Consider the following 67,500-nt stretch of genomic DNA (forward strand, 5'->3'; position numbering starts at 1 on the left):
GTTGCACAATGTTTGAGAATGAATGTCACTGTTGTCAAGCATGATGTTTATTCCATGATAGCTGTGAAGTTCTACGGTGGCATACCTACACAATTTCACTAGAGTGTCATATTTCTTTTTTGATCTTTCTCCACATACACGACAAAGAGAATGTAGTCTCTCCAAGTGTGCTTCTTTTGTATGAAGAGTTTCCATCACGAAGTGTGCTGAACTTAAACAACTAAAAAATCCACACCCATCTTTCAAGTCCCTTTGCCAGTCAGAAAATGAACACACACATGCACAAATCACAGTTTGTCCTTAAAGAAACTATTTTTTTTCCAAAGTTAAGTCCTACACATCACTGCTCATGACAGTTCAAAATACAGACCTACAATCAGGTACCACAAAACACAGTAGGAATAGTATGTTAGAACCCATGTAACAGCATCAAAACTGTCAACAACACATCTACAAATGTGAATAAAACTCAGAACCCTGCTCTCTTTCAACAATAAAAACTCCATTTAGAATACTGGTAACTAAAAACATTGTTGCTCTGGTGCATACTCTAAAGTTTCAATTCACTAACACAGTTAATCCTGGGAAACCAAAAAGGTCCAAGCACTTGCAATAGATCACTGAAAATTGTAAACATCCAGGGTTTTTAATAGGGGCCAAAGAAGGGCCAGCCTGCTGGTGCCAACAGCTGCCACTGACTGACGCCTTCCCTGTGGGAGTGGAATGTCTGGCAGCAGGGGGTATCTGGTAGCAGCTGGCGAGCAGCTAAAGGGGAGGATTTTGCCTGTGCTGCACAGCAGTGTCCGCCATCCAGACCATTCAGACATGCATCACTGATGTTAAATTTTAGATGGTCAATAACAAACTTAAGCTGAATGATGATAAGACTGAAGTCTTACTGTGCAAAAAGAAGAACACTACATTTCCCTCTCCCCAACCTGTTTCTGTTCAAATAGGCAACACCGACATTCTTTTCTCACCATCAGCTAGAAACCTTGGATTCACCCTTTCATCTGACATGACCCTTAACAAACATATATCTTTAGTCTGTAGAGCAGCTTATTTTGAGCTTCGTAAGATCAGCACCATTCGCCACACACTCTCCTCTCAAACAACTAACACTCTTGTCTGTGCCTTTGTTCTTTCTAAACTTGACTACTGCAACTCTCTTCTCTCTGGCTGTCCTCTGTACCTCGTGCATAAACTACAAAAAGTCCAAAACTCGACAGCACGCCTCATTCTGAAAGCACGAAAACGAGATCACGCAACACCACTTCACACACTGCACTGGTTACCTATTCAATCCCGCATTGACTACAAACTGTCCACCCTCTGCTTTAACTTCTTGTCTGGCTCGTCTCCTGCTTCCTTCTCGGAACTCCTCACCGTCTATTCTCCAGCAAGACAACCCCGTGCCTCTTCTGACTGTCGCATCCTCACCATTCCACACACCAAAACCAAAACATACTTTCTGCGCACCCACACAATGGAATTTTTTCCCCTTTCACATCCGCCACTCTCAGTCACCCCAAACATTCAAACGAGCACTTAAAACGCACCTCTTCAAGAAATACAACCCCTGATTTTGTTTTCTCAGTCCATCAGTAGGCTACATGTAGTGTATTTGTTGTTTTAGTGATAATGTGATAATGTATATAAACATCTAGGGCTGTTTTCAGTATTGTTGATAACATGTTCTGTTTGATTAAGGGTATTCAGCTGGTATTTCCTTGTTTTCACTACCTATTTTATTCATGTTTTTATTACTTAGTTAGTGGAAGAATCTTTTGTAATGTATGTTTGATGGTGTATGCTTTTAATTAAGCGTTGCTGACTATGAATGTAGATGTAAATGCTTGTATAACTGTGTTTTAATTTTAAATGTGTCAAGCGCAAAGAGCATAATTGTAAAGTTATGATGCTGCGCTATATAAATGCTCATTTATTATTATTATTATTATTATTATTATTATTATTATTATTATTGAAAGAAAATCGGGTACTTTTTTTTTAGACACCCTGTATATGGTAATGGCAGGTGAACGTTGTACTTACAGCTGGTATATGCTTCAACTATTCAGAACAAAATCGGTCATTGTTTTCCATCAGTTTAATTTTGTTTTGCAGTAAGTGTGGGGAGGAAGACAACAACACAGAGGTGGTGGTTAAACGATCGACGCTCAACACCACCATCACAGACCTGCAGCCAAGCACGTGCTACTTTGCTAAAGTGTGGGCTACAAATGCCATTGGTCAAAGTCTACCCGGGCCACACGGTGAGGAATTGTGGACACAACCTGGTGGTAAGACTGCATTTTTACATTTAGTCAAGTTTTGACTAAATGTTTTAACGTAGAGGGGGGAATCCAGACGAGGGTCGTGGTGTATGTGCGTGTGTGTGTGTGTCTGTGTGTGTGTGTGTGTGTGTCAGTGTGTGGTGTGTGCGAGTGTGTGTGTGTGTGTGTGTGTGTGTGTGTGTGTGTGTGTGTGTGTGTGTGTGTAGAGCGATTTAGACTAAACTACTAGACCGATCTTTATGAAATTTGACATGAGAGTTCCTGGGTATGATATCCCCATACGTTTTTTTCATTTTTTTGATTAATGTCTTTGATGACGTTGCATTGCGTTCAGTTTCATTCTGTGAGTTCGACAGCTACTTGACTAAATGTTGTATTTTCGCCTTACGCGACTTGTTGTATTGTACGGAAAGTTAACTTCTGGGAGGCAGAGTGCCGTCATTACGTAAACCAAAATGAGGAACAATACAACGTTTATTAACACTCAACTTTTCATAATAACCTAAATTTCGTCTTTGCCAACTACTCAAAATCTGTAAAATCTTATTTATCCCGGATGTTCAGTTCTCTTCAAGTGTGGAATCTGCAGCCACATTTCAAAACACAATTCCGAGGATTTGCAACTTATCTTTAAACCGTTACAATGATCACCACGGCCTCTGATGGAACCAACCCACATTGCCACCGTTAGACTAAAAGGTGTAAATGTCATTGGAAAGAAGGGGGCAATAAAGAAGGATGCTCCCCGCCCCCAAAAACAAAACCACAAAAGAAAATAAGGATTGCAACTGAGGTCCCCAAAAAATAAAAAAATAGTTAACTACTATTTCTGGCTTCTAAAGCAAACATTGTATTCGGCTAGCTTTGGAGAATGGATGGTTCGATATATGACTAATATGTGTGATACATGTGTTTCATTCTGTTCAACAGCTCATTAATCAAAAAACACACACACACACACACACACACACACACACACACACACACACACACACACACACACACACACACACACACACACGCACACATACACACACACACACACACACACACACACACACACACACACACACACACACACACACACACACACACGCACAGTGGGTTACATTATTGGATACAACTCGGAACAAATTGTTGTAAGTTTCAGAGCCTGACGTTATCATTTTATGGCTACTTGCCTCTCACTGGTTATTCGCAGGTGGAGTGACAACGAACTGTCCTCAGTACATAATGGAAAACAGAGACAAAACCTGTCGATGCTGTGTAGGGAACATACAAGAACATTGTAATTTTACGTGGGTTGGCCACTCCCAGAACAAAGCCCTCCGTCTGCGCCATGTCCAACGTAAAGACAACGGTACACAGTACACCTGTCGAGTGACGGTTGATGAATCGTCAGTCGGAGAAGTCAACTATACTGTCCGTGTGGCGTGTAAGTCTACTGATAACAATTAGTAGTTTTAGCTAGCTCGCACGCTTGCTTGTGCTTTGATTACACTTCTGCATATTTTACTTGGACTGTGTCACAAACGATTAATTTGGGGTGCATTTTGTGTTTGTTCGTGTGTTTCTTTCTTTCGTTTTGTTCGGTGTTTGTTCTACTGCTTTTGTTGTAGGCATTGAACAAAACTCAAGCATCATGAGACGCAATTCAGAGTAGTTCATTTAACGAGTGTATGCTTGGCTACTACATGTGTAAGATTAAGATGACGTTGTGTCTATGTTCTACTTTTTCTCGTTAGTTTTGTTATTGCATCCTATCTGATCTTGTGTTGTCTCCCTTTTTCTGTGTTTGTGTGTGTGTTGTGTTGGGGGAGGGTTAAGGTCATAATGAACTCTTTTACATGTTATTGCACTGATGCTGATGTTGCTTTGCTTAGATAAATTAGATGATATGTGGATTGGTTAGTCTAAACTATACTTATAGAAACACAAAACAGTATTGGAAGAACTTTCGTACCTCTACTAAAGTATTAATTCCCGTGTCATGCCTTCAAACCACCTATGCCATTTAAGGCACTCAACTTGGCTATCTAACACACAAGATGTATTTCAGCAAGGACCCTGTAGATTGCTTTAAAACTTTGAATGAAATGACACGGACACGAATGCTTTAGTTGCAATATTTTTGTATGCACAGCTTAGACGTGTAAGCAATGTTGTGTGTCCCTGTTCTCTGCTACAGTTGGTCCTTTCAACAAGTATGTACATGTCGCTCCATCACACCTCGTCACTAACGGATCACAGACATTCAATCTGACTTGCAACGCAACCGATGTCTACCCATCTCCGAGATACCGCTGGGCAGGAATCACCTGTGAGAACCCACAACATCAGAGGTTCTGTACCTTTGCACCAAAGCCAGCAACAGACGACCAGAGAAATGTGACATGCAAGGTGACAAGCTCAATTGACAAAGCTCAACGAAGACACGCCTCCAAACAGATACAACTGAACCTGTCGTGTACGTGAGCTTTACTAACTGTATGAGCATTGGGACAATAGAACGAATAACGTTATTAAAGATAGTAGCTGGTTTGCCTCTTTCGTTGTACTGAATTCAAACAAACTGGTTCACATAATTAAAATTGTTTGACATGCACGTGCCTACACTACACTCTGCACACATGTAAACAAAGACCCAAAATGTGCACTCTTTTTATTTTATTTTTTGTAAATGTGTGTTTACTCTGGATTCTGTAATGTTGGCAATCTGTCTGTGTTTGGATGTTCAATTTCTGATTTTAATCGTGCTTTAATTATAGATCCACCCATCGGCAAGCCAGTCATACAGCATCAACCCACTGGTCGTGACCTTCTCCACTTGGGAGACAACCTGACCTGTACAGTGACAGGCGGGAAACCCTTGGTTGATTCTGTTCACTTCTACTGCTTTAACCCTTACCTTCCGGACCAAGATGACAAAGACACGGCGACATCAGTCTCCAGTATGGTCACAGTGAACTCACCTCAAGACAGCAACGAGGTGGGAATGACGTGCTTCTGCAAGGCCACCTGGGCAATCCGACCAGAATATTATCAACACATTTCGGCCTCCGTCTTCCACATTCAACGTGAGTTTCGCGCTGTGCAGAGCTGTTGATACAGTGTACTGATGACATATTTGAATTGTGAATTGCATTATCACATGCTAATGTTGCGCACAGCTCACTGTGTTCATGTTATTTGTATATATTATAAAATTGAATAGATGACAAATTGATGCTGTTGTTGTTGTTGTTGTTGTTGTTTTTGTTGTATTTGTTGTTGTTGTTGTTGTTGCATAGAACTTTGAGTAATACCAAACCAGCAAGTTAAATAGAGATTGTCGGCGCATCAGTTGCTTTACATGCTTATATATCAGTTTACATAAGTGTTGTGTTAATTGCGTTGGGGCAAGACTAAGAAAACCAGTTGCCAATATATTCAGTGCCAATATCTTTTTTAAATGAAATTCAATGAACAGAATATCTTAAACGAGGTCATGGTTATTTAAAAACAAAAAGATTGTACAAAATCAGAAACAAATAGGAACAAAAGCAAAAAGATGAGCAGCATTTCCGACATTATCAATGACTATACACGATTTTGTTCTCTCGCAAATTGATCACTTTCGCATATCTTTCGTTTGTTAGGCACAGGTGACGACGATTGGTTCACTAGTCAGTGGAAAATGATATGCGGCGCTGCCATCGCCGTAACCGTACTAATTGCCGTTGTCTTCGTTGGAAGGATATGTTGGAAGAGACGTAAGTATATACATATCACCGGCATTACAACACCATTGCATGTGTAAATACACACGCAAGTGCGCGCGCGTGTGTTTGTGTATGTGTGTGTGTGTATGTGTGTGTATGTGTGTGTGTGTGTGTGTGTGTGCCTGCGTACGTGCGTGCCTGCGTGTGTGTATTTGTTTGGTTGTGCGTGCGTGCGTGCGTGCGTACGTGCGTGCGTGCGTGCGTGTATGCGTGCATGCGTACGCGTATGTGTGTATGTGTGTGCGCGCGTGCGCGCGCGTGTGTGTGTGTGTGTGTGGGTGTGTGTGTGTGCATGTGGTGGGTGGTTGTGTGTGTGTGTGTGTGTGTGTGTGTGTGTGTGTGTATGTGTGTGTGTGTGTGTGTGTGTGTGTGTGTGTGTGTGTGTGTGTGTGTGTGTGTGTGTGTGTGTGTGTGTGCGAGCAAATGTATGCACATACACAAATACTTCTAGCTGTCGATTTCAGTTTGAAAGTTTGAATTTGTATATTCAAAATTCTGTGAGTTGGAATGTTGCAATAAAAACAATACTTTATGAAATCTAAAATATAATTTTTGTTCAGGACAAACTGTATCCCCTACACAATCACTTGAAGATGGAAGGGACCGTCGCTCTGGCCTGTACGCAGAAGTCAGAGATAGTCAGATCCCCCTGACAGAACACAGACAAGGCAGACCACTACCTCAGCTTCCTCAACCCGAAACACTCCCCACTGCTGAATCCACTGATCCACACCAGAGAACACTGTCGATCAAGAAGAGTGAGTTTTATGTTCAGACTTGTGTGTCGTGTAAGTGCAGGAAATGTTGCGGTCCCAAAACACTAGTGTACATTATAAAAATAGCTGTAACACTATTGGTTGATTGCTCCCCCCAACCCCCTCCCCCTTGAATTTGCAGAGGTGCATTCGTGTCAATGACATGTTGTCGACGTAAAGGCATATGTACGCGCTCCCGTGTTTACAAAGTGTAGTTTGCCCATAATCGATGTCAAACGCACCATAAGACCATATAATGACGATATGTCACCATGCGCGGACCATAATACATGCATTACAGCTTGTTCTAGCCTCTGAAAAAGTGAGGATGTCAACAAAGCCGCGGTGTTAGCTCCCTTGCATCAACGTTACATGTGTTGCCAAATCTATAAATAGGACGATCCAGATCAAAATGAAAATTAACATATCTCAACATTGAAGGGGTCCTAGACCACAATATTTTGCAGGGAACTTAATTTAGCATGTCTCCAGCTGTTGGTAAAGCAATTAGCGTGTATAGTCATCGAGTACATATGGCTTTAATTGATCATTTTGCTCGCGCCTGAAATGACATTTTGAGAGTATTACCCTAACAATGTGTATGGTATTGTTCAATAGCTGACGACGTTTCGCTCTCCGTGTCAGCAAGACCAATGGGAAGTAAAACGGTGAGTCAAACCAAGTTTTTCTTATTGTTTTTCTCTTTTTTTTCTTCTTTTTTTTTTAAAAAAATGTGTCGCATTGATCATATTCCGCCATGAAATTTCAGGAATGTTTATGTGAGCACTTATCATGAGTTTTAAACTTGTGCTCCTATTTAATGATGTTGTTGTATTATCATGTGTCTGTTTACGAACACAATAATGTTCAAACAAAACAATACGGTGAGTGTGTGTGTGTGTGTGTGTGTGTGTGTGTGTGTATGTGTGTGTGTGTGTGTGTGTGTGTGTGTGTGTGTGTGTGTGTGTGTGTGTGTGTGCGTGTGTGTGTGTGTGTGTGTGTTTGTCTGCTCTCAATGTCTTCAATTCATTGTATGTATTTGTTTTATGTGTCCTAATTTACGGACAAGCACAGTGTTGGCTTTAATGATCAATAATAATTCATGCCTACAGGATGACTGCAATTCTTCGGATGAAGAAGAGGACTTCGATGAACTGTTTCAAAGGAAGCAACTCACGTCAGATCAAGATCCGACGTACAGTCACACCAGCATTACTGCTCTCTGAAGCAATGTTTCCCGGCGCTGCACAACGCACAACTAGAAATAGTTTATAAAAGTGTGAGTGTTAATATTACAATTATTTGGTTTTGATGTAATGTTGTGTTTCCCGTTCCCACTGTTTCTGACCATGTAACAGTAAATCATGTTTGAGATGTCAGTCCAGTGGATCTCGTTTTTCAATCGGTATCAACCCACATTGTACACACCAGTTCAGCCTGTCATCCTTGTATCCACAATAATTCCAATGCACTTGTGGAAGCATTGATAAATTAATTAGCTCATTCATGTATTCATCCAAACATTATATTCATGTATTCATCCCTTCCGTCTTATATTTGTTAATGTAGTAATACATTTATATTCCATCTATCTACATATCTAGCTAGCTATTTGATTACACCAAGTCATAATGTACAAATGCTATGTCATGCGTATGGGAGTTTACCATTTGGGGTGTGCGTCTTTACGACTTGTACGAGATATAACTGATCTCGCAAAATACCCAGCACACCAAAGAAAATAGGGAAGGTGCATGGTGATTGTGGAAGAAAACGTAAAGGAACTGTTCAAAACCAATGCCCACTTCATAATACCCTTGTTTGAGCCGGTTGCAGCATTGAATAGAATTGGGTATCCCACCTTCATCGGTCCTTTTTTTCAAAGACCTTGTGGCATGCAAGTGAGTGTTGTTGTTTTTTTAAAGAAATTAAAGGCAAAGTAAGCCTCCCGTAAACCATCACAGATACTGTCAGGCTTTTACACACAGTACAAACACCCTTCCATTTTAACGCTCATCAAATGGGAACATCCTAGGTGCCCTCCGTAAAGAGCGAGCAATTTTCAAAGAATGTATTTTGTCGTGGTTTCTCGTACCCCTGAGCTATCGTAAACCCGTGTGATCCAGTTTCCCTTTTTTCACAATGTAGTCGTCAGTTAGTAATTTGAATGCGACTCGATGTGAGCTTATCTGCAATGGCACGTTATTATGTACCTATCACTATGCACGAAACAAACGGATGTGGTTCACAAGAACTCTAGCGATGGCTTGTGACTGTTCAGAGGAACTGGCGATGCCTATAAACCGTTTTCTTCCCGCAGTGGGGCACTGCGGTTATGAAATTAAAGGCCCCTCCTGTTTTTGGAACCGCAGGAGCTTTCTAGCTTACATTTTTCATTTAAGCAATGTATTGTATGTAAATTGATGATATGTTCTTACTTTCATTTTATTATAATCATGTAGCAGTAGTTTTCTTTACTTGCTTATTCTTTAGCAATTTTAGACTAGTCCCTCTTTAGGGCGAGGGCCAGATGTAAAAAAGCAGATCACTGCTTACTCTATTACCCTCGTAAAATAAAGAATTGTTCTTGTTCTTGTTCTTGTTCTTAGGTAGATTTTTGGTTCCTCTTTCCTGTCATGCTCTCTTTTTCTTCATGAATTCTTTTCTTTTTTCTGCCTTCTTGCTCATTCACCTGTATTTTTTCCAAAAATCCCTTCTCTTGCCGCTTGTCTCGCGATTCATGTATAGTTTAATCTGTTAGTGTTCTGATGTAAGTCCAGCAGTAGATAGGTTAAGCCTATTTTAACATACTGGAAACTGGTAATCTTCCAGTAGGTATTAATTTAGTTTTACTAAAGCCTGCTGGGACACAAGTAATGGGTTAGTGCATTTGTAAACAGGAATCGCTTGACAAGTGGCCCCCTTCACCCCCCCCTTCCTCGTCCTGATATGGCTCTGCGTAGTCGGCTGGACGTTAAGCAACAAATAAACAAACAAACAAACCGTTTTCTGCTACGCGAACCACGACCTTGCGTGATCCTGCTTCCGAGCTTTTCTTTTTTCAAACTTTCAAAACTTCGAATTGTACTGATCTTGTCTTGATGAAAAAATAATTCGTTTATGATTTAAGAATGTTTGTGTAAAAAGCTGTCAATTTATTATTTATATTTTAAAAGTTAGGTCTAGCGCCAAAACGCACCACGGTCCGACTGTCTTGAGCAATCGGCGCAAAATTATTTCTTTAAAATTGCTCGCTCTTTGCGTAGGGCACCTAGGATGTTCCCGTTTGCTGAGCGTTCAAATGGAAGGGTGTTTGTACTGTGTGTAAAAGCCTGACAGTATCTGTGATGGTTTACGGGAGGCTTACTGTGTGTAAAAGCCTGACAGTACCTGTGATGGTTTACGGGAGGCTTACTGTGCCTTTAACTCATAAAACAATAAGCACTCAGAAAAAACAACAATGGTTTAATTGTTGGCATGTTTTCAAGTGGAGTGATGGTTTTATTCCATATGTATATATAACAATAAGCCTGGCTGGATCTGACATGGTGAGCCGAATCGTCTGCTCATGCTGGAAGGCGTGTTCCTTTTAATGATTGAATTACCTTGTTTGTGTATGTTATGTGCATGTACAAACTGACTGTTTGTGACAAGACTGATCTTTTGGGATTCATTTTTGTTGTCAAATAGTCTGTTTGTGTTGTAAATGATACATTTACTGAACATAATTATTAAGTATAATGGTGTTTGCATATTACTGGTAACCTGAGTTTTACATGTTCATGTATTTATTCCCCCCTCTGCTTCTTTACCTCTGTAAACATGTAGGGGTAGTTATGTAGAGGTTACATGCTGAGTCTCAGTGATTATTAAAAATAATGGTCGAAGTTAGCGGATCATGAAAAATGCGAGCTTTAGCAAGCTTTTTCATGACCGCGAACTGAGACCATTATTTTTTATAATCACTGAGACGAGGTGTGTAACCTCTTTATTCCTCCTTTCTTCAGTTATTCAAAGAAAAGAGGAGTTTTTTTGCGAAAGTTTGATCGAATCCTATTCACTCAACCAGTCAACCTGCGCAGGCGATTGATTAATGCGCGGTTGTATAGTTCCGTGCAAATCATTCCATTCTGTTAACACTTTTTGTCAGTTTTCCTATTTTGGACTAAAATCAAGTACACAGATATGCTGTTATTCTGCTGTGGCGGCAAAGGCAGATATTGTGTGTTCTGTATATCTTTTGGTATCGCTTAGGATAATGTTCTTTCGTCAAATGGGACTAGCAGACGAACTTTTGCACCCGTGTTCCAACGTTAAAAACTGTATGAAGTTCAGTTTTCTGGGGAAAATAATGTATGAAACCGCTTTATGTTGTTTAAATTAATGAGATGTGTGCATTTTGTTGCGTGTGATCTGTTTATTAAATGAAATATTGTTGAAAACTGACCGTCGGATTGCAGTCTGTTGTCGAAGAAACTGAGTGAAAAGAAGGGGAACTACTCTTGTCGCTAGTATGAGTTACTTGCCTTGCGGGAAATTGCTTGTGATGAACGTTTGAGCACGGCAGATCTAGATTCAGAAAACAACCGAACTCATGGATTTTATATGGAGATTCATGTGTTCAGGCCTGTAGTTGTTAATTTAAATGCGGTATGTTTGTATTGTTTGCTCCAGAGATGTATACTTTGTACATTAGAGCGTTCGGAACTTTTCAGTCGCAAAAAGTAGTACCGAAGCAGAACAACTTCTCAACCCATTGCACTATCGAGTATTCAGGCTGTTGTTGGGTCGTTATTTGTTTGGTTGCTGGGTCATTATCGAAAAATAACTACCCCAACAAGTTTACAGAGGTAAAGAAGCAGAGGGGGGAATAAATTTTTATAATGACCCAGCAACAAAACAAATAACGACCCAGCAACAGCCTGAATCCTCGATAGTGCAATGGGTTGAGAAGCTGTTCTGTTTCAGTACTACTTTTTGCGACTGAAAAGTTCCGAACGCTCTAATGTACGAAGTATACATCTCTGGAGCAAACAATACAAACATACCGCATTTAAATTAACAACTACAGGCCTGAACACATTAATCTCCATGTAAAATCCATGAGTTTGGTTGTTTTCTGAATCTAGATCTGCCGTGCTCAAACGTTCATCACAAGCAATTTCCCGCTAGTCAAGTAACTCATAGTAGTTCCCCTTCTTTTCACTCAGTTTCTTCGACAACAGACTGCAATCCGACGGTCAGTTTTCAACAATATTTCATTTAATAAACAGATCACACGCAACCAAATGCACACATCTTATCAATGTAAACAACATAAAGCGGTTTCATACACTATTTTCCCCAGAAAACTGAACTTCATACAGTTTTTAACGTTGGAACACGGGTGCAAAAGTTCGTCTGCTAGTCCCATTTGACGAAAGAACATTATCCTAAGCGATACCAAAACATACACAGAACACACAATATCTGCCTTTGCCGCCACAGCAGAATAACAGCATATATGTGTACTTGATTTTAGTCCAAAATAGGAAAACTGACTAGAAGTGTTAACAGAATGGAATGATTTGCACGGAACTATACAACCGCCTGCGCAGGTTGACTGGTTGAGTAAATAGGATTCGATCAAACTTTCGCAAAAAACCTCCTCTTTTCTTTGAATGACTGAAGAAAGGAGGAATAAAGAGGTTACACACCTCGTCTCAGTGATTATAAAAAAATAATGGTCTCAGTTCGCGGTCATGAAAAAGCTCGCTAAAGCTCGCATTTTTCATAACTCATAACTCATAACTCATAACATTTTATTGATCCAACAAAGGAAATTAAATTGGTCATCAGCACATATAGGTCATTAATTAATAATTATAAAAGAATAAGAGAAGAAAATTCATAAAACCCATGATAAAAAAATACCCTTTTTTCTTGCACACCTGACACACCGACACACCAACACACATGCATACATACCTACATACATACCTACATACATACATACATACATACATACATACATACATACATACATACATACATACATACATACATACATACATACATACATACATACATACATTCCATATTAAAGTGTAGTTAAGAACATCACAGTAATTATCTCATTGTTTGGATTAACAGATAAGTTTTATGTAAATGATGATAACAACAATCCATAATTAACGCTATTGCACTACCAAAGAAGAGACCAACCAAACACATAAAACCAATAATCATCAGTTATCACAGTAGATTAGCCATCAGATAGTTAGACTCAATTGGGCAAAATATAGTGTCAACACCATCACAACAGTGCTAGAGCTCATTATCACAGCACTAGTTATGATCAAAGGTCAAACAGTCATCAAATCATATTAAATCTATCACTAAGAGGTACATTTAAAAGGCATCACTGATAGTCTGTGGCCAGGACAATGGCTCGGTTGCTGTTAAAATATCTCACAGCTGCAGGAAGAAAAGAACGCCGAAAACGCTCCGCTAACTTCGACCATTATTTTTAATAATCACTGAGACTCGGCATGTAACATCTACATGTATGCCAGGCATCTGTGAGCATATGTGGAAGTGTTATGTATATATGTTTAGGAAAATATATAAAATAGAGGGAGAATATAACATAATTGGTGCTGCACATTTGTAGCGTGAGAAACTTGATTCAGAGCTTTTAACTGCTTTAATGTAGCATGTTACATTTTAAGAGCAATTGTTACGCCAATATAAATATTGCTTCGCTTAAACAGATAATGTTGTATGTTTCTTGACACACAGATGTGGTCACTGTCCCTGTAGGTTGTAACATGTATGCAAACTCCATTTTCCACCGTTAATTACATGCCCCTTACATATGTTTCTATTTTGCCAAAGACAGATTTGACTGCATGCAATGGTGCCTGGAATAACACCAGTCTTATTTGTTTGCAAAAGATGGTTCCTTTTCATGCTTCTCTCTTGCAATTAAATCATATTACATGTGCAGTTAACATGCTTGGTTATTTTGACCCCTGTATGTGCAATATCAACGTTTCCGGTAAGGTTAATTGCACGTCATTCAATGTTTAATTATTACCAGCTGTAAATATATCAGAATAGGTTGTTATGCTTTCTTGGTTAAAGCTTGTAGTCTAACCGCCGCTAATCAGTCAACATTGTTTTCAGTAAAGGGTTATTTATTTGCTCATTAGCAGTATATTCGAATGCATTTGTTGTGATACCTTTGTTGATATTTTGTTTTTAAATACATACTAGGGGAGTACTGTGGGTTGTTCCCGTTTACATGTAGTGCCGTTAAAAAAGAATTGTGAAAAACAGATAATCCTTGTTCTCATCAGTTTGGAAATCCATGCACAAGATTGGAACGCTCTTTGTGCGAACACATTCCTGCCTCATGAACAGTCTATCAATTGAAATGCGCCTTGGTTTGCTCGCATAAGCAAGTGTACCATTCGCACACAATGGTCACTGTATGTCTTCCTTATCATTCACCAGCTTTCACAGCTTAAGTGTCCTTCGACTGTTGAATCCATTGTGCTTGACATTGCAAAACTAGCAGATCACATACAGTAGGGTTCGAACTGCAATATGAAGTCCATGGCTGTTCACCTCCCACCAAGGTCGAGGTCTGGAAGCTGTAGGCGTTTGAGTTTCACTTTCACTGTCTTGCTGTGTCTGACGTGTTCTTTGACTTTTCAGTTCCAAGGCTCATTGTGTTATATTCAATTGTATGTTCCTAGTGTCAATTAATGTACTTTTTGTCATCAATATTAAGTGTGGGCTAGTATGTAATGCAAGCTATTTATGTTTCTTTGTTCGAATGTAAATGGTGTCAGTGTAACATTTGTAAGCACAGTTTTCCCACAATTGTTTTATTTGTGTGTCTTAAACGAGTTATGTTCAATGCCATATGTTGCTGGACATTGCAAATACTGTATTACGATGTTGTCTATTTTTGTAATATTTCTGTCCTTTTGGGTGTTCTGCTTTTTGCTGTTCTGCTTTTTGCTGTTCTGCTTTTTGCTGTTCTTTTTCAAATAAAGTTTACTTATTGCTTGACACTCATTTCCACCGGTGAAGATAGTTAAGGTTGCTGATGAGGTTAATGATGGTAGTACCGACGAAGACAACAATGATGATAGAGAGATGCAGACGCAGATAGAGAGAGAGAGAGAGAGAGAGAGAGAGAGAGAGAGAGAGAGAGAGAGAGAGAGAGAGAGAGAGAGAGAGAGAGAGAGAGAGAGAGAGAGAGAAAGAGAGAGAGAGAGAGAGAGAGAGAGAGAGAGAGAGAGAGAGAGAGAGAGAGAGAGAGAGAGAGATGTTTACACGTACAAGGAGTCATGCTAGAACTTGACGGGCACTTGTCACAACAATAACACACGAGGAAGGATTCTCAAGATGCCCTTCCAAAGATGTTCCTAAAACAATATTTATGATTGGTGGGACTTGACAAGGAAAGATGAAAGGTAGGGGAAATAACATTCGATTTGAGTTGAGTGTTGTCACGCGTGCTATTTAACGCAGACAAGCACATATTCAACGATTTGTAGTAGGATTATTAAAGCGCAAAGACCATGATGACTCATAAGCCGTTGAGCAAAACAGCTCATGTTCAAATAAGAGATACCAGTGCTATTATTCGCAAAAAAACAAAAACACAGAATACAACACCCCGCCCCTCTCCCTCCCCGGAAGAAAAACAAGACGAGTGAAGCGATATCAACACATTTAGTCAAGTGTCGGCCTGATAGAAAAGTGAACGGAAATGTCGTCATCGAAATTAGAGTCCTTGTTGACTACTTATAGATTCGCCCCAATCTGCTGGGAAACCACTTTCGTCATACAGAGTGTTAAACTACTCTGTTAAAAACGGCACCCGCTTGCTCTGCATAGTTTAACTTCGTTCACTCCCGGAGATTTACCACATTTCACATGTCTGACTGCATGCCTCACCCCCTGCTCCCTAATGGGGTCGTAAAGTTCCGACATATCTATACTGTCCTTCATCTTCCGCCTTTTTCTAGTTTACACATTTATGGGTTCCGGCACATCATGCCCTCATTCAACATGTTAGACAAATGCACTTGCCTATTGCTAATATCTAGTATAGGGAACACATGTCTTTTTTGCCGGGCGTTCTTGACGGTGTCCCAACAGGTCTGACTATTCCTGTTAAAATCAATGACTTGTGCACGGTCCTTTCATAATATTGTTTTATTTTTTTTCTATCAGAGATTTATATTCCGAGCGCCTGTGTCAGTTCACGTTGTTGTTATTTTTTGCTGTCTTGGCTTGCTCTATGAAAGCGATTCAGTTTGCGCCGTGCTTCTGGTTGTACATCCCGCATTTATTGTTGAACCATGTATGATTGCGTTTCTGTGAACGTCCGTCTTTTCCATACACTCCGCTGCTTGCAACAGTATGTCATTACACTTGTTTAGAGCCAGTTCAATATTTTTACATTTAGTCAAGTTTTGACTAAATGTTTTAACATAGAGGGGGGAATCGAGACGAGGGTCGTGGTGTATGTGCGTGTGTGTGTGTGTGTGTGTGTGTGTGTGTCTGTCTGTGTGTGTGTGTGTGTGTGTGTGTGTAGAGCGATTCAGACTAAACTACTGGGCCGATCTTTATGAAATTTGACATGAGAGTTCCTGGGTATGATATCCTCAGACGTTTTTTTCATTTTGTTGATAAATGTCTTTGATGACGTCATATCCGGCTTTTCGTGAAAGTTGAGGCGGCACTGTCACGCTCTCATTTTTCAACCAAATTGGTTGACATTTTGGTCAAGTAATGTTCGACGAAGCCCGGACTTCGGTATTGCATTTCAGCGTGATGGCTTAAAAATTAATTAATGACTTTGGTCATTAAAAATCTGAAAATTGTAAAACAAAAATATGTTTTTTATAAAACGATCCAAATTTACGTTTATCTTATTCTCCATCATTTGCTGATTCCAAAAACATATAAATATGTTATATTCGGATTAAAAACAAGCTCTGAAAATTAAATATATAAAAATTATTATCAAAATTAAATTGTTGAAATCAATTTAAAAACACTTTCATCTTATTCCTTGTCGGTTCCTGATTCCAAAAACATATAGATATGATATGTTTGGATTAAAAACACGCTCAGAAAGTTAAAACGAAGAGAGGTACAGAAAAGCGTGCTATCCTTCCCAGCGCAACTACTACCCCGCTCTTCTTGTCAATTTCACTGCCTATGCCGTGAGCGGTGGACTGACGATGCTACGAGTATACGGTCTTGCTGCGTTGCATTGCGTTCAGTTTCATTCTGTGAGTTCGACAGCTACTTGACTAAATGTTGTATTTTCGCCTTACGCGACTTGTTGCTCTTTCAATTGAACGCCTCTGGTAACATATGTAATGACTCAGACAAAAACAGTCAGGGATTCTAGAAGTAGGCGTCCCTGCATCATACACGCACTATAAGCCCAAAACACGTGCTATAAATATATCGAGGGGGTCCCGTGACGTCGTAGTTGTAGTCGTCGCTTTAACCACACACAAATAACATGAATAGTCGTTTAGAAATACAAGCAATGAAACAAACACTTTGAAATAAAAGAACAAGGAAGTATGGGCGGGGATATAGCTCAGTTGGTAGCGCGCTGGATTTGCATTCAGTTGGCCGCTGTCAGCGTGAGTTCGATCCCAGGTTCGGCGGATATTTATTTCACAGTCAACTTTGTGTGCAGACTCTCTTCGGTGTCCAAACCTCCCCCCGTGTACACTACATTGGGTGTGCACGTTAAAGATCCCACGATTGACAAAAGGGTCTTTCCTGGCAAAATTGCTTAGGCACAGTTAATAATTGTCTACCTATACCCGTGTGACTTGGAATAATAGGCCGTGAAAGGTAAATATGCGCCGAAATGGCTGCAATCTACTGGCCGTATAAAATTTCACACAGCATCACTGCAGAGCGCCTAGAACTGTACCCACGGAATATGCGCGATATAAGACTCATTGATTGATTGATTGATAGAGTCGCAAACTCTGGTGTTTAATGGAAGCATTTTCCTGCAAGGAATAAAGACAGTTTGTCATGGATAATATTCCCTTACTGTGTTAGCGCTGAGCTCTCAAGTGTGTAACCTTCGTTTCTTAAAAAAAAAAAAAAAACAGCACTGGGCTGCTAAGAGTCGTAATGTTCACAGGCTGCGAGATTTCCTAAACACTGAAGTACGGTAATGAGAAAAGTGGTATATTTGTTAAGGTCCATTACTTTGATTTTGACGGAAACGAGTCAACATGTGGTTGATCCTTTTCTTCTGGTTTCTTCAAGTGTGTTCGTTGGCTGGTAAGTATGTGTGCTTAGTTCAGCAGGAATGCGGGTGATAAACAGACACACACACACACACACACACACACACACACACACACACACACACAAACAAACACACACACACACACACACACACACACACACACACACACACACACACACACACACACACACACACACACGCACGCACGCGCGTGCATTCACGACATTGTCAATATCAGTCTTCCGTTGCACATTCAATTACTATTAACATTGACTGATTTTCAAAATCAGGTCTCACATAACACCACACACTCGTGCACCAACGTTATACAAAAAAATGTTTCATTCGTTTTAATGTAATTTACTTTATTATCCCTATGTTGGTATGTGTGTCTGGCGGTGTGTCTGTCTGGTTGTCTGTGTGGTATGTGTGTTCGCTTTATGCTTGTCTAGTTGTCTGTCTGTGTGTATGCACACCGTATAACCGGTTATACGGTGTGGTATGTGTGTGCAGCTGTCGGTAACGCATTATGCAAATATACGTGAACATGACATGACTGTGTTGATTTCTGCTTAGTTGCCGGTTTAATACGAAAATAAAATCTTTCCCGGGAGTAGATATCTGGTTAGAAAATGTTTAATACGTACGAGCAAATAACTCAGCAAGGAACGATACAATTACTCCTACCACGACGTTTTTACTCCAAACATTTTTTTGTAAGTAAATTAAGTACACAATTCGTAACAAAAACAAAAATTACTCCGGAATAAACGATTTGTGGAGTACTTTCCACTAGTTCGCTGGGAAAAAACCAAACACACTTCCTACACGAAAAACCGCCCTGATATGGCCCTTCGTGGTCGGCTGGGCGTCAAGCAAACAAGCAAACGAACAAACAAACTACACGAAAAATGTTACTCGACAAACATGTTACTGTCAGAATATGTGACTCCACATGTTGTTCTTGGAATAGGTAAACAATTGTTTGTTTGTTTGGGTGTATGGTTATTTGCTTGATCTATTATTTCCCAAGTAATTGTATAATATGTTATCTTGTGTTTCTTTCTTTATTTGGTGTTTAACGTCGTTTTCAACCACGAAGGTTATATCGCGACGAGCTGTTATCTTGTGCTTAAATATTTGTGTGCGTGTGTGTTTGTTTGCCTGCTTGCTTGTCTGTGTGTTTAACAACAGAAAAAGAATGAGGTCGTGACGTTGCCGCATAAACTATTTTAACAAACAGCAATGGATCATCACATAGCACAACACAGCGTATTACATGTAGCAGTTGTTTCAGAACTTCAAACAAAAATCACTCACCCAGTCATGAAGAGTCGATTGAACAATAGAAACAAGAAAGCAAACTCTTAAAAAAAAAGAACAAGGAATTAGATCCACGTGTTTAAGAGAGGACATTTTTTTAAAGGAATAAGGAAAATTGTGTACATGGATAGTATTCCCTTGCTGGTTTAGAGGTGAGTTCGATCGATCTCTAGCATGCATGAACTCAGCAAGGGATTAACAAGAGTCAATCGCCGTGTACGAAACAATGTTATGCTCAAAAACGACGAAGTACATTAATGAGGAGAGTGGTTTATTATTGTTTGTATTTGTATAAGTGCACTACTTTAGTTTTGCTTCAGAAGTGTCAACATGACGTTGATCTCTCTATGTTGTGTTCTTCAGGGGTGTTTATCGCTTGGTAAGTATAGCTGTGTTATACTAATAGTGCAACAGGAATGCTTCTGACAAACGGACGCACACACACACACACACACACACACACACACACACACACACACACACACACACACAACCACACAAACACACACACACACACACACACACAAACACTCAGACAGACAGACACACACACACACACACACACATACATACTCACACACACACACACACACGCACGCAAACACAGACACACACAAACACACACACACAGACACACACACAAACAGACACACACACACACACACACACACACACACACACACACACACAAATGCAAGCACGACAGCACACAATTTGTAGTCAAAGAACAAGGAAGTCGATTCGCGTACCCGGGTGTTTAATAGAAGCATTTTCCTGCAAGAAATAACGACAGTCATGTGTAATATTCCCTTGATGTGTTAGCAATGAACTCTTAAGTGTGTGACCTTTGTGTCTTGAAAACAGCAATGTAGCACACACACACACACACACACACACACACACACACACACACACCGCACACACGCACGCACGCACGCACACAAACACACACACACATGCACACACACACATACACACACACACACACACACACACACACACACGCATACACAAACACACAGACACACACACATAAGAAGAGAAAGTGGATGGGTTTCCATGTTCTGACCATGAACAGTTGTTCAAGGACACTCACAGTTACCACTTGGAGATGAATGTGTGAATGAATGCATATGCGCTACAATGATAACATTGAGGAACAAACAACAACTCCAATTATAAGTTCCCTCCACTGTATTGGGTCAAATAAATGATACAGTTATGATACATACACACATATACACACAATCATGAAAAAAAGATATCAGGGGTATGGATTCAAAACCGGGTACTCACAGGTTTGAAGACATGTAAAAACTGTTTGACAATCCCGTGTAGAACCTAACACAATAATATTACCCGGAGTGTATCAAAATCGCTACCCGTGAGGTAGACAGGAAAAACACACACACACAGTCCGTGAAATCACTGGCACACGATATCCACAGTACAATACTGACACACGGCTCGTGTGTAAGTGAAAAAGTACAGTCACAGTTCACAGTTATGATTTGGACGAGACTGCGGCAACTGTCTGATCTAGTTGCTAAATACTAATTATACTTTGATTAAATAGGTTCTCCTGAACATGGCTTAACTCAACTAGATCACACACAAAAACTGCCGATATGTCCTTCACTTGAAAAAATAGCGGTGTACTTAATTCTCCGACTGGCGATCTCGACCTAACCAGTTCACTTCGTCCCGTGACCTTTCTGGGTCCAACTATACGGACTTTCCTGTAACCTCGCTGCTAGCTTCGTGAAAATCCCGTCGAACTTCAGCTAAACTGATCCAGAGAAAAAAGATATTCGGCGTCCTCTCAGATGATTCTTCTTTCCCGGCATCTGGCCGCAATCCTCCATTCATGGGCAGGTTACTAGACGCACTGCACAAACATGAAGAGCGGACATATTGTTTTTACAGTGTCCTCTACGAACTAGTCGTTCTGCAATGTCAATCGGTTCAGCTTACGCGATACACAAACCGTCGATATTCGAATGCCTATTAAAGTTACCTGTTAAAGTGCTTTGACGATCGCGTCTCAGAAAACACAAGCAAGGGCTGGAACCTTCTCCTGCATTCTCTCCGGGCATTGTCTCCTCCCGCGCGATTAACATCGAGACATTTCTCCTCGATGGACAGTCATCAAGTGTGCTACTAAACTAGCTACGATTCACGAAGTTAACTGTTCGCTGGTGTGTGAGCTCTGTTCACTCCGTGAAACACACATTTCCACGTTTCCACGTGTATCTTGTTAGCTTTCGTGAATCGTGAAGGATACAAATGCTAACTCGGCCTGACTCAGTTGTTAGCTGTTTGAATTCCTTCACAGAATGATACAAACTTGTCTAAAAAAAAAACGCCTAATTAATACTGATGTGGAAGGTATGCTATCTACATGACGTGACCTGTGCCTTTAGAAAATGTAATTGTGTTTCAGCTGCACCGTACGAGATATCAAACTGTATGAACAATAGCGTGGATATTTTAGAGAATGGAAGAACGAGAATCAACTGCACGGGACTGGGCAAACACCATAACATTTACTGGAGCATTTCGTTTTACAATGGAACCGAGGAGAGGATCGCTGATTGTAACAAGTGCAACAGTACGCGTCCCGGGTGTACATTGATAAATAGCGACTACAACGTGACCAGGGACGACACATTTTCCGTCCTCAGACCGGTGAAAGGCGACGACAGACAGCGGGACGGAGCGACGATACAATGTTCAAGGAGAAACAACAAGACTGCGGTGAACTGTACATTACGTGTTCAAAGTAAGTAACGCCGGTGTGTGTGTGTGTGTGTGTGTGTGTGTGTGTGTGTGTGTGTGTGTGTGTGTGTGTGTGTGTGTGTGTGTGTGTGTGTGTGTGTGTGTGAGTGTGTAAGTGTGTGTTTTTGCGTCATGAGTCACACCGCCAGGAAACTTCCGTGCTGTTAATTACATCAGCAGGGCAAAGCTTGTGGGGACCAGTGTTGAAGAGAACACACAGAAAGCTTTTTTAAACATAACTAAACAGCGCGCTATTTTCTGTCTTGACAGCTTACAAAATGCCACGGTGTGAAGGTGGTCACCTCCACCTGTCTGACGTCCTTCCCTTGACAGCAATAAAATGCGCAGACATGGACCGTAGCCACAGGGTTAACTGGACCATTACCTATACAAACGGCAGTGTGTTGACCGTTGCAACTTGCGAGAAAAAGTCCGCCGACTACAACTGCACCCTGTACTCAGATGAGTTTACCGTCACAAGGAACGACACCGTTAGCGAGTTGATGATCGTAAAGAGAATAAAGTCAAAGGACAACGAAACCCTTACCTGCGTGAGAACGGACGGCGCTGCAGCTGTGGACTGCAGATTACTGGTAGTTTGTAAGTATTGATGACTTCCTGAAGTTGACCGAACCGTTGGCATTACCAGACTATGCTGTCATCAATAAAACATGATATCTTAATTGGGTGTGGTTTTTATATTTAGTCAAGTTTTGACTAAATATTTTAACATCGAGGGGGAATCGAAACGAGGGTCGTGGTGTATGTGCGTGTGTCTGTGTGTCTGTGTGTGTGTGTCTGTGTGTGTGTGTGTGTGTGTGTAGAGCGATTCAGACTAAACTACTGGACCGATCTTTATGAAATTTGACATGAGAGTTCCTGGGTATGAAATCCCCGAACGTTTTTTTCATTTTTTTGATAAATGTCTTTGATGACGTCATATCCGGCTTTTCGTGAAAGTTGAGGCGGCACTGTCACGCCCTCATTTTTCAACCAAATTGGTTGAAATTTTGGTCAAGTAATCTTCGACGAAGCCCGGACTTCGGTATTGCATTTCAGCTTGGTGGCTTAAAAATTAATTAATGACTTTGGTCATTAAAAATCTGAAAATTGTAAAAAAAAATAAAAATTTATAAAACGATCCATTATTACGTTTATCTTATTCTCCATCATTTGCTGATTCCAAAAACATATAAATATGTTATATTCGGATTAAAAACAAGCTCTGAAAATTAAATATATAAAAATTATTATCAAAATTAAATTGTCCAAATCAATTTAAAAACACTTTCATCTTATTCCTTGTCGGTTCCTGATTCCAAAAACATATAGATATGCTATGTTTCGATTACAAACACGCTCAGAAAGTTAAAACGAAGAGAGGTACAGAAAAGCGTGCTATCCTTCTCAGCGCAACTACTACCCCGCTCTTCTTGTCAATTTCACTGCCTTTGCCGTGAGCGGTGGACTGACGATGCTACGAGTATACGGTCTTGCTGCGTTGCATTGCGTTCAGTTTCATTCTGTGAGTTCGACAGCTACTTGACTAAATGTTGTATTTTCGCCTTACGCGACTTGTTTATCTTCTTACCGTACATGAAATACGTTCCGTGTACAAATTAATGCAGTTCTTTAACAGGTACCAAACCTTGCAAAATTCAAGTAGAGCTCTGCATTCTAGCAGACGGTCTTTCCAATCTGTGTTTTGCGCAGAATCAGCAAACTCTCATTTCCATATGCATTGTCTATTGTCTGCAATGTTGAAATGAAGTTACGAGTCTGAAACATTAATTTTAGTCGTTGACTTTCTTCTGAAACAATCCTTCTGCTCTTACCATCTACATATATCATAACACGTGAAATCACTATCCGGCCGCAGAAGTCAGACTTTTGAACAATTGACTAATACGTAAGCAAATATGCTACGTGACGTCATATGAAACCTGGCATATTGACGTAATCCCAAACATCCGGTTATCTCGTGTCTTCTCCGTCATGTTCGGTGATTTACTTTAATACATGCGTAAGGAATATGCGCACTGAACCGTCGTCTGCAATAGGAAACGTGGACCATTCTGATGGTTGTTGCTGACAAAAACATGTTTTCGAAACAGAATAGTATAATATTATGTCAAAATAGCAATATAACCGCTATTGTGTTTTCAGCGTAGCAATAGGGTCCGATACTTAGACTCAAACACGTATATATATAGGTTACAACACGAGTGGGTTTTTTATATGGCTTGTATTTCAGTCAAGACCCAGCGGATGAATATCAAGAGACTCACGAGCCTCTGGCGAGTGAGTCCCTTTGATATTCCCGCTGGGTCTTGACTGAAATACAAGCCATATATATACAAAATCACGAGTGTTGTAAACTGTATATCCCATGAAGATCCAACAGACACAGTGTGACGGAAACATCAAGCTTTAGTTGTCTGTTCAGATGAGGCACCTCTGCACATACATTATTCTAAAGGCATGTCTGTTGATCTATGTCAAGTCGGTGCATACTGGTGGCTTGGTTGTTCCCGTCAGTTAAAAGCCTCTTACACGGACTTGACTGAATACCTAGTGGTTACACACGCATCTCCAGAGATCTTGGACACCTTCATCGTCTATAGGGCCTACTGCACCGCAGAAGAGCTAGACATACTCGCAAAATGCATTAAACAGCTTGTCCAGAGAACACTCGTAGTCGATGATGTACCGATAAAAGTGTGTGTACCGGGCACGCTGTAACTTCACTTGAGCATAGTCGCAGGTTACAACCTTGTATAAAACGTACATCACACACAAGTTCAATTCCGTTGCAAACATTAATGTAACTGTTGTGTTTCGTAACCACATTCAACAGTGCAATGTAGAAGTGAACACACACAAAACCTTTGAAAGCATGTTTTAACAGCGTGGTATATATGTTCTTCCTTTACAGCCTACACGTTGCCACAGTGTCAAGATGGTCGACTCAACGTGTCTAACGTCCCTCGCAAAACACCGATACGATGTGAATACTTGGACCCTGGTCAATGGGTTAACTGGACCATCACTAGTAAAGGCACCGTGTCGATCATTGCAACCTGTGAGGATTTCAACTGCACAATGATCAAAGACGGCTTTAGCGTGACAAGAAGCAATAGCAAAAGCGAGCTGATGATCACCAGGAGAGTAGAGTCAAAGGACAACGAAACCCTGACATGCATGAGAACGGACGGCGCTGCAGCTGTGGACTGCAGGTTACGGGTTGTTGGTAAGTATTGGTGACATCCATGTTGACTCTACCGTTGGAATTACCAGACTTTGCTGTCATGATCAAAACATGATAACTTGGGTGTGTTTTTTTTGTCATTGGTGTTACTTGAATCCAGAACGCAGGGAATCATTAGAAACCGATTCGTTATCGAGTTTACGTTCTGGTTTGTATGAGCCTACTCTAAAAGAAAGCCCTCTTCACAGTTTATAACAATAAATAACATCCGGGTAAATAAAAGGTTGTTGATTTCAAGTTGCAGTACAATGTTTGCTTCGTGTTGCTTATGACTGTATGTATTATTGTTTTTCATTCATCGTTTGCTTGTGTCCCTCTCTGTAAATCGAGTTAGTCACTTTATCACCACAAGTAAGAGAGTGTGGCAACAACTTGTAGGTACTTATAACATCATAAGCATATTGTCAATTTCGCAAAAAAGACGGACATTGTGTTTCCTTTCTCTTTCCGTCAACGTTAAACACGCTTTGCAAACATAAACAACAACTAGCACAACAACAACAACAAGTTATAATGTTACTTCTCTTTCTGTGTGCCCCTGTAGCCCACCAGTACAGCCTACCATAGTGTCAAGTCAAGTCAAGTATTTTATTGTTTTGGGCCCAGAGGGCTTTGAAACAAAGATATAACTTTAACAAGAAAAGGTAACAAATCAGACAGTTAATATACTGTTCAAAAAAAGAAACGCATAGTTGCTACTTGCCAAATTTGTTTTATTTTTCGAAAAAATTAACAGAAAATCCAATATTTAGATTATTTGTTTGAAATTTGGTATGGACACAGTTGAATGCACACACAGTTCATTTGCATCTTCAAATCAATCAGTCAATCAATACGATTGGGTGCCGAGGCTGTCAAGTCAGTAGGGGGTGTGACTGCCTTGAGCAGCAACAACTGCCCGGCACCTTCTGGGCATGGACTGGATCAGATGCCGGATATCTTGCTGTGGGATGGTGTCCCACTCCTCCTGAAGTGCCTGCAATAGATCGCGGTGATTTGCCGGCGCTTCTTCTCGCCTGCGCAAACGTCTGTCCAATTCATCCCAGAGGTGTTCTATCGGGTTCATGTCTGGCGACATGGATGGCCAGGGAAGCACCTGGACATGGTGGTCAGTGAGGAACTGGGTGGTGAGTCGTGCTGTGTGCGGGCGAGCGTTGTCCTGCTGGAATATGGCATCCTGGTCAGCCAGAAGAGGAAGGGCGTGTGGGCGCAGAATTTCCTCCACGTATCGCTGGGCAGTTATGCGCCCTTGGACGTGCACCAGGGTGCTCCTTCCAGCGGTATTGATCGCCCCCCACACCATGACGCCTCCACCACCATGAACGGGTGCCTCATCCACACAGTTGGGCGCGTAACGTTCGTTTACTCTCCGGTAGACCCTCCTCCGACCATCATGTCGCTGGAGCAGGAAGTAGGACTCGTCGCTGAACCACACGTGTCTCCAGTGATTCCGGACGGCCCAGCGAAGGTGCTGGTTGCCCCACTGCACTCGGTTCTGGCGATGGCGGCGGGTGAGGACAGCTCCTCTGTGAGGTCTGCGAGCTCTCAAACCAGCTTCATGCAGGCGGTTCCGCACGGTCTGGTCCGATAATCGGTGTGGCCCGGGGAGAGCCTGGACAGAAGATGAGGCCGACAGGAAACGATTCCGGAGGTGGCGGAGCCGTATGAAGCGGTCGTGAGCAGCAGTTGTCGCCCTTGGTCTTCCCGCTCGTGGCAAGTCAGCAACGGAGCCAGTGGCTTGAAACCTGACCCACAGTCTACTGATGGTGCTCTGGGACACGTGGAAGTGCCTGGCGATTGCACTTTGACTTTGGCCTGCTTGTAAACGACCCAATGCAATTTGGCGGTCTTCTCTGCTCAATCGGGCCATCTTTCGTCGCTGAATTGTCGTCTGATTTCTTTGTGGCGAACAATCCGCTTTTATGGGTTTTGGAAGACATGGTGAGCGCTCAATATTCCCCGAGTTTCACGAGATTACACTGAAGCATGACGAGTGGTCATGCCAAATGAGCAATTTTGACATTGTAGCCACTGATAACGCATGCGTCACGTGCAGAGCTCACTTGTGGCAATGGACGAAAGGTCGACGACCAGATAAACATTTTCTGCAGTTTGGTGGATATCCTTGTAGCCATATAACTAAATTAACCAAATATTACAAGCTATGCGTTTCTTTTTTTGAACAGTATATGTATACAAATTGAGCGGACAAATACAACAATACTATACAACCAAAATAAATTGGCAATATACACTTCCATACATCCAAACAAAAAGAAAAGAAAAATAGGTTTAACAAAGTCAGGTAAGAAATCAGACAGATAATATGTATACATAAAGCGGACAACGGTAATATACAGCCGAAATAAATTGGCAATACCATTATGCCATGCATCTTTTGTAATAACACAAAACCAAAACAAAAGCATGTATTTCATACATATACCAATAAAGAAACTAGATGTAACGCTAACATACTAAAATCATAACATGGGCTACAAATCTTGCTAGCTTCATTAGTTTTATCTTAGATTTACAATTCATTAACTGTTCATATTTTAAACAATTTGGGTGAGATCGGTAATAAGGACTAATTAATGTTCTTCTTTCAGACACTATACTTTCGTCGGTACAAATGAACAAATAGTGAAACTCATCACCAATCATGACAACCTTTTCTGCATTCACATATGATAGTGTTTCTTCTAACTCTTGGTAAGCACTGGGCCTGACATAGGGTGAGCCTTCTGGTGGCATATATACCACACACAACAATAACCTTGCAATCATCTGCTGACCTACATGTTCAGACAGCTCAATGAAAATACCATCTTGAAATACTGGGAAGTTCACAAACCTGTATTTACTGTTGGCACTTTCTTCAATTCTTGTTTTTAATTTAATGTCTTCTACAATCTTAATGTGTTTACAGAACTCGTCCCTGATATAAACTGCAACCCCACCCGACTTTCGTTTACATATCAATCTGTTTTTCTTAAAACAAGTAAAACCTTCAACTTCACAGAAATCAAAATCATCTAGCTTGGTTTCAGACAGGCATATAATATCGTTACACAAAAACAGCTCGTTGAATTCTGGCTATTTCAGTTTTGACAACAATCCATCAACATTTAACGATACGAAACGCATACGTTCTTTTTGACACACTGGCTCACTCACCCTTTCTGAGTTGTTACTCTCAGATTCGCTCCCATCCTCCTTCTCATTCTCACTCACATTCCCATTCTCAATCTCAATCTCATTCTCCCGCTCAAACAGGGCGTTTTCTCTCTCTCTCTCTCACTCGCTCCATTCGTAATACCAACTTCAGTTACGTTGTCACTACCACACACACCAGCAACACGTTTCCTGCCAAGGTCAAGAACTGTATCCACATGACTCTCTGCACGCACACAGCTCATAATGCCTGCACCACAGGCGACGACAGAGATACGGAACGTTCATTGCAACTCCGTTCATTGTTACCGAAATCACCACGAGTCTGTTTTTCGATAGTTCTAGCACGCGTCGTGTTTTCCTGTTTCCCTTCGCCATCTCCATACGACACATTTGCCCCGCATGCTGTTAGCCAATCCGCGCTTGGTTCACCTGAGGGCGCTGACCAATCAGGGCCATTGTTGTCATGTGTAGTAGCTGACAATCGGCCATGTGTTGCACACAGCAACTCGTCTGGTACACCACGTCTACCTTTCAGCAACAGCCCCGGGCGATCCTAGGATTCTTCAGGAAGAAAATCCCCGAGACCCAATTCAGCCATATCAACACTGTCGAATCCAATCCTGAAGAGATCGTCGGGTGATTCGATGACGGTCGGCCTCTCGTCGTTGTTTTGTACACCGGGGGGTCTTTTGCTAACACATAGCAGGCGCCCCTCCACCGTCCACACACTGTGTCGCCCGGCCTTCTTGATGAGATTTAGTAGTTTGGAGCGCAGGGGGGTTAGGTCCTCATTTACGTATGTTTTCGCATACTCCGCCTTGTCTTTGAGGTTCTTCTTTTTTCTCATCAGTTCATTCCTCTTTTTCCTGGAAACAAATCGGGCTATCACCTGCCTCTTCTCTTCCCGCTTTCCCACTCTATGCACAGCAGCAAAGTCCTCGGGGGTCACTTCTACACCTGCATCCTTACACACAGTAATGATCTTCCTTTCCAGGTCCTCTGGTTGTTCCCCTGAACCTTCCTCCACACCGACAAACCTCACGTTCTCCCTGACCGAAATCTCTCACTATCTCTGCTCTCCACATTTCTCCTCCTCTCGGTATCTTCGGTAGCAAACTTGTCCAAATGCCCCTTCACAACCTGCCCTACCGCCAAGGCAACACTGGTGACAATAGCAGGTATGATGTGTTTGACGAAAGACGTGTACTCTTCACTCGGCGATCCCGACGTTGTACTCTTCAGAGCCTCGTTCACTCGTGTCAATAATGGTCTCGTGAATCTCCGACACATCGATATCAGTACTATTTGCCTTTTCAGTCTCCATACCCCTTTCTGCATGGATTAATGCCTCTATTTCCACAGGATACGATGCCTCACGCACTTTCTTACCCTTCACAGCAGACGGAGGAGAAAACACAAGGATTCGTTTGCTATTCCTTCTCGGCATACCGTCTATGAAGAGCGAGGGTGATGAGAAAAGAAATACTAACAATAGCACAACTGAGATCAACTCAGCTCCGAAACCCGGTGTGTCACAATGGTCAGCTCTCTGTGTCCGACGTCGCCCCCTGGACGCCGATACGATGTAAAGACCTGATGCAAAGCCACGCGCTACACTGGACAATAACTGACCCTCACGGCAAAAGTTTCATCGTTGCAATTTGTGATATACAGGCTAATGATTTCAACTGCACCACATATGACGATGACTACACTGTGTCAAGAATCAACGATATTGTCAGCGAGTTGATGATTGTAAAGAGAGTAAGGGAGAAAGCTGGTAGCATAATAACTTGTATGAGAGACAACGGGAATTTTGCAGCATGCTGCGGCCTGCATGTTATTCGTAAGTAACAGGTGACAGCTTTTTATTGCACGAAACGCAGACACAAATTTAATTTGGTTGCAAAAGGTAATGTCATTGTTGTGTTTCGTAGCCATACACTTTTATTTCCAAACCAGTTGCCCAAAACTTGCTGGTTATTTGTTTTCAGTGCCCTGTATACATGTATATGTATGCATGTGTGCGTAAATATATGTGGGGGCGTGCGTGCGTGTGTGTGTGTGCGTGTGTGTGTGTGTGTGTGTGTGTGTGTGTGTGTGTGTGTTTGTGAGTGTGTGTGTGTGTGTGTGTGTGTGTGTGATGGCGTGTGTGTGTCATCGTAGTGCACGTGGTACCTGTGTGTATATGTTACAGTGAGGTTTGAAAAGAGGGTGGGGGGGAGTATTTAATGTCTGTGAGCTATCAGTCCAAAATGAAACTGATCTTGAGTTTCGCGAGATATAGTACAAAAACTTCAAGGCAATTAGTGTTCTTCAAGTGACTTCCCACGTATTCGCTCTTTATGCACAGTTACGGATCATAGTTTACTGGGTAAAAATCCCGCCGAAAGCAGGAGTCACTGTGGAAACTGAATACACATAATACTTTCATTATACCAACCTGAAGAAGGCAGTTTGCCGAAATATTGATGAAGATAACACCGAAACTTGTTATTGTTGTGTCTTCTTTTGTTTACACATCTAGAAATACCTATACGAATAATATAGTGTTTGACATGATTTAAAGCGCTTAAAAACAAACAAATGCGAACATGCAATTACTACCTTAGTATGTGTAACGTTTAAAATTATATTTGGAGAAAAACAAAACTCAACACTGTTGTTACTGAACTATACCTTGACTGGTCGGGGCACTCAGGACGGATTACAGCGGATTAAGTCACCGTAGCTAGTGTCAAAAAAGAGAGCCTTTTGGCTCCGCCCCCTTTGCCTGACTAAATGTTATGGTCTGGACAGCCGTGTCTCCCTCTATGTCTCTTTCTCTGTGACACAGACGCGTTCATGTGTGCAAGCGCATCGCTAAAATGGAACACGTGCACCTCTCAAACACATGGCGAGTTTAACTGTTAGTTCAATGCTGTGATAAACACTGCTGACACAAACAGTGTGTCCATTTCATTTGTGTTCTGTACAGTATTGGAAATTGTTTATAACATTACACACACAAAATATGTGCAGTTTTGTGGCAAAATCCAACATCATCAAACACAAAAAACCGAACCGTGGCTTGGATAAACACACATTATTTCACACAATTTCTTATGAAATGGAACATAGTCAAACTGCATAATCACATTGAGTTGAAACCTGTGTTCCGCAAGAGTCGAGTTAACGGTGGAATCGTACATGGAATATGTAATAGCTGCCAGCATCATCGATCTGTCCTTTCTACACCCCCCCCCCCCCCCCCCCCTTCCGCTAAATCTCTCTATTTCTTTGAATGTTACAAAAGATTATGCATTGAATTTACACGAAGACGTGCTGAACTTCCCCATCCAACAACAATCACCAAACACACAGCAGCAAAAACAAACAGACATCCAGACTGAACTGGCATGCTTTACTATCGCTGTGAGTGGAGTGCCAGTTCAGTATGCTGCGCTGGACTGGGTTTTGATGTTGGAAGACCTATTTTTTGCAATTGTTCTCTTGCGTTCACATTTTCATACCACCCATGCGCATTGTTGTTTGTGTACCAACATGAATCCCCAATTGTAGTATTTATTCGTGTTGACGTTTGCAAAATGCTGAATTTGTGCAACCATACTGAAAAGAGTTAATACAGTCTAATAAAACTGTTCTGAAAAGTTCCAGTACGTCCATAATACTCATCAAAAAGCCATGATATTGTACACACTTTTATTGCAGTTGTGTTAATAATACTCATGTCAAAGCAATGCAAGGACCCATTACAAAACTACAGGATTCGTTACCCGGATGGCCTACAAAAATTGACACCAAAACAAATATTTTACGGCTTCTGACGAGGCTGATACCGGTCTTCTTCAACATGGCAAAACAACACTGCTAGGCACAACAGCTGAACTAAATACATTTGCATGGGTAGAAAATGAGTTGCTCTTCCATGTGAGATCAACACCTGGGTCACTTTTTCTTATTTTGATTTGCTGACTTGTGTATTTTAGTGTCTGCACGTTTGCTTTTGCGAATTTGATTTTGGGGGGTGTCCTAGGTCTCCAGTCCACAGCATACCCACTGAATTATGAACAATGGAACTCTTTATTTCATACGTTAGGGGAATGAATTACCTTTCTGGCAATATACTTGGTTTTAATATAACTGGCCGCATCACAAAGATCTACAGCTAATTAAATGCATCTGTGTTTTTTTATGACGGGTAGTGTAGAAAGAAACGTTTAAGGCCCAGTCTGCCTCAAATGGTTTCACAACTATATACATCTTCTCACGAAAGACTACAACATTAATAGTATATCTAAATATATGTACTTATCAACAACATTTTTCTCAAATAAAACACCTCTGCATACACATCTCTCGCTGTTAAGATTTTAAACAAATATGTAAAAGAGTCATACACAAAACATGACATACGATTCCGTTTAACAATCACAAACTACCACATCGGAAATATGCCATTAAGATGTACAAGATTCATCAACACCAACAGTCATTGAATCCCTCAAAAACAACAACAGAAGAACTTCCCCCTCAGATAATCCAAACCTAACACAGCAGCATCGGAATCACAAACACATTAATGTTTGTTTAACAGCGTAATGGTTAATGGAGAAACAAACTTGTACTAGCCCTGACAGTTCTATTTGCTTGTCACACGGAACCGTCGACGCGATGGAAGTCATTTATAGTACTGTGCCATTACAGTCATGTGCTTTGTCATTTGCAATCATTCGCACCGCTCTGTTTTCGTACAGCTCTGTCAAACTCATATGTCTCTCACCCACAATCTTGCAGAATGCGAACATGAAATGGAGCAATGGACACAGCAAAATATACACACACATACACAAACACACATACACACACTAATACGCATGCACGCACACACACACACACACACACACACACACACGCACACACACACACACACACACACACACACACACACACACACACACACTCACGCACACCTACTTAAAAACAAGGGTATGATAACCTCGTCCACTTGCTGAAAAAAAAGTTTTACAAAATGCATTATACAGGCTATACCGGTATTATGTTTTTGCCTAGTGAAACCAGAAATGTGCCGTCCTGACGCGGTAAACAAAAACACTTTATAAGAAAACATAAATACAGCAAAAACAACAACACAAACAAAACCACCCGCCAGCCAACTGTTGAACTTATACCATTCTGTTGGATTTACCATGATTATGTTGTTTTTGCTTTAGAGATGACCTCACAAAGCCTGTCACCATCATTAGAACTGACAACCATTGGCGCCACTGTAACAACCAGTAAGTCAGTTAATAGGATAGTTACACAAATTATTGTACATTTTTAATAAAAGCTGATGTGTGTGATGCTGTGATATATGTATACACCACTTCCAGGGCCGGACTAGGCTAAGAGGAGGGGGGGGGGGGGTTGCTAGAGGTGGTCCAGGGGGATATCCCCCCTGGCGGCAGGGGCGGATCAGTTCAAAATTTTGAAAAAAAGGATGCAAAATGGTGCAATCTGGTGCATTCTGAGGATGATCATTACCAGTTTCAGGCAGCAGATTTTGTCACTGATTATAACCCCCAAAATTGAAACTCAATGTAAAATAAAGAAATGTATACCTCATTCAATATTTTTATATTTTTATATTTTCATATTTATAAGGTGGGTCCGGAAACCCTAGAACCCCCCCCCCCCCCCCTGGGCGGGGTCAAGGGGCAGAGCCCCTTGTGGGGGGCAGGGGGCAAAGCCCCCTGAAGCTGATGGGTAGGTCATATTCTGAGATAAGAAAATGGTCGCTCCTTGCACGAAACGGCATAAAATAAGCAATAATAAAAAATGTTTTAAATAAGTAAGGTACATGTTCAGGCTAGGGGGGGGGGGGGGGTTGCGCAACCCCCATAACCCCCCGGTAGTCCGGCCCTGACTTCTGAATTTCCCTTCATCTGAAATGTTTTACTTTAAAATGAGAATTCTGGGATGACATTTTAGCTCGGAAGCTTACATAATATTCAATTAGTTTTGATATTAAATTTGTCATTGTTGCATTATTATGCTCCTTATTTCTCTTGGATCTAAACATATATAGGTACGTCATGTTTGCCTATGTGCTTAGAACTCTGGAAAATCAGAGTATGCATATTAGATAAGTAGCTACGTTCGATTGCTCCACCAAAACGAGTATGCTCCGTCTTACTACAACATAACAATGGTGTCGGTGATGAGTGCATGGTTTCCAGTGTTGTTTTAATTTGAGGCCGACAGAATGGATAAATGTGTTGATATCACTGCTCACAGCATGTTGCTTGCTTGCCCTATTTTGATATTTAATTTCAGTTTTTGTTGTTGTGGTGTTTGGTTTGTTAAGATGAATGTTGTTGTGTGCATGCCTATAAGCAACAACGCTAAAGATAAGAAGATTACCAAATCCAGCTTGTCTTTCAGATCCCTCCAAGGTTCAGAATACAGCCACTTTGACACTAAAGTACGTGCTGCTGACTGTCTGTACCCACGAGAAGGAGAATGAAGTGGAGACGACTGTTCATGCTAGAATTGTAACACAGAGCGAAGAGTGGCCTGGCCTTTGCAGGGATGACAAATGCAGCAATGCTTTCGTCACTGCCACCTGTGACGGCACATATTCGAAGTCTATCACGACCATTGTAGAAATTAAACAAGTGCCGTAAGTGCTACGACTGTATAAACCGCTTCTATATTTTGTCGTCGACACGCAATTTTGGCGTAAGTCGATTTCTACAACTGTTCAGCAGAGAGAGACAACTATTCGAACTATTACGCCATTGTTTGTCCTATTTCTCTGATCAGTATAGAGTCAGAGACTGTAACGTACACATTCTCTGGTAGAGTTACGCCGTTTGTATCTCTGGTACGCCATTTTGTGCACATTTCTGCATATCAATAGGTACACCAATTCTTCACGGGTGGATTTCAAATTGCATTTAGATTCTGAAAGCACCAGGTAACGGAGAATGCGTTGCTTAGTCCAAAGCGCAAAAAAGTAAAAATCTACAAATATCGACCTACGCCAAAATTACTTGACGACGACGATTTCTGATGTGTTTGAAAGGTTTGCACAGGTACCCAGAGGAGGCATGTTTCTGCCATAATGGCGTCATGTTGGTAAACAATTACATGACATGTCCAATTCAATGCAATGGCATTGTGATATTAATAGCGCATTAGACATTACCATTACATGGATTTAAACCATATAAATTAACAGACTAATACATCAATTTACCATTCAACCATACAATAAATCAGACAATGGGTGTCATGCTAAATTGGTATTGAACAAGGTACACATAACTACGCAGCCTTTTTTATTTTTATTTATTTATTTTATTTTATTTACGAGGATTTATATCGCGCACGTATCTCACCACACAAGGCGACTCAAGGCGCATGTTACCTATTAATGCCGTGTGAGATGGAATTTTTTACACAATATATCACGCATTCACATCGGCCAGTAGATCGACTGCCTTTAGGCGCTGCATCCACCTTTCACGGCCTATTATTCCAGGTCACACGGGTATTTTGGTGGACATTTTTATCTACGCCTATACAATTTTGCCAGGAAAGACCCTTTTGTCAATCGTGTATTTTACGCACGTGTGTGTGTGCGGGGAGAGGGGGGAGGGTTTATATTGTAAGTTAATTATGCATATTTCGGTACGCGTGTTTGTGCGTGCAAGTGCAAGTGCAAGTGTGTTTGATTAAATATAATTTGTCTTTGTCTATATGTAAGTTCGCACGTACTTGAGATATATAAAGAGAAACAGAGTAAGGGAGACAAATATGAGAGATACAAAGCAAGAGAGAAACTGAGGCATAGACAGAAAGAGAAAGGGACAGAGAGATATAGGGAGCGAGAGAGAGAGAGAGAGAGAGAGAGAGAGAGAGAGAGAGAGAGACAAACAGACAGAGAGAGACAGAGAAAGAGAGATAGAGAGAGAGAGAGAGAAAGAGAGAGAGAGTGAGAGAGAGAGAGAGAGAGAGAGAGAGAGAGAGAAACAGACACACACACACTCACACACACACACACACACACACACACACACACACACAAACACAAACACACACACATACACACATAGACTGACAGAGACAGAGAAAGGTGGGAATACTGCTGTATTATGTACATGCAGTCGAAATCGCTGCACTTCACTCACTTGATGACGTTGTTTTTGCAAATTGTACAGAGACACCCTTCCATCCAAAGTGAACCAAACCGCTGTATCAACTGAGATTGTGTTGGTTCGTGCAGCTCAGGACGACGCCTTTGATCTGAAGGTAATACACCACTCCTAGGGATGACTGGGAGGAGACGTTTCTTGATGGCAAATGAGTTTGGTCATTGAAGACGACAATAAGACGGCGATAACTTCCTAAAATCAGTTAGATAAGCGTTCCTAACTGCTGATTGTGCAGATTGTCTAGTAAATCCTCATAGATCGGTCCAAACTTGTGAATAGGGGTAAACACATACCAGAAGCAACAGTGTGGCTGCTTGTTGTTCTAAGCCAAACTATTTGGTTAATCTATTTGACTGACACCGATAACACCTAGAGAGAGATGGGGTGGGTGGATAATTCCGAGAGAGTTTTACCAGGCTCATCATACGTTTTCAGTAAATGAAGAGGGAACAAATCTCAGCTGAATACAGCTCTTCCTTCTGCTTTTGGTACATGTTTCAAACAGTTTGAACGTATGTGTTGCGTTGTTTTGGTGTTAATACGACAAAGCAACAAACATCGGCCTCGAATTGTAAAACACGTTTGAAGATTGAGGTGCCTTATTTCTTACTTTGCAAAGTAATTTAATACACGAAATATTTTGTGAAAAAGTTGTTCTTAATTGTCCGCCATGAAGTGTTCGTATTTTGTTGGCAATAGGCAACAAGTTGCGTAAGGCGAAAATACAACATTTAGTCAAGTAGCTGTCGAACTCACAGAATGAAACTGAACGCAATGCCAATTTTCAGCAAGACCGTATACTCGTAGCATCGTCAGTCCACCGCTCATGGCAAAGGCAGTGAAATTGACAAGAAGAGCGGGGTAGTAGTTGCACTAAGAAGGATAGCACGCTTTTCTGTACCTCTCTTTGTTTTAACTTTCTGAGCGTGTTTTTAATCCAAACATATCATATCTATATGTTTTTGGAATCAGGAACCGACAAGGAATAAGAGGAAAGTGTTTTTAAATTGATTTGGACAATTTAATTTTGATAATAATTTTTATATATTTAATTTTCAGAGCTTGTTTTTAATCCAAATATAACATATTTATATGTTTTTGGGAATCAGAAAATGCTGGAAAATAAGATGAACGTAAATTTGGATCGTTTTATAAATTTTTATTTTTTTTTACAATTTTCAGATTTTTAATGACCAAAGTCATTAATTAATTTTTAAGCCACCAAGCTGAAATGCAATACCGAAGTCCGGGCTTCGTCGAAGATTGCTTGACCAAAATTTCAACCAATTTGGTTGAAAAATGAGAGCGTGACAGTGCCGCCTCAACTTTCACGAAAAGCCGGATATGACGTCATCAAAGACATTTATCGAAAAAATGAAAAAAAACATTCGGGGATTTCATACCCAGGAACTCTCATGTCAAATTTCATAACTTCTTTTTACTTGAATGAATTGCCATTTAAAACAAACATTTCTAAAGATCAGACTAAACAAAAATGCCTGTGGAGCATTTGAAAAAAACAGTTTGTTATACCGCGGGGGTTAAATTCAAGGGTCTGCCAAACCCAGCAAATGCAATAGGCAGCCCAGAGATCCCAAATATGCGTGTGTACTTGGCTAGATTGGATGTTTTCTTAACCAGGGCAAACTCACAATCTTGGGCAAATAAATATGATGTGTTCAGTATTAAGTATACCCACCAATGCAACCACTTTAACACGCCCTAATCCTTATCTCTTCATCCCCAGACTATTGATGCAGTCCTGAAGAAAGCAGAGGTTCTGATCAAACTCATCAAAACATGCACGCGGGGCTACACCTACACAGGCACTGAGTGTGGTAAATATGCGTATATTACAGACTTGGGAACCAATACAATTTCACCTTATTTTGTACGCGTGATTGTCTAGTATACGAGCAGTACGGTTAGTGGAAACAAATTCGACGAGAACAATTCCTTGACTGCTTTCTTCACAAACGCATCCCAAAGCCAATCCAGTATTTTGGCACATGACTACACTTTTTGTCAGTAAACATTGACACAAGCATTTGTTTTAAAAGTGTTGGTAAATTCAATTAACGATGCGACGGGCGCGTGTAAAACATGTTTGAATAATGGATCTTCAAAATTAATGCTATGTGGAGTACGCTCATTTAATTTGATTTAGAATAATCCAAGTGCAAAACAGGGGTTCCCAGGTCTGATAGAAATATTATTTTGACCATTCACATATTTACCTGTGCATACGTCTTTTAATGGTTTCTTAATTCAACTGAAGAGGCGTTGTTTTACGTTAACCCATCCTATAGCACCAGTGTAAAAGAATATGATAATAATATGCTGTCATCTTCTTGAGTCTAGCATGCCAAAAACACAAAATTAAAACTTTGTTTAATAAAATATTGTGTTAGAGAGTACAAACTCTCAGACCATCGGAAACCATTGCCACGGTAACGTAAGCAAAACTGCCGATCTCGAATCTTGAGTTCGGCGCTTTTTCTTTATGATACAGGAAGACTTGTTTTGTGAATGTGAAAGTATGCAAAAGCTCTTTGTGGGTTGTTACGCAGTTTTGCTGATTGAAAATGTTGCTGTCAGCTCTTTATCTCACCATTATTCAGCTGTCACCGCTCGAGATAGGCAGTTTGCAACTTATAACTAAAATGAGATAGGCAGATTGTTCAGAAACCAAGTACATTTGTTTGCGTTTTTCTCGAAACATAAACAAATGGCATAGGCAATTATTTTATGAGCGTGACGATGTATAGCGTAAAATCATTTGATATGTAATCGTCTAAATTGCGTCCTGGGCTGGGAAAATGCGTACGACACGAATCAAAGTAACACAATACGTATACCTTGTGAAGGCAATCAAGGAGGATATGGAGGAGTTTGCCTTTGGCTTTTGTTACAGTCAAAACGGGAAATCAGTCATTACGGGTAATGACTAAAAGTTTTAGTCATTTCCGGAAATGACTGATTTGATCAGTCATTACCGGAATTGCCTAAAATCTTTAGGCATTACCCGTAAATGACTAAACTTTGTGAATATTTTTTACCCTTATTGCCTGACTGCTAGTCAAGAAAATGCGGAATGTGAATACTAGCTCACTCGGCTTTCTGTCGATTACCAATACACATTATGTGAACTCTTGTTAACTGTAGAATTTTTTCCACAATTATGATTCACGATCACACTCGCTGAAGCACAGAAAGAGTTTGTAGATCAACACAGCCAGTATGGAATTGGAAAAGAAGTTTACAGAGGAATTGTACAAAAGGTATCAACAAACCCAAAGGTGCTTGTTACCGAAAGAGAAATATTTCGGAATCATTGATGAATTAAAGCAACTGCAACCCCAAGCAAAGAAGACAAGCAGGCAATACAAACTTCTGGCTCGGTGAGTAATTAAATCTGTCTCTGTCTCTCTCTCTCAGTCTCTCTCTCTCTCTCCCTCTGTCTCTCTCTCTCTCTCTGTCTTTTGTTGTTGTTGTTGTTGTGATTTTTGATATGTTTGTAAAGAAGACAAGCAGGCAATACAAACTTCTGGCTAGATGAGTAATTAACTAGACTCTCTCTCTCTCTCTCTCTCTCTCTCTCTCTCTCTCTCTCTCTCTCTCTCTCTCTCTCTCTCTCTCTCTCTCTCTCTCTCTCTCTCTTTTTCTCTCTCTCTCTCTCTCTCTCTCTCTCTCTCTCTCTCTCTCTCTCTCTCTCTCTCTCTCTCTATCTCTTTCTCGTGATATTAAATGAATCATATGTTGTATTCCAGATATGAAGTTTTGCAGTGTGGCCACATGGAGAAGCTGATCAAGAAACGTACGACACCTGAAGACTCTCCAATCTTCTTTGTGACTATCGAAGACACCTTCGACATTATTAAAACTGCACACATAGCAACTGGTCACGGTGGTCGTGACCGCATGCTGAAAGAGCTTGAAAAAAAGTTTGCTAATGTTTTGAGAGAAAGCGTTGAACTGTTCAAGTCTTTTTGTAAGGTTTGCCAGGAGAAAACAAAACGGAAGAGAGCCAAAGGAGTGGTTGTTCGACCCATTCTGTCCCATGAATTCGCGTCCAGGGGTCAAGTGGATCTCATCGACTTTCAGTCAATGCAGGATGGACAATACAGGTGGATCATGGTATATCAGGACCATCTTACCAAATTTGTCGTGCTTCGACCACTCAGTTCCAAACGAGCAAGTGAAGTTGCGCTACAGCTTGTTGACATTTTTACTTTGATTGGAGCCCCCGTTATTCTACAGTCAGATAATAGATCTGAGTTCACCGCTTTCATCATAAGGGAACTGCGGGAAATCTGGCCGGAACTCAAAATCGTCCACGGAAAGCCACGGCATCCCCAGAGCCAGGGTTCGGTCGAGAGAGCGAACTCCGACATCAAAGATATGCTAATTGCATGGATGACGGACAATCAAACGACGGGTTGGTCATTGGGACTCAGATGTGTGCAGTTTGCTAAAAACAGATCCCACAGCGCAGGCATCGGGCGATCTCCCTACCTGGCAATGTTTGGAGTGGAACCAAGAGTGGGCCTCAGTTCCACATCTCTGCCTGTGGATTTGATTGATCGGTTGCAGACAGAAGATGATCTCCAGGCTATTGCATGTTCCACTGCATCGCCACAAGCCGAACTGGGGCCAGATGCCTCTGTCATTTTGAATGAAACGGTAGATGGCGGAACAGAGGACACCACTGAAGATTTTCCAAATAACTCAGCAGCTGCTGTGGTTTTGGACGAATTGGCGGCAGGTGGATCAGTTGATCTCATGGAAGATCTTCCAAATGAACCTGTAGGACCGGATGTTTCTGGACTTTTCAACAAAGTGAGTGCAGGTGAATCCTATGACATCACAGATATTCACACTCCATCTCCATCAATCAACACAGTCGAGGATGTCATCACAGTACCGACAGACTGTGACGCACAAGAAGTTATCGGTGTTCTGTTCCCACCTGGCAATTGTGCATCTGGGGTTTCAACCACAACAGTTGACGTACACGTACAATCTTTCTCGGCCATGGCTGAAAACCAAAGAGCACTCCTTCTCTTGGAAAAGCGACAGCAAGAAATTATGTCTCAGCGTCAAGCCAGTCGAGAGTGCCAAGAAAAGCAGGCAGAACGGATGGTAAAGAGGAGCAGGGTGGAACTTTGTCCTGCAGAAAAGGGTGACAATGTTGCCGTGCCGATTCCACTCGTTGACAGAGGCCGAGGGGACCCCAGAAACATTTTGGCAGTTGTCTTGGATAGGCGAGATAACAACACGTACACTCTTGCAACAAAACATGGGATTCTAAAAGGTTCGTATGAAAGGAGTGGGTTTGAACTATGTCCACAAAAACTCCTGGATACGGCAGACCTTAACTGTGACACAATCCTGAGCCTGCGAGAAACAGTTATTCGCGGATCACAGAGTGGTGGGCAGGGTTATATCAAGTTACAGTCAAAACGGGAAATCAGTCATTACGGGTAATGACTAAAAGTTTTAGTCATTTCCGGAAAGTTTAATATTGACTTATGTTAAATATTGTATGGAAACACAATATCATGCATAATTGGATAAAAATTAGATGATTGTGGGGGAGCAAACTATGAAGACTCACAATTTTTGTAATAATGGGATTCATCTCAGAACATTTAGTTCATGTTCAGTCATTACTGGTAATGTCTAGAGCATATTTTTAGTCATTTACGGGTAATGACTAAAGATTTTAGGCATTTCCAGTAATGACTGATCAAAACCGTCATTTCCGGAAATGACTAAAACTTTTAGTCATTACCCGTAATGACTGATTTCCCGTTTTGACTGTAACATATATATCCTTTGTATATTTATATATTGATAAATAGCGGATGTGAAATTTCGAGTTGTGAAAGTTCTTCGATTAAAAATAAATTGTAACTCTTGGTATTATTTCCTATGGAATTTTTGAATCGTAGAATATTTAAAGCAGTCAGTGCCGATCGATATGTTTGTGTATCTACAGTAAAGCAGGACGAACCTTCTTCCAGCTCCACCGTTGTCCTTGGTGCAAGCATTGGAGGAGTGTTTGGCTTTCTGGTGGTGCTGATTCTCGTCGTTCTTGTCGTCGTGATTTACAGGTTAGGCTCTAGAACTACACACATATACCCACCCCCGTTTGATCGCATTGCCAAATCAGATTCACCGCCATGCTTTTTTTCTAACTTATTTCAGTATCTCCCTTTGTTCTACATATGTTAGTGTCTATATTGATTTCAGTCTGTTTGTTTCACTGTTTAAAAAAAAAATCATTTTGATATCTGTGTTTCGCGAACATTCCAGTATTATCAGCATTGTCTCTTCACTCTGAGAAGACAATTCAATGGTAACTTCCATTTTAACGTTCATTACAAATGTACTTTGAAACCATGCTTTCCTGAATCAAGTCTTATTCAAGAGTGCCCTGAGTCTTCATCTTTTTCTTGCGCAATTACTTTAAGACTGTAGTTGATTCAAACAAACAGGTTCTCGATATGTTTACTTAATAAGAAACGAATGCTACACGAATACAGCAACAAAAACAACATATATGGGATACACTGAAACCCCACAAACGAGAACCAAGTTCGTAGTTGTAGCATTCGTCGTGTTTATTTCATAACTATTGTTGCAGACGTCTAGGCTGGCAACATGCAGGCAGACAAGCAAGACAAGACGACGAGCATGACTACAGCGCCCTGGCCATTGCCGGACAGAGTACAGCTTCCGGGCACAGTGGTCGCCAGGGTCCAATGCAACTCAGTCCCCTGGGATTTGAACTTGACAACTCCAGTTTTGGGTATGGCATGTCAATCATGTTCTGAGTTACCGTGACGTCTTAACCACTCTTGCATTTTCATATCTTGCATCTCATTGTGTCATATTCCTTTTTGTTACATTTAGTCAAGTTTTGACTAAATGTTTTAACGTAGAGGGGGAATCGAGACGAGGGTCGTGGTGAATGTGTGTCTGTGTGTGTGTGTGTGTGTAGAGCGATTCAGACTAAACTACTGGACCGATCTTTATGAAATGTGACATGAGAGTTCCTGGGTATGATATCCTCACACGTTTTTTTCATTTTTTTGATAAATGTATTTGATGACGTCATATCCGACTTTTCGGGAAAGTTGAGGCGGCACTGTCACGCCCTCATTTTTCAACCACATTGGTTGAAATGTTGGTCAAGTAATCTTCGACGAAGCCCGGATTTCGGTATTGCATTTCAGCTTGGTGGCTTAAAAAATAATTAATGACTTTGGTCATTAAAAATCTGAAAATTGTAAAAAAAAAAAAAAATTATAAAACGATCCAAATTTACGTTTATCTTATTCTCCATCATTTGCTGATTCCAAAAACATATGAATATGTTATATTTGGATTAACAACAAGCTCTGAAAAAAAAAGATATAAACATTATTATCAAATTTTTCTTTTCGAAATCAATTTAAAAACACTTTCATCTTATTTCTTGTCGGTTCCTGATTCCATAAACATATAGATATGATATGTTTAGATTAAAAACACGCTCAGAAAGTTAAAACGAAGAGAGGTACAGAAAAGCGTGCTATCCTTCTCAGCGCAACGAATACCCCGCTCTTCTTGTCAATTCCACTGGCACTGCCTTTGCCACGGGCGGTGGAGTGACGATGCTACGAGTATACGGTCTTGCTGCGTTGCGTTGCGTTCAGTTTCATTCTGTGAGTTCGACAGCTACTTGACTAAATGTTGTATTTTCGCCTTACGCGACTTGTTTTGATTTGTTTAACCTTGCTTTGTCTGTTCTTGGCCTGTGTTGTCTAGCTTGTTGTCTTACATGGTTTCGACTTGGGGAGTTTTCAGCACCTCTGCTTTGTCTCTTCGTTATTATATTGACATGGCTTGTGTTTCTTGGTCTTCTTGCGGTTGCGTGGTAGCCTATCTCGTTCCATGAATGCGCCTCGTTGTGGGTATCATTGTTACATACTACAATGGGTACAATAAATCAATAGTTAAGTGGTTCTGAAAACGCTGAAGTTACATGTTCCACCACATCACAGCTTCTTATGTTCAATCATAATTTTCACAAAATATGTGTTCACTTGCATGTTCATTACTACATTGTCCCATCATTTGGTAATGTGGGTTGTTTTCTCCCAATTGAAAGCTAAAATGCAGCAACATAATTACGCTACATAGGTGTGTGCGTGGTAAGGTTGAATCCGCTACTTTCACCCTACCCTGTATTACACAGTTTATAAAAAGGTAACAAACAAACGATTAAATAAAATGCACTACGTACAGCCAGTAAAATATCCTCCACGAATCTGTCTTTCTTTTTGTAATACCTTATCTTGTTCATATTTTACGACAATTTGAAAATGACGAAAACACACTTGCAACAGTGGGCGCGAATGAATTGCGTTTCTTTCGCCAACAGCACAAGCCAGCATACTGTACAGCTGACAAAGATAACGTGACACATTGTTGGCTCATGGCATTGTGTCATATTGTTGTTTTTTTTAGAAGCTTTTTCAAGGCAACACAGGTTTGAATATGGAGCCTTGCATTAGAACAGTACTTCTGTTGTGGTACCTGTGTTTATTTCCACAGTAACACAAGGGAAACAACTCAGTCGATACCTGTAATCACTGTGTGTCCTTTCTTTCCAGCAAGCAACACGAAAGACCTGTCAGCGACTATGACGTCATCGGCTTGGAAAATCCCAACATTGCCAGCTTACTGACTAAAACATGTTCTGCTGATGAAGACCCGTGCAACCCCTATGATGAGTGTGACGGCTACGATGAAGCAGGGCACGGAGACGGCAAAGTGCAGAATTCACCACCAGAAAAGGCTGCAAACAGAAAAGAGGATGGTTCAGACTATCTGACGCCTTCCATGCCACGTGAGAGCACTGACGCAGAAAATCCGCCAGACTATCTCACACTCTATTCCCCTCAAGATATGTCTGATGACGTGAACTATTCAGACTATTTGACCCCACAGCCGAAGCTTGAGAAATCTGATGATCCGAACTATTCAGACTGACTGACCCCTAACCCGAGACTTGAGATAACTGATGACGGGAACCATTCGGGCTATCAGAATGTATGAGATAATTGAGAATTTGGATGAACTGAATCTTTCGGGGGTTATGTTGACCTTTAGCTTTTGTAAACTCAACGACGTTTTTTCGTTTACTGCAATCTTAGCCTCTGTATTTGTAATCAGGAAATACATTCAAGGAAGAATGTTTGAAGGTGGTCCAGGGGGCAGCATAGCCCCTGGTGGGAGTCTTGCCCCCCAAAATTGAGGCATGTTTGCCATGTAAATATGAATTTAGCCCACGCTGGTGAAATATAAATTGCGCATGTCATGAAAAAAACAATATTGCTATTTCATATGTTACGTGGATTTCCATTGGTCAATTTGGCAAAACTGAGCTCAGTGCAAAAGTGATATCGACGACATTTCCGTCGATATCAGTTTTGATATCGACGACCTCTTTATTGCTTCCCCACTTCAAAAACAAAAACACCTAAATTTAAAAACAAACAAATATATATAACAATGTAATGATTCCAGAATTTAGTTGAGCAAGTGACTAAAGACTTTCTGAAAGAAAAAACATTTTTAAATACTGAAAAGTACAAGAAAAGAGTGAACAAAAAGAAATAATAATAAGAGGGAGGGATATGGAACAGCCAAAACTGAGACAAATACTTTTTTTAATTTCTTTACAGTAAGTACAAAATGTCCAGAGAATTAGCAATATATCTAACATTGACTGACTGTGTGATGATATCTTCTGCTATTGGTCTGTTTCGACAGTGATATCAAAATCTCGACCTCCGGTCTCGATTTTGATATCACTGTCTCAACAGACCATAGCAGAAGATATCATCACACAGTCCGTCAATATTGGGTACTATTGTGTCCCTTTCACCTGGGTTAAACTATAAAACATGTTGGTGGAATTTCTTTTACTTTTGAGTAAATCCGCGAAATTGGGGATATTTGGATTGCCTGTGTAATTGTAACCTCATTATGTTCTGTAATTGTTTAATACAGGGTGACCCCCCAAAATTCAACCTACAAACATTAACTTGTGCATGTGTTGACCGAACATGTGGTTTGCATTAACTTTGGCTTGAGCATGATCAGTCCAAACAAAGGCAAGTGTATGGGTCAAATGGTCTGAGTTTTGTGTACTTTCAAAAACTGAATTCAGGAATGGACTCAACAGTAGGAGGTTTGGTATTCAGCGGTAGACATACTTACCTGATTTCAACACTCTATGTTTTTTTCCCTTTTGGATGCTATGACTGCGCTTGTTTGTAAGTACGCTTTTATGTGAGTTCTGTTTTATTGTCAGACTTTTTATGTGTAACTATGTGTCTATTACTTACATTACGTGTTTGTTTTTTTTCATCTTTTTAAAAACATTTTTTCTATATTATGTTATATAACTATACGTGGTCGTTGTTTACGAATTGTGTTTAATGCTTGTATGTTATTTCTTACGAGGAAACTTTTTATGTACATTGTTAAATTTTAATGTCTAATGTAAAGCGCCATGAGACTGCCATTCGGCGGTGAACAGCGCTATAAAATAATGTTTTATCAGTATTATTATTATTATTATTGGAAGCAGTGTTCCTTTTAATGATTGAATTACCTTGTTTGTGTATGTTATGTGCATGTACAAACTGACTGTTTGTGACAAGACTGATCTTTTGGGATTCATTTTTGTTGTCAAATAGTCTGTTTGTGTTGTAAATGATACATTTACTGAACATAATTATTAAGTATAATGGTGTTTGCATATTACTGGTAACCTGAGTTTTACATGTTCATGTATATGTATGCCAGGCATCTGTAAGCATTTTTGGAAGTGTTATATATGTTTCGGAAAATATATAAAAATAGAGGGAGAATATAACATAATAGGTGCGTCACTTGATTCGAGCTTCCAACTGCTTTAATGTAGCATGTTACATTTTAAGAGCAATTGTTACGCCAATATAAATATTGCTTCGCTTAAACAGATAATGTTGTATGTTTCTTGACACACAGATGTGGTCACTGTCCCTGTAGGTTGTAACATGTATGCAAACTCCATTTTCCACCGTTAATTACATGCCCCTTACATATGTTTCTATTTTGCCAAAGACAGATTTGACTGCATGCAATGGTGCCTGGAATAACACCAGTCTTATTTGTTTGCAAAAGATGGTTCCTTTTCATGCTTCTCTCTTGCAATTAAATCATATTACATGTGCAGTTAACATGCTTGGTTATTTTGACCCCTGTATGTGCAATATCAACGTTTCCGGTAAGGTTAATTGCACGTCATTCAATGTTTAATTATTACCAGCTGTAAATATATCAGAATATGTGCTCATGCTTTTTATATTTAGTCAAGTTTTGACTAAATATTTTAACATCGAGGGGGAATCGAAACGAGGGTCGTGGTGTATGTGCGTGTGTGCGTGTGTGTGTGTGTGTGTGTGTAGAGCGATTCAGACTAAACTACTGGACCGATCTTTATGAAATTTGACATGAGAGTTCCTGGGTATGAAATCCCCGAATGTTTTTTTCATTTTTTTGATAAATGTCTTTGATGACGTCATATCCGGGTTTTCGTGAAATTTGAAGCGGCACTGTCACGCCCTCATTTTTCGGTATTGCATTTCAGCTTGGTGGCTTAAAAATTAATTAATGACTTTGGTCATTACAAATCTGAAAATTGTAAACAAAATAAAAATTTATAAAACGATCCAAATTTACGTTCATCTTATTCTCCATCATTATCTGATTCCAAAAACATATAAATATGTTATATTTGGATTAAAAACAAGCTCTGAAAATTAAATATATAAAAATTATTATCAAAATTAAATTGTCGAAATCAATTTAAAAACACTTTCATCTTATTCCTTGTCGGTTCCTGATTCCAAAAACATATAGATATGATATGTTTGAATTATAAACACGCTCAGAAAGTTAAAACAAAGAGAGGTACAGAAAAGCGTGCTATCCTTCTTAGCGCAACTACTACCCCGCTCTTCTTGTCAATTTCACTGCCTTTGCCATGAGCGGTGGACTGACGATGCTACGAGTATACGGTCTTGCTGAAAAATGGCATTGCGTTCAGTTTCATTCTGTGAGTTCGACAGCTACTTGACTAAATATTGTACTTTCGCCTTACGCGACTTGTTTTTTTTACATTTAGTCAAGTTATGACTAAATGTGTTAACATCGAGGGGGGAATCGAGACGAGGGTCGTGGTGTATGTGCGTGTGTATGTGTGTGTGTATGTGTGTGTGTGTGTGTGTGTGTGTGTGTGTGTGTGTGCGTGCGTGCGTGTAGAGCGATTCAGACCAAACTACTGGACCGATCTTTATGAAATTTGACATGACAGTTCCTGGGTATGATATCCCCGAAAGTTTTTTCAATTTTTTTGATAAATGTCTTTGATGACGTCATATCCGGCTTTTCGTGAAAGTTGAGGCGGCACTGTCACGCCCTCATTTTTCAACCAAATTGGTTGAAATTTTGGTCAAGTATTGTTCGACGAAGCCCGGACTTCGGTATTGCATTTCAGCGTGGTGGCTTAAAAATTAATTAATGACTTTGGTCATTAAAAATCTTAAAATTGTAAAACAAATATTTCTTTTATAAAACGATCCAAATGTACGTTCAGCTTATTTTGCAGCATTTGCTGATTCCAAAAACATATAAATATGTTATATTTGGATTAAAAACAAGCTCTGAAAATTAAATATATAAAAATTATTATCAAAATTAAATTGTCGAAATCAATTTAAAAACACTTTCATCTTATTCCTTGTCGGTTCCTGATTCCAAAAACATATAGATATGATATGTTTGGATTAAAAACATGCTCAGAAAGTTAAAACGAAGAGAGGTACAGAAAAGCGTGCTATCGTTCTCAGCGCAACTACTACCCCGCTCTTCTTGTCAATTTCACTGCCTTTGCCGTGAGCGGTGGACTGACGATGTTACGAGTATACGGTCTTGCTGCGTTGCATTGCGTTTAGTTTCATTCTGTGAGTTCGACAGCTACTTGACTAAATGTTGTATTTTCGCCTTACGCTACTTGTTAAAGCTTGTAGTCTAACCGCCGCTAATCAGTCAACATTGTTTTCAGTAAAGGGTTATTTATTTGCTCATTAGCAGTATATTCGAATGCATTTGTTGTGATACCTTTGTTGATATTTTGTTTTTAAATACATACTAGGGGAGTACTGTGGGTTGTTCCCGTTTACATGTAGTGCCGTTAAAAAAGAATTGTGAAAAACAGATAATCCTTGTTCTCATCAGTTTGGAAATCCATGCACAAGATTGGAACGCTCTTTGTGCGAACACATTCCTGCCTCATGAACAGTCTATCAATTGAAATGACCAGGGCTGGGCCTTTGTTTGCTCGCATAAACAAGTGTACCATTCGCACACAATGATCACTGTATGTCTTCCTTATCATTCACCAGCCTTCACTGCTTAAGTGTCCTTCGACTGTTGAATCCATTGTGCTTGACATTGCAAAACTAGCAGATCACATACAGTAGGGTTCGAACTGCAATATGAAGTCCATGGCTGTTCACCTCCCACCAAGGTCGAGGTCTGGAAGCTGTAGGCGTTTGAGTTTCACTTTCACTGTCTTGCTGTGTCTGGCGTGTTCTTTGATTTTTCAGTTCCAAGGCTCATTTTGTTATATTCAATTGTATTTTCCTAGTGTCAATTAATGTATTTTTTGTCATCAATATTAAGTGTGGGCTAGTATGTAATGCAAGCTATTTATGTTTCTTTGTTCGAATGTAAATGGTGTCAGTGTAACATTTGTAAGCACAGTTTTCCCACAATTGTTTTATTTGTGTGTCTTAAACGAGTTATGTTAAATGTCATATGTTGCTGGACATTGCACATACTGTATTACGATGTTGTCTATTTTTGTAATATTTCTGTCCTTTTGGGTGTTCTGCTTTTTGCTGTTCTGCTTTTTGCTGTTCTTTTTCAAATAAAGTTTACTTATTGCTTGACACTCATTTCCACCGGTGAAGATAGTTAAGGTTGCTGATGAGGTTAATGATGGTAGTACCGACGAAGACAACAATGATGATAGAGAGATGCAGACGCAGATAGAGAGAGAGAGAGAGAGAGAGAGAGAGAGAGAGAGAGAGAGAGAGAGAGAGAGAGAGAGAGAGAGAGAGAGAGAGAGAGAGAGGGAGAGAGAGAGAGAAATAGAGAGAAATAGAGAGAGAAAGAGAGAAAGAAAGAGAGAAAGAGAGAGAGAGAGAGAGAGAGAGAGAGAGAGAGAGAGAGAGAGAGAGAGAGAGAGAGAGAGAGAGAGAGAGAGAGAGAGAGAGAGAGAGAGATGTTTACACGTACAAGGAGTCATGCTAGAACTTGACGGGCACTTGTCACAACAATAACACACGAGGAAGGATTCTCAAGATGCCCTTCCAAAGATGTTCCTAAAACAATATGATTGGTGGGACTTGACAATAAAAGATAAAAGGTAGAGGAAATAACATTCGATTTGAGTTGAGTGTTGTCACGCGTGCTATTTAACGCAGACAAGCACATATTCAACGATTTGTAGTAGGATTATTAAAGCGCAAAGACCATGATGACTCATAAGCCGTTGAGCAAAACAGCTCATGTTCAAATAAGAGATACCAGTGCTATTATTCGCAAAAAAACAAAAACACAGAATACAACACCCCGCCCCTCTCCCTCCCCCGACGAAAAACAAGACGAGTGAAGCGATATCAACACATTTAGTCAAGTGTCGGCCTGATAGAAACGTGAATGCAAATGTCGTCATCGAAATTAGAGTCCTTGTTGACTACTTATAGATTCGCCCCAATCTGCTGGAAAACCACTTTCGTCGTACAAAGTGTTAAACTACTCTGTTAAAAACGGCACCATTAAATTAAGTCTTCTGCTTGCTCAAATTAACTCTCTGCATACTGATTAACTTCGTCCAATCCCGGAGATTTACCAAATTTCACATTTCTGACTGCACGCCTCACTGCACTGCTCCCTAATGGGGTCGTCAAGTTCCGACATAATTATCTATTCTGTCCTTCATCTTCCGCCGTATTCTAGTTTACACATGTATGGGTTTCGGCACAGCATGCCCTAATTCAACATGTTAGATAAATGCACTTGCCTATTGCTAATATCTAGTAGAGGGAACACATGTCTTTTCTGCCGGGCGTTCTTGACGGTGTCCCAAAAGGTCTGACTATTCCTTTTAAAATCAATGACTTGTGCACGGTCCTTTCATAATATTGTTTTATTTGTTTTCTATCAGTTATTTATATTCCGAGCGCCTGTGTCAGTTCACGTTGTTGTTAATGTTGCTGTTTTGGCGTGCTCTATGAAAGCGATTTTGTTTGGGCCGTGCGTCTGGGTTTTACATCCCGCATTCATTGTTGAACCATTAATGATTGCGTTTCTGTGAACAGCTCAGATCATGGGTAATTTTAACACCTTCACATTTAAATGCTTATTTTATAGCCATCCATTTAATTGAGAAGAAAACAAAGCATACTAAACTGCTAAGCATGAATCAAACAATCTATACATATAAATAAAAGAGAGTGTCTGTCTGTCTGTGTGTGTGTGTGTGTGTGTGTGTGTGTGTGTGTGTGTGTGTGTGTGTGTCTGTCTGTGGTCGCCATACCTCTGAGATGGCAAGAGGCAGGAACAAGATAGTGTGCACGTACACTCCCTAGGTGCCGCAGATGTGCACCTGGGTTTTAGTTTCTTGATTCATTGTTTCCTTTCTCAGATTATGGACCTCCCATTTATTGAATACAGCCTATATGGTGCAAGACCAGTTCAGTGCCTACTGTTCACCTGTAGCAAGCACATCATGCCAGTGATATTAGAGACTCGCTATTGCTCCTATGAGGGAAAGAAATGAAGAATGAAAAATTAACTGGACAGTTCCGGAAATTTATAGAAGGTAAGGGTGGTAGGAAGTATTAAGATAACTATATGCTCCAATTTAAATAAGTTTTGTTTTATGACAAAATTATATTTGTCATGCTCATGTCACAGAGACTGGACACTATTCTGTACTCTTGACCATCTATACATCTATCTATACATATAAATAAAAGAGAGTGTCTGTCTGTCTGTGTGTGTGTCTGTCTGTGGTCGCTATACCTCAGAGATGGCAAGAGGCAGGAAGACGATGTCGTGCATGCACACTCCCTAGGAGCCGCAGATGTGCACCTGGGTTTTAGTTTCTTGATTTATTGTTTTCTTTCTCAGATTATGGACCTCCCATTTATTGAATACAGCCTATATAATGCAAGGCCAGTTCAGTGCCTGGTGTTCACATGTAGTAAGCACACTATGCCAGGCATATTAGAGACTCTGTATGGCTCCTATAAGGAGAAGAAATGAAGAAAGAAAATTAACTGGACAGTTCGAGAAATTTCTAGAAGCTAAGGGAGGTAACTCGTGCTTTGTTATCCATGGACAGGAGGTAACTCTTATCACACCAACACATCGCATCTACGGGTGTAGCATGATCAGTTGAACCTGCAGGTCAATTATCTGGAATTTTCTCAAGAAAGGGAGGTAACTCATTCTATAAAAACCATGTAAGTAGGAATTGAATATATATTGTGACACTCTCAGTGAGCAGCACATGCCTTTCAATGCTTTTGAGGCCACCCCCGGGCCCACTTAATAAATTTTCTTTTTAAACATACACTTTTGAACCGAACTCAGAATGTTTTATTACCTGCGTGTGTGTGTGTGTGTGTGTTTGAGAGACGCACACAGACAGCCATAGACAGACAGAAGAGCCCGGGCGAAGCCGGGTCTCTCACGCCGCTGCCGACGCCGCTGCGCTGCCAGCCCTCCAATCCTCCCCCGCCTCCCTGTCTGTGGTCGCCATACCTCTGAGATGGCAAGAGGCAGGAACAAGATAGTGTGCACGTACACTCCCTAGGTGCCGCAGATGTGCACCTGGGTTTTAGTTTCTTGATTCATTGTTTCCTTTCTCAGATTATGGACCTCCCATTTATTGAATACAGCCTATATGGTGCAAGACCAGTTCAGTGCCTACTGTTCACCTGTAGCAAGCACATCATGCCAGTGATATTAGAGACTCGCTATTGCTCCTATGAGGGGAAGAAATGAAGAATGAAAAATTAACTGGACAGTTCCGGAAATTTCTAGAAGGTAAGGGAGATAACTTTTTTTTGTATCCAAACAAAGGAGGTAAAGCTAATGATAATGGGATAGCGAGCGTCTTAAATTGCTACAGGGCTCCGCTTACTCCCGGGCGAAGCCGGGCTTAACTGCTAGTAACAAAATAAAAAGAACAAACAGCATCGTTTTGTATGTGTGGGTAGTAAACACGTTTTATTTACAAAACACGGCGGAAAATGGCGACAAATTTGTTTCTTCAACCAAGGCCAGTACTTTCATACATGACAAAGGAAAGCAAATATGGCCTGAATAATAAAGTTATAGTGTTCCTTTGCGTGTCTGAGTGATAAACTGTTTTAACCAACTATCTTCTGAAACGTAATTGCACTCAGCAGATTTGTCTTCCGCTCATAACTTTCGTGTCACACGGTCTTTGCGACAAACAGATAGATCGCATTCTCGCAGAAAATCATTGACAACACAGACCAGTCATTGTTAGCATTGCATTTGGGAAGGGCTACTATTATAGTGTGTTTTAAGAAAGAAAAACATTACAGTATCGGCAGAACAAGACCAAATGAGTTTTCGTGTCACAGCGTTATGGGCGTGAGATTGTGTTCTCACACTGTAGCAAAATCATTGACAACACAGACAAGTCAGTTTTAGCATAGACATTGGGAAAGGCTACTATTATAGTGTGTTTTAAGAAAGAAAAACATTATAGTATCAGCAGAACACGACCAAATCATGACAAATGGGTTTGCGTTTTGGGCGTTATGGGAGTTTTTTCACACTGCAGATCATATCTCAAAAACTACGGAGTGGATCTTTATGAAATTTGATATGGATATTTTTGACTGGATTTTCTCATGGAAGGTTTTTCCGTTTATTGATAGGACAGTTTGATGACGTCATATTTTACCGTTTGCCAAAAGGTCGAGGCAGCACTTTCACAGTTACAGTTTTTCATCTATTTGATCGAATTTCACACAATCTCAGATCTAGGCCGGATTATGGGATTGCATAATTTTTAAAAACTAATATTTGAAACAAAAAATGTATATTGGTGTATTCCCTATTGCGTCCTGTATCTAAAACTATATAGTTTTGTTGTTTTGTATTGATAATTATGCTTAAAAATGAAGAAAACCGATAAATAACCACTATCTTTATTTATGAAAAAAGACACTTAAAAACAACTTCTATCTATTCCTTACCATTTTCTGATTCCAAATATATATATAGTTTCATGGTGTTTGACGTTGAAAATAGGCTAAAACTTAACAAACTCGGATCGTTGAATGGAAATTATACTTCCAAGCTCCGTGCAGCTGACAACATGATAAAAACACGTCATTTCAAGTGTGGAACACGCTCATGACGTCATACTGAAAGGTGATGAATTATGGCTTCACCTTGCGATGTTTCATTTCAAACATGGTAACATTTTTAAAGGGGTTTCTTTCTCAGATTTCTGTTTGCCCTCTGTCTGTCTCTCTATGTCTCCGTCTGTCTGACTGATTCAATTAAATGTGTAATTACTTAGTTTTGCAAAAGTCAAACTAAGTAGGATATACCTAATTGATTCAGGTCTCTAAATTCTTATTGTAAAATTGTGAGTTTTATTCAAAACAAATTTAATTGGTGTTTTAAACTCAATAATGGGGCATGCTGTGATGAGTAGAAGAATGTGTGCTTACGAGCAGAAAAAGCCCATCAAAGTCAAGAATCGTGTTTTTCTTTTTCTATTTTCACCTTGTAGCTTCATACAGACACTAAGCAACAGTGTAGTTCCACTTCCAGTGCAATATATTGTACTTTAATTTTGACCATCTGTGTAACACTTTATTGACCCATGATCTGAGCTGTTCACTTCTGTGAACGTCCGGGTCAATGCACACAGTCCGTCGTTTTCATACACTCCGCTGCTGGCAACAATATGTCATTACACTTGTTTAGAGCCAGTTCAATATTTTTGCTCTTACAATTGAACGCTTCTTGTAACATATGTAATGACTCAGACAAAAACAGTCAGGGATTCTAGAAGTAGGCGTCCCTGCGTCCTACACGCACTATAAGCCAAAAACACGTGCTATAAATATATCGAGGGGGTCCCGTGACGTCGTAGTTGTAGTCGTCGCTTTAACCACACACAAATAACATGAATAGTCGTTTCGAAATACAAACAATGAAACAAACACTTTGAAATAAAAGAACAAGGAAGTAGAGTCGCAAACCCTGGTGTTTAATGGAAGCATTTTCCTGCAAGGAATAAAGACAGTTTGTCATGGATAATATTCCCTTACTGTGTTAGCGCTGAGCTCTCAAGTGTGTAACCTTCGTTTCTTAAAAAAACAAAAAAACACAGCACTGGGCTGCTAAGAGTCGTAATGTTCACAGGCTGCGAGATTTCCTAAACACTGAAGTACGGTAATGAGAAAAGTGGTATATTTGTTAAGGTCCATTACTTTGATTTTGACGGAAACGAGTCAACATGTGGTTGATCCTTTTCTTCTGGTTTCTTCAAGTGTGTTCGTTGGCTGGTAAGTATGTGTGCTTAGTTCAGCAGGAATGCGTGTGATAAACAGACACACACACACACACACACACACACACACACACACACACACACACACACAAACACACACACACACACACACACACACACGCACGCACGCGCGTGCATTCACGACACTGTCAATATCAGTCTTCCGTTGCACATTCAATTACTATTAACATTGACTGATTTTCAAAATCAGGTCTCACATAACACCACACACTCGTGCACCAACGTTATACAAAAGATGTTTCATTCGTTTTAATGTAATTTACTTTATTATCCCTATGTTGGCATGTGTGTCTGGCGGTGTGTCTGTCTGGTTGTCTGTGTGGTATGTTTGTTCGCTTTATGCTTGTCTAGTTGTCTGTCTGTGTGTATGTGTGTGCAGCTGTCGGTAACGCATTATGCAAATATACGTGAACATGACATGACTGTGTTGATTTCTGCTTAGTTGCCGGTTTAATACGAAAATAAAATCTTTCCCGGGAGTAGATATCTGGTTAGAAAATGTTTAATACGTACGAGCAAATAACTCAGCAAGGAACGATACAATTACTCCTACCACGACGTTTTTACTCCAAACATTTTTTTTGTAAGTAAATTAAGTACACAATTCGTAACAAAAACAAAAATTACTCCGGAGCAAACGATTTGTGGAGTACTTTCCACTAGTTCGCTGGGAAAAAAACAAACACACTTCCTACACGAAAAACCGCCCTGATATGGCCCTTCGTGGTCGGCTGGGCGTTAAGCAAACAAGCAAACGAACAAACAAACTACACGAAAAATGTTACTCGACAAACATGTTACTGTCAAAATATGTGACTCCACATGTTGTTCTTGGAATAGGTAAACAATTGTTTGTTTGTTTGGGTGTATGGTTATTTGCTTGATCTATTATTTCCCAAGTAATTGTATGATCTGTTATCTTGTCTTTCTTTCTTTATTTGGTGTTTAACGTCGTTTTCAACCACGAAGGTTATATCGCGACGAGCTGTTATCTTGTGCTTAAATATTTGTGTGCGTGTGTGTTTGTTTGCCTGCTTGTTTGTCTGTTTGTTTAACACAAGAAAAAGAATGAGGTCGTGACGTTGCCGCCTAAACTACTTCAACAAACAACCATGGATCAGCACATAGCACAACACAGCGTATTACATGTAGCAGTTGTTTCAGAACTTCAAACACAAATCACACACACATGAAGAGTCGATTGAACAATAGAAACAAGAAAGCAAACTCTTAAAAAAAAAGAACAAGGAATTAGATCCACGTGTTTAAGAGAGGACATTTTTTTAAAGGAATAAGGAAAATTGTGTACATGGATAGTATTCCCTTGCTGGTTTAGAGGTGAGTTCGATCGATCTCTAGCATGCATGAACTCAGCAAGGGATTAACAAGAGTCAATCGCCGTGTACGAAACAATGTTATGCTCAAAAACGACGAAGTACATTAATGAGGAGAGTGGTTTATTATTGTTTGTATTTGTATAAGTGCACTACTTTAGTTTTGCTTCAGAAGTGTCAACATGACGTTGATCTCTCTATGTTGTGTTCTTCAAGGGTGTTTATCGCTTGGTTAGTATAGCTGTGTTATAGTGCAACAGGAATGCTACTGACAAACAGACACACACACACACACACACACACACACACACACACACACACACGCACGCACGCACACACACACACACACACACACACACACACACACACACACACACACACACACACACACAAATGTGCAAGCACGACAGCACACACACACACACACACACACACACACACACACACACACACACACACACACACACACACACACACACACACACACAAATGCAAGCACGACAGCACACAATTTGTAGTCAAAGAACAAGGAAGTCGATTCGCGTACCCGGGTGTTTAATAGAAGCATTTTCCTGCAAGGAATAACGACAGTCATGGGTAATATGCCCTTGCTGTGTTAGCAATGAACTCTTAAGTGTGTGACCTTTGTGTCTTGAAAACAGCAATGTAGCACACACACACACACACACACACACACACACACACACACAGACACACACATACACACACACACACACACGCACACACACACATACACACACACATACACACACACACACACATACACACATACATACACACACACACACACACTCACACACACACACACACACACACACACACACACACACACATACACACACAGAAGAACAGAAAGTGGATGGGTTTTCATGTTCTGACCACGAACAGTTGATCAAGGACACTCACAGTTAGCACATGGAGATGAATGTGTGAATAAATGCATAATTATGCGCTACAATGATATCATTGAGGAACAAACAACAACTCCAATTATAAGTTCCCTCCACAGTATTGGGTCAAATAAATGATACAGTTATGATACATACACACATATACACACACTCATTTAAAGAAATATATCAGGGTTATGTATTCAAAACCGGGTACTCACAGGTATGAAGACATGGAAAAACTGTTTGACAATCCCGTGCACAAACTAACACAATAATCTTACCCGGAGTCTATCAAAAAATCGCGACCCGTGAGGTAGACAAAACACACACACACACACACAGTCCGTGAAATCACTGGCACACGATATCCACAGTACAATACCGACACACGGTTAGTGTGTAAGTGAAAATATATAGTCAAGTCAAGTCAAGTCAAGTCAAGTCAAGTCAAGTGAAGTATGTTATTGTTTTGGGCCCAGAGGGCTTTGAAACAAAGATATAACTTTAACAAAAAAAAAGGTAACAAATCAGACAGTTAATATATGTATACACATTGAGCAGACAAATACAACAATACTATACAACCAAAATACATTGGCAATATACACTTCCATACTTACAAACAAAAAGAACAATAGGTTTAACAAAATCAGGTAAGAAATCAGACAGATACTATGTATACATCAAGCGGACAACGATGATATACAGCCGAAATAAATTGGCAATACCATTATGCCATGCATCTTTTGTAAAAACACAAAACAAAACAAAAGCATGTATTGCATACAAATACATTCCAATAAAGAAACTAGATGTAACGCTAACATACTAAAATCATAACATGGGCTACAAATCTTGCTAGCTTCATTAGTTTTATCTTAGATTTACAATTCATTAACAGTTCATATTTTAAACAATTTGGGTGAGATCGGTAATAAAGACTAATTAATTTTCTTCTTTCAGACACTATACTTTCGTCGGTACAAATGAACAAATAGTGGAACTCATCACCTAATTCATTTTTATCGCACATATCACACAATCTTTCATTTCTAGGAGCATTAACAAATCTGTGCAACCAAAGCAAATACCTTTCCAGACAAAAATCCTTTTTTATATATTCTGTAATTAAAACACAAGCTGTTGGCATTCACGCCAGTGTTCCATTCCTGCAGGAATTGATCTCTTAGCCTTTGTTTTACAACGTTTTTAAAACCTGAGACGGCAAGACTCTGAGTTGTCCATAAATATGATAGACCCAACTTATTTAACATAGTATTGACATGCGACAACCAGGGCAATTTAACGTTTTGTACATGGTACAACTTCAAATGTAGTTTTAACATTAAACAAGACATCTTATTCGCACCATCGTTCATTTTTGTCATCAGTTTATACCAATAAACCAGTAACTGACATTGTACCTCAATTCTAATTGGATAACGACCAAGCTCTCCGTAAACCATACAAGTGGGTGTAGTTTTATACACACCAAGAAGCATTTTTAAAAATCGCAATTGAAACCTTGACAAAATGTCCAATGAATCATATCCCCACACCTCACAACCATACAGCAAAATTGGATGTACACACTTCTCAAAAAGATCCAATTGCACATCAATTGGTAAATTTAGTTTTCTACATTTTCGAATTAACGAGAACATTGCACGGTTACCAATCAAACATTGACGTTTCATGGCATTATGACATGTGTTATTATAATTAAATAGTACACCTAAGTACACGTAGTCCCAAACTACTTGGACAGGTACTCCATTCAAGACAAAATTTGGGATATTCCGTATTTTCCCCTGCGAAAAAACAACTATTTTTGTCTTTTCAATATTTATGCTTAGTCCCCAGTTTTTACAATAACGATCTAGTCCATCCAGGGCTTTTTACATTTCTCCAGGTGTTTCGGCGAGTATAGCAGTATCATCAGCATATATTAACAGGAACAAATACATAATTATAGTCATTAATGCGTTCAGCATCTATTTCTTGGGCTCTTTTCATGGGCAACTCTAGGCTGACATCATATTCAATCAGAAACTGCTTCAGGTCGTTTAAAAATAGTGAGAAAAGAATCGGTGATAAATTTTCGCCCTGAAGAAGCCCGATGTTTGAGGTGAACGCCTCGGAGAATACACTATTCACCTTCACGCACAATTTTGCCTTATCATACATGTCCTTAATTACATTCAATACCTTACCATTACTATTCCGTTGCATCAGCTTCTGCCACAGGAGACTGCGTTGCACAGAATCAAAAGCCTTACGCAGATCAATGAAAGCACAATTTAACTTTTTTTCTTTTGTTGTAAAAATATATCAATAAGACAATGTAGTGCAAAAATGTGGTCTACAGTAGAGTGGCCTTCTCGGAATCCAGCTTGTCCGTTGCCGATCACAGAATTGTCATCCAGAAATGCATGCAATCTTTTATTTATCACACTTGTAAAAAGTTTTCCAAAACAACTTAGTACACTGATTCCTCCATAATTATCAGGGTCGGCTGTTGAGCTTTTACCTTTAAAGTCACAGTTCACAGTTAGGATTTGGACCCGACTGCGGCAACCGTCTAATCTAGTTGCAAAATACTAATTATACTTTCATTAAATAGGTTCTGCTGAACATGGCTGAACTCAACTAGATCACACACAAAAACTGCCGATATGTCCGTTCACTTGAAAAAGTAGCGGTTTACTTGATTCTCCGACTGGCGATCTCGACCTAACCAGTTCACTTCGTCCCGTGACCTTTTTGGGTCCAACTACACGGACTTTCCTGTAACCTCGCTGCTAGCTTCGTGAAAGTCCCGTCGAACTTCAGCTAAACTGGTCCAGAGAAATAAGATATTCGGCGGCATCTCAGACGATTCTTCTTTCCCGGCATCTGGCCGCAATCCTCATCTCATGGACAGGTTACTGGACGCACTGCACAAACATGAAGAGCGGACATATTGTTTTTATAATCTGTCCTCTACGAACTAGTTTCTGCAATGTAAATCGGTTCAGCTTACGCGATACACAAAATATCGATATTCGAATGCCTATTAAATTTACCTGTTAAAGTGCTTTGACGATCGCGTCTCAGAAAACACAAGCAAGGGCTGGAACCTTCTCCTGCATTCTCTCCGGGCATTGTCTCCTCCCGCGCGATTAACATCGAGACATTTCTCCTCGATGGACAGTCATCAAGTGTGCTACTAAACTAGCTACGATTCACGAAGTTAACTGTTCGCTGGTGTGTGAGCTCTGTTCACTCCGTGAAACACACATTTCCACGTTTCCACGTGTATCTTGTTAGCTTTCGTGAATCGTGAAGGATACAAATGCTAACTCGGCCTGACTCAGTTGTTAGCTGTTTGAATTCCTTCACAGAATGATACAAGCTTGTCTAAAAAAAAAACGCCTAATTAATACTGATGTGGAAGGTATGCTATCTACATGACGTGACCTGTGCCTTTAGAAAATGTAATTGTGTTTCAGCTGCACCGTACGAGATATCAAACTGTATGAACAATAGCGTGGATATTTTAGAGAATGGAAGAACGAGAATCAACTGCACGGGACTGGGCAAACACCATAACATTTACTGGAGCATTTCGTTTTACAATGGAACCGAGGAGAGGATCGCTGATTGTAACAAGTGCAACAGTACGCGTCCCGGGTGTACATTGATAAATAGCGACTACAACGTGACCAGGGACGACACATTTTCCGTCCTCAGACCGGTGAAAGGCGACGACAGACAGCGGGACGGAGCGACGATACAATGTTCAAGGAGAAACAACAAGACTGCGGTGAACTGTACATTACGTGTTCAAAGTAAGTAACGCCGGTGTGTGTGTGTGTGTGTGTGTGTGTGTGTGTGTGTGTGTGTGTGTGTGTGTGTGTGTGTGTGTGTGTGTGTGTGTGTGTGTGTGTGTGTGTGTGTGTGTGTGTGTAAGTGTGTGTGTTTGCGTCATGAGTCACACCGCCAGGAAACTTCCGTGCTGTTAATTACATCAGCAGGGCAAAGCTTGTGGGGACCGGTGTTGAAGAGAACACACAGAAAGCTTTTTTAAACATAACTAAACAGCGTAGTATTTTCTGTCATGACAACTTACACGTTGCCACAGTGTGAAGATGGTAAACTCAACGTGTCTGACGTCCCTCCCTCGACAGCAATAAAATGCGTAGACGTTAACCGTAGCCACAGGGTTAACTGGACCATTACCTATACAAACGGCAGTGTGTTGACCATTGCAACTTGCGAGAAAAAGTCCGCCGACTACAACTGCACCCTGTACTCAGATGAGTTTAACGTCACAAGGAACGACACCGTTAGCGAGTTGATGATCGTAAAGAGAATAAAGTCAAAGGATAACGAAACCCTTACCTGCGTGAGAAGGGACGGCGCTGCAGCTGTGGACTGCAGATTACGGGTAGTTTGTAAGTATTGATGACATCCTGAAGTTGACCGAACCGTTGGCATTACCAGACTATGCTGTCATCAATAAAACATGATATCTTAATTGGGTGTGGTTTTTGTTATTGGTGTTACTTGTGTCCAGAGCGAAGGAACCATTAGAAACCGATTCATGTCACGTTTCAATATATCACTTAAGGTGATTATGAAACGGTTAGTTACTACTAACTAACTAACCACACCACGATCCACTCTCGCAGTCATACAATTAAATAGAGACAACAAAAGTATAAGTTTCAGACGCCTGTTTATGTAAAAACTCGCCACCTCCCTCGAGACTTCACTCAAAATATGTTCTTTTACGTTCACAAAACGTAAAAAACCCGTGGTCACTGACAAAATGCCAGTTAGAATATAGAAAATTATAGTAACACGCTGATCCCGTGTAAAGATAAGAAAATACGACTGTTCTGCTACAAAAGTGCTAGTTCATGCAGTCGTCACTACTCGAGTATAATCACAGATAACAAAAATAACAACGGTGGTCAACGGGGTGCAAAGACATGGTGCACTTAGCTTTCTTTGGCCACTGGGTGGACGGCCTGTAATTAGTCTTTTTAGCCTCCACAACTGCTCCGTCGAATGAAGTGCTGGTTAGCGTGGTGACGAAGCAGGGAACTGTGGAGGCATCAGGCGCCGCACCCAGTCGCTGGTTAGCTGGTTAGCCGGTTCGCTGGTTAGCTGGTTAGCCGGTTCGCTGGTTAGCCGGTGTGCTGGTTAGCGTGGTCCCCCAAAAGGCAGCCGAACAGAAGTTAGGAAAACGAAGGCTGCAAACAGAAAGCATCGGTGCACTAAACATGTCAGCTACCCCTCACCCTCCACCTTTAAACATGTCATCTTTACATATCTCATCGAGCACGTGGGCCTGCACAAGCGGACTTTTCACAACAACAAAACAGCCGTTTTCCGTCCTTCTCTCCCTATCTGCAAAAACCATATACAGATTAGTATTTTAGCGTCACAGAGAGCAAATTATGCGCTAACCTGGAAAGAACAACAGAGAGTATTTCATTCCACAAACACAGACTCGTCAACAGCGTTAAATAATGATTTATTACCTCAAACAGCCTATGAATGTAGCACTCTCATGGAAGCAAAACCCGCTTCCTCCCTGGAATGGCCTCTGTTCGTCAACAGTGACAACAACATCCAGAAACCCCTTGTCGAATACTTATGCGAAAACCATCGCACGACGAAGGAAAGATTTGACGACTCGTCCTCAGCAAAACATGTGGCAGTGAGAAGGTGATAACTCGCTGAAGTTCCCCTAGAGTGCCGAATATTCTATCCGGTGAAATCCATCATACTCTAGAAACCGTCGTATTCGATCCTTCTTCTTCTGCCGCTGAGTGTCAAGTGCGCCGTCCTTGTGTCTCTCACAGACCACCTAGACAATAACACGTGACTGACCTTGTCACATATCAAGTTCAGCTATCCACAATTCTGCCTCGCAAAGCAGAAAAATACACGAGAAACTGTGAATCCACGAAACTCCCGTGCGCGCTGTCAGCGAAAAACCGTCAACCCTCGACAGCAAAAAACACGCCGTGAAATTCGTGCACCCCAAACATCCGTGGTCGTTGAGCGCTGTCAGCAAAACCCTGCCGTAGCCCAATCTCACGCACAGGCGCTTTCAGTCGCAATTGACCAAGAGAAGGCACCCCACTGAGTGACACTTTCTTGGTCTATGTCACCAGATCGTGACAATTCACAATCGATTATACGTTCCGTTTTGTATCAGCCTACTCTAAATTATGACAATAAATAGCATGTGGGTAAATACAAGGTTGCTAATTTCAAGTTGCAGTACTATTTTTTGTTTCGTTTTGCTTATGACTGTATCTGTTATTTTGTTTTTTGTGTATCGTTTGTTTAATTGTGTCCCTCTTTTGTAAATCGAGTCAGTCACTCTATCACCACCAGTAAGAGAATGTGGCAAGAACAAGCAGGTGCTTTTAACATCAAAAGCATATTTTCAATTTCGCAACAAAAACGCAGATTGTGTTTCCTTTTTCATTGTATCCAAGATAAGTCCGCTCAACAAACATAAAACAACAGCTAGTAACAACAACACACAGTTCAAATGTTACTTCTAATTATTTGTGTTCCTGTAGCCCACCATTACAACCTACCACAGTGTCAGGATGGTCAGCTGTATGTGTCTGTCTTCGCCCCTTGGACGCCAATACGATGTGAAAACCTGATACAAAGCCACGTGATTCACTGGACAATAACTGACCCTCACGGCAATGTGTCCAACGTGGCGACTTGTGACAAAAAGCATTTTGACTTCAACTGTACCTTATATAACAATGACTATAATGTGTCAAGAATCAATGCAAGTGTCAGCGAGCTGATAATCGTGAAGGAAGTGGGGCAGAAAGCTGGTAGCAATATCACTTGCATGAGAGACAACGGGAATATTGCAGTAAGCTGCTACCTGCGTGCTATCCGTAAGTATCAGGTTACAACCTTTCATAAAACGTACATCAGACACAAGTTCAATTCCGTTGCAAACAGTAATGTAACTGTTGTGTTTCGTAACCACATTCAGCAGTGCAATGTAGAGGTGAACACACACAAAACCTTTAAAAGCATGTTTTAATAGCGTGGTATATATGTTCTTCCGTTACAGCCTTCACGCTACCACAGTGTCAAGATGGTCGACTCAACGTGTCTGACGTCCCTCGCTATACACCGATACGATGTGAATACTTGGACCCTGGTCAATGGGTTAACTGGACCATCACTAGTAAAGGCACCGTGTCGATCATTGCAACTTGCGGGACAGAACCTGATGACTGCAGAACGATCGACGGCTTTAGCGTGACAAGAAGCAATAGCAAAAGCGAACTGACGATCACCGGGGGAGTAATGTCAAAAGACAACGAAACCCTGACATGCATGAGAACGGACGGCGCTGCAGCTGTAGACTGTAGATTACGGGTTGTTCGTAAGTATTGGTAACTTCCACTGTTGACTCTACCGTTGGCATTACCAGGCTATGCTGTCATGATTAAAACATGATATCTTGGGTGTGTTTTTTGTCATTGGTGTTACTTGTCTCCAGAACGCAGGGAATCATTAGAAACCGATTCGTTATCAAGTTTACGTTCTGGTTTGTATCAGCCTACTCTAAAAGAAAGCACTCTTCACAGTTTATAACAATACATAGCATCTGGGTAAATAAAAGGTTGTTGATTTCAAGTTGCAGTACAATTTGTTTGCTTCGTGTTGCTTATGACTGTATGCATTATTGTTTTTCATTCATCGTTTGCTTGTGTCCCTCTCTGTAAATCGAGTCAGTCACTTTATCACCACAAGTAAGAGAGTGTGGCAACAACTTGTAGGTACTTATAACATCATTAGCATATTGTCAATTTCGCAAAAAAAGACGCACATTTCTCTTTTCATCAAAGGTAAACCCTCTTTGCAAACATAAACAACAACTAGCACAACAACAACAACAAGTTATGATGTTACTTCTAATTATGTCTGTCCCTGTAGTCCACCAGTACAGCCTACCACAGTGTCACAATGGTCAGCTATCTGTGTCAGACGTCTCGCCCTGGACGACAATACGATGTGAAGACCTGCTACAAAGCCACGTGATTCACTGGACAGTAACTGACCCTTACGGCAATACGTCCACCGTGGCAACTTGCGATAGAAAGGCTAATGTCTTTAACTGCACTACATATAACGATGACTACAATGTGTCAAGGACCAATGAGAGTGTCAGCGAGCTGATGATCGTGAAGGAAGTGAGGGAGAAAGCTGGTAGCAATGTCACGTGTATGAGAGACAACGGGAAGTTTGCAGTAAGCTGCAACCTGCATGTTATCCGTAAGTATCATGTTACACGGGCACCCATTTATATTAAAAAAAAACACAGCCACAAATTTAATATGTACCGGTGTAGAACGAAACACAAAATGAACCTGCAAAAGCATGTTTTAACGACGTGGTATGCTCTTCCGTTACAGCCTTCACGCTACCACAGTGTCAAGATGGTCGACTCAACGTGTCTGACGTCCCTCGCTATACACCGATACGATGTGAATACTTGGACCCTGGTCAAGGGGTTAACTGGACCATCACTAGTAAAGGCACCGTGTCGACCATTGCAACGTG

General features: G+C 40.6%; 1 protein-coding gene and 1 long non-coding RNA gene across 2 annotated transcripts; both read left to right on the top strand.

Moving 5' to 3' along the window:
* The first annotated feature begins 18,005 nt into the window (after positions 1–18,005).
* On the top strand, positions 18,006–22,547 carry LOC138955445 (uncharacterized). The gene is made up of 3 exons (XR_011452234.1): positions 18,006–18,141; positions 21,876–22,214; positions 22,481–22,547. It is a non-coding gene; the product is annotated as an uncharacterized lncRNA (long non-coding RNA).
* Positions 22,548–33,894: 11,347 nt separating this feature from the next.
* LOC138955446 (uncharacterized) lies at positions 33,895–46,458 on the top strand. The gene is made up of 7 exons (XM_070327052.1): positions 33,895–33,958; positions 35,106–35,343; positions 36,887–36,977; positions 38,628–38,718; positions 42,882–42,996; positions 43,530–43,694; positions 45,544–46,458. The coding sequence occupies exons 1-7, from the start codon at positions 33,895–33,897 to the stop codon at positions 45,920–45,922; spliced, it is 1,143 nt and encodes a 380-aa protein (XP_070183153.1). The 3' UTR covers positions 45,923–46,458.
* Positions 46,459–67,500: the final 21,042 nt, after the last annotated feature.

This window comes from Littorina saxatilis, unplaced genomic scaffold (assembly GCF_037325665.1).
Source record: "Littorina saxatilis isolate snail1 unplaced genomic scaffold, US_GU_Lsax_2.0 scaffold_401, whole genome shotgun sequence".
NCBI classification, from domain to species: Eukaryota; Metazoa; Mollusca; class Gastropoda; order Littorinimorpha; family Littorinidae; genus Littorina; species Littorina saxatilis.

Bases quoted from the DNA above. Each gene is read 5' to 3' on its own strand.
- LOC138955446 (XM_070327052.1), top strand. From the start codon at position 33,895: ATGACCTCACAAAGCCTGTCACCATCATTAGAACTGACAACCATTGGC. The intron at 38,719-42,881 runs GTAAATATGCGT...GTGTATCTACAG, and splicing joins CTACACAGGCACTGAGTGTG to TAAAGCAGGACGAACCTTCT. The intron at 42,997-43,529 runs GTTAGGCTCTAG...CTATTGTTGCAG, and splicing joins CTTGTCGTCGTGATTTACAG to ACGTCTAGGCTGGCAACATG.